Raw genomic sequence first — 72,089 nt, 5'->3', positions numbered from 1 at the left:
TGCACTAATGATATCACAGTTAATTTTTTCTGTACAGCATTTTGCTCTCTTTGGTAACTGGAGAACAAAGTAATAGTTATTTGGAAATCTTTTGTGCAGTAAAGCATTTTACATTTTCACTATGATAAATTACTTCTAAGTCATGTTTATAAACAAAACAAAATTAACTTTTTATGCATGTGGAAAGGTACTACCATGACTCACCTGAAATTTCTTTTCTGGAAATTCTTTGTCCATGTTAAACACCGGAATAACTGAAATATGCTGCAAGCTTTCTAGCTGAAGTTCTGTATGAAGTGAATTTATGCATGTGTTAAGTTTATTCATCTTCTGAATCAAAGTTGCTTTCTCCTCTCGAAGGTTGATTATTTTGTTGTTGAATTCCTGTTTGATGCTGAACAGCTTAAAAACGATGAGAAATACATCACAATGATTTATTTAAACTACAGTAAATTTTCTTGATCAGGGCCTACATTTTGTAACATTATAGTACTATGAGAATTACACATGAGGGTGGTGTATCACAATTAATTTACTAAAGAAATGCACTGGGCATATAGTGGTGCCCTCAGTAGATGTAAAGGATTTATCCACTCCTGGCTGCTTTTCTTGGGACCTAAAACATGGGCTCTACAAACAGTCTTGCAGACTAGCCACCTACAGTTTCACCCTGCTAAAACTATCTGGACTCAGTGATTTCTACAGTTGGTGGAGTTCACAAGTGGTGCTGCCACAGTTATTCACTATAAACTTAAATACTTCTACAGAATGGAACAATGATACAAAGATTACAAACTTACTGGCAACTAATGAAAATTGTAGGATAATTGTGATAATAATAAATAAAAGACTCATAAGATGATATATCCAGTTATTTTTCAAGCTTATAACTGTGAGAAACACAGCAGTGCCACAATTATTCTGGCTCTATTGGACTATCATATGAAATCAAAATGAACGATTGACTGATTCTGTAGCAAAATATGGGGCTTCTTCTTCATTCTTCTGTAGGGCTTGACTTACTACAATGAGAGTACAAGGACTGCAATGTGACAGGCTTCACTTTACAAATCCAGTGCACAAAGATCCATTAGGTTGGCACTAACACTTTTAATGAAAATTTCATGAAAAGGAATAATATGAACTGCCACTTTAAAAATAAAGGTAGGAACTGTCAGAAAGGCATAAAGCTATAAATTACAAGGGCAATGTGACAAGTTTTTCACCTGATACAGAGCTGTCACTGAAGGCCTTTTGAGGATAAAGTACTTAGAAATGGAAAACAAATTCAAACTAAGAAAGCACAGGGCAGTAAATGGCTGTATTTTTTTCAGAGGGAACATCCTGGTATTTGTTCTAAATGACCGCCACCTGTACAGCCAAATGATAATTTTATTCTTGCAAAAGGTAAAACAATAACAGGCATCTTCTGGATAAAATTTTCTTTTTATGTTGGTACATGAACACATTTACACAAGTGAAGAGCGATCTTCAGAATAGGTATTTTTTTTCGCACAGTTTTCTAAATTAGCCACACTGCATGCATTTAGTTCTAAGGCATAAAATACAATACTAAGTAATGGTAAAATTCTTTGTTCGTTAAACAATTTACCACCAGTGGAGTTACATCTAAAACAGAAGTGTGCTCATAAAAAACTCACTTCTTTATTTTTAAATGTCAAGTAATTGGCATTTAAACTCAAATTAACTTAATTTTTCTGAAGACAGCTTATGTGATAAATGTCCAAACCAGCAACAATATGGATGGTCAATGACTAAAACCACATGAAACACTTGGCATCACTGCTGTATTAGGAGACAAAATACGGCATATTTTATATGAGGACTAATTATGAGAGAGCTTCATGCAATATAGGTGCAGTTTTGTTGAATGTTAACCCAAATCAAATCAGAAAATAAATGTTTGTAACACTTTAAAAAGAACAGATTTTTTGTAGTACTTTACTACTGTGGGTGAGATCTGAATCACTACTGCACACCAGAAATGAAACAATTATCAATGCCGTTGGTGGAATCTGATGGTTCTGCACCAACATATCATAAGTAAATTTCAGCTCCTGGAAAGTATACAGCTAATGTTTTCCATGTACAAATGTGATTTTTTATGTTCTACATCTACATCCATACTCTGCAAGCACCTGGCGATGTGTGGCGGAGGGTACTTTGAGTACCTCTATCGTTCTCCCTTCTATTCCAGTCTTGTATTGTTCGTGGAAAGAAAGATTGTCGGTATGCCTCTGTGTGGGCTCTAATCTCTCAGATTTTATTCTCATGGTCTCTTTGCGAGATATACGTAGGAGGGAGTAATACACTGCTTGACTCCTCGGTGAAGTAATGTTCTCGAAACTTCAACAAAAGCCCATACCGAGCTACTGAGCATCTCTCCTGCAAAGTCTTCCAGTGGAGTTTATCTATCATCTTCATAACGCTTTCGCGATTACCAAATGATCCTGTAATGAAGTGCGCTACTCTCCATTGGATCTTCTCTATCTCCTCTATCAACCCTATCTGGTACGGATCCCACACTGGTGAACAATATTCAAGCTGTGGGCAAACAGGTGTACTGTAACCTACTTCCCAGCCAGTTACTAGGGGACTTACAGTTTACTGTGGACTCCAAACCACAGACCAACTCAGAATTTTTCACTCAAAAAACAACCCCAGATGATAAGTAGGTGGTAAGTGATAGATAGTGTGGACAGAATCTGAAACCTATGGATCCATAGTCCGGTAACTTACCACTGAGTCAATGGGTCGTACTGAATGGAACAATGTTTAAAAAATTGTTAAATAACTAACCTTTTAAAAGAATAAAGAGACAGAAACGCTGTCCAGTATTATCCACAGAAAGTTAACTTCCAGTTTGTCTCACAGAAATGCACAGCATCCATAAATGTTTAGCCTGATTTCAAGAATAAATATTAATCTTATTTATGATGGTAACACTTGTTATATTTGGTACAGGTCTACTATTGAAACTGTGAAGTATCTGTAAAGCTGTGTTTCATTCAACACTTTCACCACAAGGAGTGCTGTGTGAGCTATATCATAAACATTGTTTCTCCCTAGGAGAAAACTCAGTGTGTTGTGTGGCTAGCAGAAACCAAATCACTGATTACTGTGTAGCTGAAGTTTATGTCTCATTATGGACAGAAAGCATCTAATTTTGTGTTAATCAGGACATGGATGGAAACTATTTTAGTAATGGAGACAGTTCAAAAATGGACAGGCAGCAGAAGACCATCTGTTTCAGAGGAGACTGTGCAGGCAGTTTCAAATGCATTCATGAGGTTGCCACAGAAATTAATAAAATTCCTGTGCCAAAGAGTACAGTGCATAAAGTGGTTCACAAATATCTTAAATTTTATGTGTGCAAGGTACAAATTGACCAGGCATTACAACAAGATGATTGCTCAAAACATGAACAATTTGTAATGGACATACCACCAGTCTTCCAGTGGAGTTTATCTATCATCTTCATAATGCTTTCGCAATTACCAAATGATCCTGTAATGAAGTGCGCTACTCTCCGTTGGATCTTCTCTATCTCCTCTATCAACCCTATCTGGTACGGATCCCACACTGGTGAGCAATATTCAAGCTGTGGGCAAACAGGTGTACTGTAACCTACTTCCTTTGTCTTCGGATTTCATTTCCTTAGGACTCTTCCAATGAATCTCAGTCTGGCATATGCTTTACTGATGATCAACTTTATATGATCATTCCATTTTAAATCACTCCTAATGCCTACTCCCAGGTAATTTATGGAATTAACTGCTTCCATTTGCTGACCTGCTATATGTAGCTAAATGATAAAGGGTCTTAATTACTTTGCAAAGGAAAGTGAACAAGTTTTGGACTGAATCCTGTTGAGAATAAAGTTCTTAGAAATGGAAACCATATTCAAACTAAATAAGGACAGGGCAGTAGATGGCTGTATTTTTTTCACCCATATCATTAGTTACATAAATGCATTTTTTTTAAACATTTCAAATTCAGTGAAGACAATCTGTTGGTAATAGATAGGTATTTCACAGTTAGGCTGTAAACACACTTCAGGGACTGCATTTAATTTCTTGAAAACCAAAGAGCAAAGTACAGTGTTGGAAAAGGGAATTACATGGGAAAATTCATTTTTATTGAAGAAATCCAGCCTTTTGTTTCCAGGCCAAGAGCTTATCACTGTGCCATTGTAAGGTCACAATCTACATCTACATCTACATCCGTACTCCGCAAGCCACCTGACGGTGTGTGGCGGAGGGTACCCTGAGTACCTCTATCGGTTCTCCCTTCTATTCCAGTCTCGTATTGTACGTGGAAAGAAGGATTGTCGGTATGCTTCTGTGTGGGCTCTAATCTCTCTGATTTTATCCTCATGGTCTCTTCGCGAGATATACGTAGGAGGGAGCAATATACTGCTTGACTCTTCGGTGAAGGTATGTTCTCGAAACTTTAACAAAAGCCCGTACCGAGCTACTGAGCGTCTCTCCTGCAGAGTCTTCCACTGGAGTTTATCTATCATCTCCGTAACGCTTTCGCAATTACTAAATGATCCTGTAACGAAGCGCACTGCTCTCCGTTGGATCTTCTCTATCTCTTCTATCAACCCTACCTGGTGCGGATCCCACACTGCTGAGCAGTATTCAAGCATTGGGCGAACAAGCGTACTGTAACCTACTTCCTTTGTTGTCGGATTGCATTTCCTTAGGATTCTTCCAATGAATCTCAGTCTGGCATCTGCTTTACCGACGATCAACTTTATATGATCATTCCATTTTAAATCACTCCCAATGCGTACTCCCAGATAATTTATGGAATTAACTGCTTCCAGTTGCTGACCTGCTATTTTGTAGCTAAATGATAAGGGACCTATCTTTCTATGTATTCGCATCACATTACACTTCGCTACATTGAGATTCAATTGCCATTCCGTGCACCATGCTTCAATTCGCTGCAGATCCTCCTGCATTTCAGTACAATTTTCCATTGTTGCAACCTCTCGATACACCACAGCATCATCTGCGAAAAGTCTCAGTGAACTTCCGATGTCATCCACCAGGTCATTTATGTATATTGTGAATAGCAACGGTCCTATGACACTCCCCTGCGGCACACCTGAAATCACTCTTACTTCGGAAGACTTCTCTCCATTGAGAATGACGTGCTGCGTTCTGTTATCTAGGAACTCCTCAATCCAATCACACAATTGATCTGATAGTCCGTATGCTCTTACTTTGTTCATTAAACGACTGTGGGGAACTGTGTCAAACGCCTTGCGGAAGTCAAGAAACACGGCATCTATCTGTGAACCCGTCTCTAAGGCCCTCTGAGTCTTGTGGACGAATAGCGCGAGCTGGGTTTCACACGATCGTCTTTTTCGAAACCCATGCTGATTCCTACAGAGTAGATTTCTAGTCTCCAGAAAAGACATTATACTCGAACATAATACGTGTTCCAAAATTCTACAACTGATCGACGTTAGAGATATAGGTCTATAGTTCTGCACATCTGTTCGACGTCCCTTCTTGAGAACGGGGATGACCTGTGCCATTTTCCAATCCGTTGGAACGCAATGATACCATAGAAGATGGGTGCATTCAACTGTCCATTCTCACTGTGCATAGGTATGATTAAACAATGGAAAAACCAGGATGAAATTTAACAATATTATGAAAAGGCAAGTTGCTACTCGCCATATAGCGGAGATGCTGAGTTGCAGATAGGCATAACAAAAAGACTGTCACAAATTAGCTTTTGGCCAGTATGGCCTTCACCAAAAATAGACAACATACAAACACAAACACAAACACACACACACACACACACACACACTCAGACAAATGCACACTCATGCAAATGCAACTCACACACACATGACTGCAGTTTCTAGTAACTGCTAGATACTGCAGTCATTTGTGTGTGAGCTGCTTTTGTGTGAGTGTGTGTGTGTGCATCTGTCTTCCATTTTTGATGAAGGCCATACTGGCTGAAAGCTAATTTGTGGCAGTCTTTTTGTTGTGCCTATCTGCGACTCAGCATCTCCACTATGTGGTGAGTAGCAACTTTCCTTTTCACAATATTGTTACAGTATAACAATATAACTTAATACAGATTTTCACAGATTTTCTCATTCTCTTCTGGGTGTGAAACAGGCTTATGTATACACCACAGGTGATAATATAGAAGAATGATATGACTGAAAATAGACCACTGTCACAAATGACATCATGTTTGTAGGAAACTGGACTGATCATATTTTTCCTAACAGTGGGAAACTGCAATGGGATCCTTCTCATGCAGAACTGCATTAATTATTAGCAGTGGTAGCTCTAACGTTTATGCCATTTGAATATAACTGTTTTGTTACACAATTTTACAAAAACTGCACAGAAAGTAACCTTATAGCTCCCTTCCCATCTCCAAAGCACTATTTTTGCTGCTGAAGAACCATAAACATTACCCTATAACCCTTTAAAGTGAGACGTAACACTATTAGTCACACGTTTTTCATGTTTCTTTGATACAAGTGGTAGCAATATGATCAAATCTGATAAATTCACACACCTATCTGTATTTAATCTGGTTTATACTGAAAGTGGTCAAATATATTCTTTTATAAAAGCATAAAAGTGTTATCTGATCTTTACTTACCTTTTCTCTGGCTGTTAATAACTGATTATATTTCCTTGTGAAAGTCACACAAGAATGTCGTGGTACTGAAAAATTTTGTGCACTCTTTAGCTTAAAATCTCCTATTGTCCTTTCAGCTTCTTCTATTGCAGCAATGTCATCAGGATCAGTTTTAGCTGCATCTGGTTTCTGCTTTCTATGTTTCTCCCACTGAAATAAAAATTTTGTCATTATTTTCTTGTAGATACAGCATTACACTTGTATAATTCTGATAGTATGTAAATCTGTCACCAAATCAATGATTGGTTTGAACACCAAAGTCATTTACTTGCTGTGGTTATGCTGGATGTGGTATGCCATTTACTTTCTCTGACCTTTGAACTGATTTACCCAGCCAGTTACTAGGGGACTTACAGTTTACTGTGGACTCCAAACCACAGACCAACTCAGAATTTTTCACTCAAAAAACAACCCCAGATCTTAAGTAGGTGGTAAGGATAGATAGTGTGGACACAATCTGAAACCTATGGATCCATAGTCCGGTAACTTACCACTGAGTCAATGGGTCGTACTGAATGGAACAATGTTTAAAAAATTGTTAAATAACTAACCTTTTAAAAGCATAAAGAGACAGAAACACTGTCCAGTATTATCCACAGAAAGTTAACTTCCAGTTTGTCTCACAGAAATGCACGGCATCCATAAATGTTTACCCTGATTTCAAGAATAAATATTAATCTTATTTATGATGGTAACACTTGTTACATTTGGTACAGGTCTACTACTGAAACCGTGAAGTATCTGTAAAGCTGTGTTTCATTCAACACTTTCACCACAGGGAGTGCTGTGTGAGCTATATCATAAACATTGTTTCTCCCTAGGAGAAAACTCAATGTGTTGTGTGGCTAGCAGAAACCAAATCACTGATTACTGTGTAGCTGATGTTTATGTCTCATTGTGGACAGAAAGCATCTAATTTTGAGTTAATCAGGACATGGATGGAAACTATTTTATTAATGGATACAGTTCAAAAATGGACAGGCAGCAGCAGACCATCTGTTTCAGAGGAGACTGTGCAGGCAGTTTCAAATGCATTCATGAGGTTGCCACAGAAATTAATGATTCCTGTGCCAAAGAGTACAGTGCATAAAGTGGTTCACAAATATCTTAAATTTTATGTGTGCAAAGTACAAATTGACCAGGCATTACAACAAGATGATTGCTCAAAACATGAACAATTTGTAATGGACATATCACACCATTTGGATGACTGCAGCGATTTCTTGAAGCATTTGTGTTTTTCTGGTGGGGCTACATTTTATGTCTGTGGCTCATTTAACTGCCACAATGTCCAGACCTGGGGATCATAAAATCCTCATGCTCTGTGAGAACACATTCAGAAGAGTCCAAAGATTAATGTATAATGGGGGTTAATGTGTGATTAAGTAATTGGGGCATTTTTCTTCCTTGAAAGCAATGTTAGTGGATACGTTTACCTAGACATGTTGTGAATTATGCTGTTCCCCAGCTACAGGATATGCAAGACAGTGTCATCTTTCAGCAAGATGTAGCTCCTTATTGAGCTCTAGAAGTCTGAGATTTTCTTTATGAAACCTTCCCCAACAGGTGGATTGACAGAGTCCAATTCAATGGCCTCAGAGATCATCATTACCCTCTATATTTTTTCTCTGAGTGAAAGTGAAAGATACTGTGTACAGAGCAGCAGTTCCTGGTACTGTGACACTGCAACAATGCATCAGATATGCCACTGCCACAATCATACCAGACATGTTGCAGAATGTGTGGCAGGAGATTGAATACCAGTTTGATATTTTGTGTGTTACCAGGGATGCACATGTCAAGTGATTTAAATGTTGGAGTCTCTTACCAGTATTAAATGTTTATGGACAGTTCAAAACTTAATGAATAGGGCATATGTGGTATAATGCATGTTTCATTTACTGTATTCAATAAAAAGTTACATTGTTTTGTTATCAGAGTAAACTTTTATGCACACCCTGTATTTTTTTTTTAAAGGTATGTGATGCTCATAGCTCCTGGAGCTATAGGTTCCTTCTCCAGGTAGAAAAGAGAAATTGAGTAGGTCAGGTTGCACAAAGAGAGGGGTTACTCAGTCTCTAGACTGAGAATGACACTATTTTAAAAAGTAAGAAAAGCAAAGATGATGGAGAAAGTTTCAGAGGCAATAAGATCTCAAAGCTAATACTTTTGGAAGCATTGCATCAGTTTCAGTTCACTGATGATAGAAGGTACAGAGTGAAAAATAAAGCTGGATTAAAACAAACAGAAATTAAAAAGAGAACTTGAAATAATTTTAATTGATTGAACTGTTGGTTCTTGGTGAAACACTGTATATTGTATTAAGTAAACGAAAACTTTTTTAGCTTTGTTTCACAATCTTTATTATAACTGTACAACCTACGTTTAGGATTGTAACCCCATTTTCTAGTGCACAACTGATTCAAAAGATAGGAATTAAACAAAGATAAACTAGTCAACTTCTTAGTATATTGATTCTCTTCTCAAACTATAAAACTTACCTCCGTTGGCAATTTTGAAACAGTTATATTTGTATTTTACAAAATTATAAGGACATAATTTACAATAACCATGAGCTATGTGCACAGGAATGGGAATTTGTGATATATGAATGAAGGAACCAAAGTTCTTCTCCTATCTAGAGGTTGTTAAAGGGATGAATCACTGAACTGAGTTTGCTCATTAATAGTAAATCTGGGGTACACACGCCTGTTTCATTTCTAACTGGGATCTTTTTACCCTTTTCCTCTGTGTGTAGGACTTCTACATTTATTAGGATTTTGTGGTTTTCATTTAAGCAATGTTCAGCAAAGGATGAATCTAGTTTCCTTTATCTGCAACTTCTATAGCATTCTCCAAGCCCAGCAAAGATTGATCTCCCAGCCTGTCCAACTGATACTTGGCAGATGATCTTATAAACCCCACTTCACACGGTGGCTGGTTGTTTATCTTTTGATTGAAGAAATGTCTACCTAGAGTAATTGGGACATAGAAATACAGATAAAAATCATTGTCATTGAAATGTTGGTTATCCTATTTGAAATCTTACCTATAAAATGTAAACTACACCATTTCCTTTTTGGTATATCTACTTGTTCACTGGATACAATAGGGATCTGGCTTGCTTCTTCGGTTTTCTACTGAGAATTTTGTCAATAATGTTGAGATCAAATTCATTATTTGTGGTTATTGCTTTTATTATACTGAATTCCTGACCATAGTCTTCTTGGAACATGGGATAGAAAGGAGTATTGTGAAGTGTGCTTTATTGAGGTCATGATAAATATTTGCAATACATTTGGTTTGCGTATAAGAGACACATCAATATTTACATTATAGTCACAATAATTTTTATACTAGCAAATATTAATACAACACTAAAAAGATCTCTATGCACAAATAATTATACTTAGTGATACATGTAGCAAGATGTATCCATCTCAAATAACCCGTTTGTCCTTCATGAATTCATCCGTTTGTTAATAGAATTCCAGTTTCAGTGTGTCACACAACTTTCTTTCCAGTGGACTTAAATTCATCTGCATTCAGTTGTACCCTTCCAATTTATTATAAATTTTCATTCTCACATATTGAGGTGCCTCAATGTATGTGTTGAGGCAATGAGTGGGGTGCATGAAATTTTCTTTGTTTCTTATATCATGTGCAGGAACAAAATTTTACCTGTCAAATAGCTTCTGTTTGGTATAGCAACATAATAACATCATAAAAAATACAGATACGAGAGATATGATTAGAATTTTTATACAAATTTAATCCCAAGAATTTGACTGAGTTGATTTATTCTATATCTTGGTTGTCGTGAAGAATCTTAATCTTCTCTCATTTTGACTATTTGGTTAAAAAAAAAAAAAAAAACACACTGTACGTCTTGGATATATGTAGATTTAACTCATTTACCTGAAACCAACTTTCTATGGTACTGAGGATACTAATCAATGATTCAGGATTTTTTCTGCATCCTGATTTTCAACTTACACAGTTGTTTTGTGACACAAAATGTTCTAAGTAACAGATGTGCAATGCACATTATTTAATATTAGCATGACTACTAATGTTGTTTATTCTTTGTTTTCCCTCAGTTGTTATGAGTATCTGGAGATGTCACTCACTCACATTTTTTTCATTATGCTACGTTTGTTAAATGTTAGAAATAAATACCTTATTATAGGACCCAATATTTATTGGTTATCCTGATGTGACTAAGATTAAAGCACCAGGTACATCATTAGTAGTAATATACAACCATGTCACGCATTGTGATCAAGACTCAAACATACGATGATATGAAAGTGTAACATCTGCATATTTTCTACATGATTTACATAACATACTAAGACTTAACTAATGGCATCACCAACAACCACAGATTAGGTGCAGGTGAGAGGAGTAGTTGCCTGCATTTCAGTGAAGGCATCTCTATTCTGGCAAAAAAATCCAGTACTTTGGTCCATGCAGCTGGAGAGCCAATTTGTACTGGCACTCACTACTGCTAACAATATCAAATACAGCTATGTCATCACAGTATTAAACGAAGAGATGGCCACCAAAGTGCAGGAAAAACTAGCCATGCCAACAGGTACAGTGAAGTACATAGCACTCAAAATTGCATTGTTTGAGTGCATGTTGCAGTCACATATTAAGAGATTAGAGAAGTTGCTGGGGATGGAAGAACTAGGTCATCACACACCATCACAATTGCTACATCATCTGCAGGCAATACAGAACAGCACTGACAGTGCTGTCATTCTGAGAAATATCTGGTTGGCATGTCTGCCATCAGATGCACAAAAAATACTCACAGTGTACACAGGAGGATTGGAAGCACTTTTACAGATGGTTGACTGCACTGTTAAAATGTATACATCTATTAGTGTGGCGGCTGTCAGCCCACATCCAGATACCACCACTGTGGTGACATTTGCAACATATCAAGCACAGCTGGTGGAACTTACCATACAAGTTGCAGCTTTGCAAGTGAGTGCTAGCTGACAACAACACTATCGTTCAACAAGGAGTTGCAGTCATTTGTCATCAGCTACAAAATTGTGCTGGTACCACAGACCCTTCAGTACAGAGGCAAGGAAGAGCAAACCACCATGGGAAGTCAGTAATAATGACAACTGACTCTGTGGACAACAGCCGTCAGCTTTTTGTTACAAAACAATACATGAAGCAACCCATACTTGGTGGACATAGGTACGGATGTGTCGATTTATCCAGATTCCCGCCTGCCCTTCTGCAGATGTGATGATTACCATCTGTTTGCGGCCAATGGCTTCACCATTCAGATGTATGGACAGGTAACATTAGTCTTCAAACTGGGTCTCTGGTGTAGATTTGAATGGCAATTCGTAGATGCCAATATAGTGCACCCGATACTAGGAGCAGCCTTCTTGTCATTTTTCAGGCTTCTCCCAAATCCTCAACACAACAACCAGCCTAAGAAACCAGGGCTGATTTTGTCACAGTGATTGTCCTGGAATACAAACAATAACAGAAGATTTATCATTCATTACACTTCTGGTAGTTTCCAGAAATTAGGTGACAGTCACCCACACTTGTGCTGTAATATTTCCGGCTTTACAGCCATCAAATTCAGCTACGAGAAACTCTTCTTATAGCAGTTAAGAAGGCAGCAGAGGGAAGATGACACAGCGTGTTGTGGGGTTAACGTGTTGTGAGGTACCAATGACAGGTGGTTTGTTCAGTATGGGTATCGTTAATAAAGACCACCAAAATTGTGGTCCTCCCCCACCATTGACTGCTCCATTCAGAAGAAGCATGCCAATGTGATAAACTTTTATTATTAATATTAGAAAAACTAAACAGTGAATTTACTTGCCTTTCACATAAATGCATCTCTCAATGGCAGCCTGTCACTCCATTAATCCAAAAGTATTAGTAACCAGTAGAACAATAACCAACTGCTAAATGTAAAGACACATGAAGCACTTTAGAGATCTCCAGATCATACCTAACTTCGATGGTGGGCAAAGTGGTTCAGCTATAAGATCAGAACCGGTTCGGCAGTCATGGAAGACAGACATGTTGTCTGCCTTGGTCGGTATTGGTTAAGAAATTAATTATCAATCTCTGGCTATGTGGACATTTAATTGAGAACAATTTGACAGTAACTATGCAAATATGATGTTAATTAATTTTGTTCATCTTCTATGGAAGTGTGAAGAATGGAGATTATTTGTGATTCATAAAGTGGTTTATAATTGTGCTGTTTATTGTGTTCTACTAACAAAAAAAAGTGAGTAGCATCCACTATAAACAAACTAATTGAAGATTTAATTATTTATTTAATATCAGTTCCTCGCTAAAAGTTTATTACAGCTTCAAGATAACGGATTCACATACTGTTTTCTGTGCAGGGGTCAAGAACTACCAAAAACTGCATATCGGTGAACATTAATTAGAATTTATGAATTCCATTCAGGGTGGTGGATGCAAATAGGCATCTTTGCATTTTATGTCATCTTAGTACAAATGAGATCAGTGACATGTCATCTGTTGTAACACAGAGGAGCCATGAAGAAGAGAAACTTTTGAGGGAAGGAGTTCATCATATACATGTAAATCACTCTCTCTCCCTCTCTTTTCAAATTGCCCTATTGCCAGTGCAACACAATACAGTGCACCACATACTGACAATGACAGGACCACTAATTCAAGCGTGACCACAATATTTGAAACCAAAAAAGTTCAAAGTAGAAATACAAGAGTTTGCCTTTATGCTTGCACGGGGAATCTGCTGACCATCGAGGAGCTGCTGGGCATCACCGCTCTATGCAGTCCCAAGGACAACTAATGGATGGCATCCCTGTTGCAATTATTATCAACTTGACAGTCAGACTATATCTGCCTGATACCTCATACTTCTTACTGAGGACTTCACATGTAACATGCACAATAAAAGTGTCTTCTACACAGTCAACAGTGCATGCACACTATCAAGTACCAGTTGTGCCAGAAGACATACACAAAACGGCCATGTGTACACAAAGTGGACTCTTTGAATAAACCAGGTTGCCATTTGGTCTATGTAATACCGCACAAACTTTTCAAAGATTTATGGTTAAAGTGACTCATGATTTTCAATTCTGTTTAATTTTTATTGGCAATGTGTTAATAAGATCCATAAGAAGAACAGCTACAACATTTACACTAGCTTTTCCATTGTCTTTGTGGGCACAGTTTGCTCATTAATTCAGCAGGTTGTGTTTTTGGAGCAACAGAAATGCTGTTTCTAGGCCACAGCATTAATGCTCATGGAATATAGCTTCCACAGAGAGAGTCAAGGCAATAGTCCATCACCCACACCAGCAACAATATATGAGTTCAGAAACCAAGCACTCTTAGCAGTACCACTAAATTAATTCCTATGAGGAATGCCTAACTTGGGTGACAAATTAGAGTGGACTGATGAAGCACTAGCAGTTTCTGCTAAATTCACTATCACAGACAATGTACTGTTAGCACATCCAGTTCCAATTACCTCTTACCATCATGGCTGGCACTTCTGTGACAGCATTGGGTGCAGTGCTGCAATGGCAGATGATTCATTGTTGACAGCCATTAGCAATCTTTAACAAGGAGCTATCTCCAGCACAATAAAACTGCTCTATGTATTATTATGAACTGTAAGCTGTGTATGATGACATTAAAAAGTTTTGACACATGCCTGAGTGGCAACAGTTCACCCTAGTTACTGATCACAAGCCTTTCATGTATGCATTTCAATAAAGGGCTGACAAAGCTTCGCCACACCAGCTCCATCAGTTACAGTACATTGAGTAATTCACAGCCAATGTCATACATGTCAATGAGTAAAGGAACATGCCAGCGACACCCTGTCTTGTATCCAAGAGATCAAGAGGGCCATGGATTACAAAGCACTCACGGCAGTCTACAAGTATGGCATATCCAGCTACAGACAGCAAACCCATGGATATATTGTCATGTTTCAAAAGAAAGAGTACACTTTTCTGTGACAAAAGGCTCCCCACCAATAAACCATCACTTCATAACATCAACTGTCATATCCAGGGGTTTGTGGCACTACCAAACTGGTCAACTGAGCTCCCGTGTGGCCGAGTTTAGGTGCAGATTGCAAGAATTATGTGCATCAGTGCACCACCTATCAGCACAATAAAGTTACTTGGCATGTTCATGTGCCAAATAATACATTTCTTCTGCCCAATCCGTGTTTTGAACACATAAATCTGGATAGAACAGTATCACCATGTGAGGGATTTACCTAATGTCTTATTGCAGTTGATCGATATCCATGCTGGCTGGAAGTTCTCCTGATGACAGATATCACAGCAGAGACAGTAGCTACCACCTTTTTCTGCAGGTGGATTGCCCTTTTTGGGGTTCCTTCACATATCACCATGGATCTGACTCATACCTGTTCAAGGCTCTCATTACATTGTTGGGCACAGAGAGGATTATCATAAAATCCAGTGGCAAACAGACTGGTGGAACAATTTCATCAGCAAGTGAAGGCATCATTATGCTGTCACAGATCACAGTGTTGGATGGGAACTCTACCCATTATTCTACTGGGCTGCCACATGTCTATAGAGGGGGAATTAGGAGCCATGGTATTTGACATAGAATACAGACAACCAATTTCCTTACTGGGCAAATTCTTTGGTAGCACTCCCAGTGACATCAAAGCACTGGACTTCATTACTAAACTGCGGTCACACATACGTTGACAGTATCCTGTGGTAATGAGGACATAGCAAACTTGTCATCCATTTGTTTTATGTGAATTGTCAAAATGCAAGTAGGTTTTCATTTGAGACGACACCATGCACAAATCTTCACAGCCGCCTTATGATGGACATTACAGCATGCTCAGCAGAGGTGACAAGCAGTTTAAGTTAGATATTGGAGGAATTCTGACTACTATTTCAGTCAACGGGTTAAAATCTATTTACTGCACCACATACACCAACTGGGACAAAGCAGCCAAACAATTCAACATGGTCTTGCCAACCCCATTCCCCACTCTGCATCCTAACACAGACACACCACAACTGCTGTCGAGCAACGATGCCGAAGATGCCTCTACAGGTGAAACCAAGCAAGTTATGTGGTTGTGATACAATGTGTGATTCAACCAACTATATCATTAACACTACAGGGGGAGGGGGGGATGCTGTAGTGACAGTGTAAATAGTGAAAAATACTGTGAATAAAATGTTCCAAGTGAGATATGTGTAAAGTACATTATTTTCTGCTAGTGTGACCACTAATGTTGTTTATTCTTTGTTTTTCCTTGGTTTCTATGAGTGTCCAGAGATATAATTCACTGATGGTTTTTTTCCTTTATGCCATGTTTATTAAATGTTAGAAATAAATATCTTGTTGTAATACGCAACACACTAACACAGAAATACTGTTTGCAAAAGAACCGATGCGGAGTTGATATTTGGTGGAAAAACATTCACACAGAACAGATACAAGACTGTGTTTGGCAAGGAGCCTTAACACTCTCTGTCATGTTATTTTTCAGCCCCATTTAAAATAATGCTAAATCTTTGCTATCTGTTCTATAAGTAGTATTTAAGTCAATGTAGGGCCCTGCACTTAATGTCATATTTATCAAGTTGTAAATAATCAAGACATGGTTTACGGACTCAAAAGCCTGTCTGAGCTTGCTGAAAATTCCTCCCACATTACAGCTCTTGTCCAATGAAGTGCTTATTTTCTCAAGAAAACTGTATACTCATTCTATAGTGTTTTTTTCCCATGTTGAAAATCAAACTGATTGTTTCCAATAGATACAAAAATCTACTCACCAAGCGGTGCAGAATACACACATAAAAGAAGGCAAGTTTTCAGAGCAAGTGGCTCCTTCTTCAGACAGAAGAGTTGAAGGGGAAGGAAGACGGGTGAAGGAAAATGACTGTGATTAGCTGTGTCAGAGCAAGAGATTGCAGTATTTGAAAGTGTAATAGAGCCTGTTTAGAGGAGGATAACATCCAGAAATAGGGACTCGTGATGTTGGGTCTTTTGGAGTACCTCCAAGGGACAAGCAGGTTTAAAGAAATGATTGTGGGTCCTTAGTTTTGATAGTGCAAAAGCATGTTTACGAAAAGAGTGGATGTGATATGAGATGGGATTCGTGATGGTGAGAGAGGACAGTTAGGAGTGTTAGAAATTGTGGGAATGGCAAAAAAGATAAGCAGAGGGTGGATAAAAGATAGAAAAAATATAAGAAAAACAAAGAAAAAAATTCAGAAAAAAAATCAGGAAAATTTCTATGAAAATTGTGAGAACAGACAATGGTTAACAAGAGGTAATGAGTGGGCAAGAATTTCTCACCAAAAAAACGGTCTATATGTTACAAAAAATTACCAGAAAAGAAAAAAAAACAATTGGGAAATTCTTGAAAAGAGACCAAATTGTAAAAACTGGATAACAGAAAGAGAAAGTCATAGGAGAAAATGTACAGTACTTAGCATGACAATTAAGATAATGTAGGAGACAGCAGTAAAAGTCAATCAGAGTGGTTTGGCAAAAAAATAACACACAAAAACATGAAAGAATTATGTATAAACAAGTTCATGGAAGGTGGGATAGAAAATAGCTGTCAAATTTGTGAACAAATCAGTGAAAGATGACTGGGAGTAGGCCCTGCAGTGTAGTGAACTGTAAATTGTCATATACAAATTTGTTAATAACAATTGAAGTGTTATATGCAAATAAAAATGGACCTGTCTATGTGCACGGAAATCAGTACTAGAAGAGATGTAGGGGCAAAGTGTTGATTAATCTTGGTGATACAGATAAATGAACGAATAAATTAGCACATAAAGTAGAAAACAGATGACAGTTTGAACAAGGCAGCCAAAAACAAGGACTGACAGTTTCCTAAGAAGGAAGGATAGCTACATTGGCTAATATAACAATGTAAACAAAAAATTGATTGTTTTTGTTGTTATAAATTGATTGTGTCACATAAGAAAATATTTTGCAGCGATCTAGGATTTGGGTAACAACAGATCTTTCAAACATTTCAGGTATGACTGGGAGAATTTGACCCCTTTTCAAAAAGTGATGTACCTTCTACATGTTTCTGTACTTCTGGAAAAAAGCCCTCTTCAAAACATTAGTTAAGTACTCGAGTTAGTGGATGCACATTTATGTTGTGTACTGCTTTACTAACTTTGGTAGATATTCCATTCCAACCTGCAAATTCTTTTTCTCCTTTAAAAAATGCTAAAATTGCATTTTCTATGTTCTTCATTGAAACTACCGAAAAGTCATGTAAGGTGTTCAGAATTTTCATCAAGGCCAAAGGGACTTATTCTGTTGTGGTAATGTATAACATTGGCATCAGCCTTTACTAATTTTATAAAGAATTCATTGAAGCATTCTGGTATTTGAATTGGACTTACAATACTGTTTCCTTTAAGGTTAATTTTTAAGTGTCTTGGTTACAGATCTTAACAACTAATTTGGATTTAATGGCTGACTACCAAGCCTGTGTCTTATTTTTATGGTTTCAAATCATCTGGTTGTTTGGTAGCAGTTTTGCTGGCTTAAAACACTAATAAATATAATTTTATAAACTCTAACATACTCCATGAAATCGATATTTCTACTACATTTTAGTTCTTTGTATAGATGCTTTTACTTACACTGATACATTTTATACACTGGGCGATCCACTTTAATTCTATTGCCACTTTTTGCCCCCTTTACTTGGTGAAATGTTTCATTAATGACATTAGACTATTTAGGAATATTTCACAGTTTTCATTACTTAATAAACAGTGATCAAGAGGTTTGTTATCTCTTTTAGCTTATTATTAAACAATAACAAGTTTTCTTTGCTGGAGTTCCTTCTTACATGGGTATTCACAACTGAAATATTCCTGTCTGTATGTGGCAACTCATTGAACAACACACAGCAACCTGAGATGCCTAAGTTTACTCATATCTTCATATATATAATTAGTTAAAGCATTTATCAATACAGGTCACTAACTGGCCTTTTTCTCTGGTAATTCAAAGAAATTCAGTTTGAAACCATGTTTTTCTACTACATCAGTGAATCTTGAAGGACAAGTACTTTAACTTGTGATATCAATGTTAAAATCAGCAGCTATTACATTTTTTTTCTCTTTTTCTCTACAAAGATCTTTTAGTATACATTGAAGCTTAGATAGGAGGAATTCTGTTGTTGACCTCTGTGGGATTCTATGTGTCAAGGTTACCATAGCATTGACTGGTAAGTCCATTATTTTGACATGACAACTCTCAAACACTAACAGCAGTTAGCTAGTGAAACAGCAACTGATAATTTTTGCTGAACACAGGCAGTTTAATTAACCAACAACAATACAGTGTCATCAGCATGGTGAAAGTTTTCAGCTCTTGATGGTGTGAAGTCCCATGAGACAATACAAACTGTGCTTAACATCCAAAGTATACACTATGAAAATTTTCTACAACCATAATACTTATTACGTTACTCACAAAACTAGTAATAATCTTTAACAATGTGGCATGGTTTTTGGCACCGAAAATATTCATCTCTTTAGCACTTATTAAAAGTGTCTCTGATCACTTGCTTCAAAGATCATCATTGGACTTGTTTGAAACTGGCTCTGATGTAATAGACGTGTATAGCATTAATTATAACTGGTTTGACAGATATTATTATTTTAAGACTGACTATCCAACTGACATTTCAGATGCAAGAACCTCAGATATAAGAGAAGTTATACTCTGCTCCATGCAGCTATGCAAAACAAATTTTTCATCTCATAGTTTTGAAATTTAAGTTATTCCTCCACAAATAATTGAAATATGGAGGACAGAATGTTACATATGAAGACAGGCAACAGAAAAATAAGCTACAGAAAACTGTGAAGCTAGATAACAGGGACCACTAGCATTTATATATCTTCACTGTATGGTTCTCCTTATAAATATTCACTTCTTGTAGAAAATGGAGAATTACCTCTCTCATTCTATTCTCAAGTTTATTTTTGCGTGACTGATATTTTTCCAAAATTCGGCTGAATTTTGTATTAGATGTATATTCCAATGAGCTTGTATTAAATCCTCGCAGGAAAATATCAATAGGATTGATCCTTTTCTCTTCAACCACTAAGATGGTATCCTGTGTCATTTTCCTTTCATGTTCTCTGCATACACAGCAAGAAGATAAAGTTGTTAGCATGATGTAATATTATGAATGAGTCAATAATTCATTTAAATGTGGTGCATGCATTAATAAAATAAAGAAATTATTTTAAAACTATTTTATGTGGTTAGCATTACATGAACTATGAATATTAGTTCAAAAATTATGTCACAGTTCCAAGCATACTGCAAATACTCAGATAATTATATTATTCTTTCGTCAGTTCAGAGTAATTACAATAATGAGACTAATTTTAACACTCTGCATAAGTCATCTTCATACAGATGCAATAGTCATGTGTAGGTACAAACACTCTTTCTCAAACTAATGTTTCTAACACATTCCTTTCCTCTTTTGCTACTCTTCGTCAGCTGAAGCTACCATTTATAAACAGCCCAAACTTGGATCCTGAGGCACACTGGTGGAACATTAGGTGCATGTGGGCCTGGAGTGAGAGCAGGGAAAGGGACAGAGACAGATGGCGAACAGGAACTAGCTAAGGTTACAGGAGATTACAGGATATGTAATTCCCTCCCATACCCCACCACACACTACTTCTGTACTCCCACTAACAACACAGCTGAGATCACCACTCACCTTCGTCGTATAGCTGACATTGTGTGTGTGTGTGTGTGTGTGTGTGTGTGTGTGTGTGTGTGTGCTGAAAATTAAATACAGCTATGTTCTAATTTAACTATATATGTAATTTTGTACCTGTGTAATAATTTGTTCACCATGTAAGCTAGTCTTAGTCTTTGGATATATGTATGGAGTGAGGGGCATGGGAGGCCAGCTCCATCCCCCCCTGCCCCCCCCCCCCCCCTCCCCGATATGAAAATCTGAAAATCTTCTAACTGAATTCACACTCTGTCCCACCAAAGAGACAGACATGCACACATATCAGTTTAGTATCAGTTTGAAAAAAGCTTGAACATATAACAGTTATTGACCATCAGCAAGAGTATGTAGACGCATTTGTCAAGAGATCTCAAAACTAATTCATTATTCACCTGGAAACTAACATTAATTACATCCCACCCCTCTCTTGGCCCCCCTCATCACAACCACCACCAACTCAGATTGTGTGTATATTGTTGTATACATGATGTATATAGTAACCCAAAAGCCCATTAACATTTGAAAATTCAACACTTCACAGAATAACATAGGTAGAGAGTTGAAAACTGACACACGTGCTTGAAATGTTGTGTGGTTTTACTAAAATGAAAAAAGAAGGCACATAATGACCAACAGATGACACTTCATATGCTATAAAAGCAATAATTGGCATAACAATGTACATTAGGAAAGACTATATTTCTTTATAACAAATGCTCAACGTGTTGGCCATCATTCATCGACAACACTTGCAATTGAGGAACAACGCTGTGAACAGCATGTGACAGAGCAAGCGGGGATATTTTTACTTCCACTCTTGTTTTGCCATTTGCCCCCTTACAATTCATTTTTTCATGTCTGACTAATTACCATTAACATACATGAGTATAATTGGCGTTTTCATAAAACAGAAAGACTGGCCCTCAGTTTCAAAGAATATAAACCCAGATCTAATTCTTTTCTTAGTTTATTAAAAACAAAGATTCCAAGACTTACCACGCGGGAAAGCGCCGGAGACAGGCACAATGAACAAAACACACAAACACACACACACAGAATTACTAGCTTTCGCAACCGATGGTTGCTTCTTCAGGAAAGAGGGAAGGAGAGGGAAAGACGAAAGGATGTGGGTTTTAAGGGAGAGGGTAAGGAGTCATTCTAATCCCGGGAGCGGAAAGACTTCCCTTAGGGGAAAAAAAGGACAGGTGTACACTCGCACACACACACATATCCATCCACACATACACAGACACAAGCAGACATATTTAAAGGCAAAGAGTTTTTCTTAGTTTTATATATGTAATTGATTTTCTAATTTATTTTGACTACTCCTAGTTAACACTATTGTTATAGAGTAAAATCAGTAATTGTTTTGAACCTTAAATTCTATTGTTGACTTATAAACAAATATAAATTCTGGATTAATTATAATCATTTGGAAGACGAAACACTGGCTTTCCTTAAGCATTTATTTGGCTCTATTCAAAAACATGTTAACTAAGCCAACTCTTAAATAATTCAGAATTAATTTCCAGTTTCATCAGAAGTATTGTTTGCATAACTATATTTTTTAATTTAATGATTTAAACCAATAATACAATTTGCCCCTTGTAGTGGAAGAAACTGTTAAAAAGACACAATTTTTCAATGAATGCAGTTAATTAAAGGAGTTAAGTGTATTTTTAGTGCCTATTCTTGTGATGATTATAAGTGCCCAATTTTCGGCCCCAAGACAGTCAGTCCACAGCTGAGTTAGAGACAAGACACCTGTGTTGATTAGGACAACAACAATGCATCAACTTTATTGTGAAATAAGTGCAACACAATCAGGCCATGTATTAAAACAATGACAGTGTATGTTCAATACATACTCTATTATGCGGCAAGAACTGTGTGGTTAGGTTTTTACAGCTCATAGATGTACAACAGTAAACTATTGTAGCAATATGTGAATGTTTGCCAGCAAACTATTAATGAAGCTTATCGAAAGTTAACCAATAGTGCACTGGCCATATAACTGTGTAATATTGGGGGCTTGTGAACAGTGAAAGTAAAAAACTGTGAAATGCAACTGTGCACCTGTTGGCTACATCACTTTCAGTAGTCAGTACTGCACTTCCACCTCCTATTTTTTCAGCCAGTATCACAACACAGTTTTGTCGATAACAAGGACCATCAACAAAGAAATAAAGCAGGCGAATATCACAAACATTGTACAGTATATCAGTAGGTATGGTGAGAAACTGCCATTGGATGTTGTCTTCTAGCATCCCTAATGAGGCCAAACAACTGGCACATCTGACTCCCTCTCTCACTACAGCTCATTTTATACACAATTCTTATGTGGTGTCACTGATGTGTTGCTGTCCAGTACCATTTGTTGACTGATTTTTGCATATGTTTTTCTTTCAGCACCCCATGTCATTTCAGGCATATGTGTGAAGTTTTACATCTCTGCCTACATTATTTCATGAATTAGTGTATCTTCAAATGTTAATGGACTCGTTGGTCACCCTGTATTTCTGTAATATGTTTAAAATTCCCCACACCACTGCAGAAATCAGCCATAAAATGCATTAAAAATAAATATATAAATGAAATATATATGAAATATAATTCAAACTGAATTAATATTTCTTAACCACATTTTGAAAATAGTATCTGAATATTATTTTTTACGAGGACTATGAAGAAAGAGTATGAAGAGTAACAATAAATTAACTGAAAATTACAATCTATATAATGTTTAACAAATTATATTTACCTAATTGTATCCTTCATTCCATCTTCCCATTTTTCTGGAATGGCATGAAACATACACAAGTAGTATAATTAAGTACACAAAAGAAAATGGCAGTTCTCTTCCACATATTCTTGGAGGTAAGACATACAATAATGGTACCAGATACTCATTATATAATGAAATCAAGGTATTTATTGTCTGATGCATCCATTATATGACTGTTATAGATGGGGTATCTGTGAAGACGCTGGACTTACATATAATTTATGAAGTGGGACAGTAACCTGTTCAATAGCTGGAATCACAATGATTGATTGATCTTGAGTTGTAACATTAGCCAACATGGCCTAGCTATGTTGGAACTGTCAACAATTAAAAGTAAGGGGAAACTACAGTTGTTATATTTTCCATGGATGAACAACTCTTCTGTATGGCTTAAAGATCCTCTTGAGTAAAATATTCCAGAGGTAAAACAGTTCCGCCATTCATGCATGTGGGTGAAAAATACTCAGGAGGGTTTCGTCATCAAAAGACAGGATATTAGAACAATTACTCAGGTAGGTAGGTTAGAGAATCTGAAAAGGGTAATAGACAGACAGAAGCTGGATATGAGGATATGAGGACATGAAGAACAGGATTTCTGAGAGGATTGGGGGGGGGGGGGGCAGGGGGGGGGGGAGGGTATAATACAGTGAAAAAGATTTGACAGAGCACTGAAAGACATAAACCAAAACAAAGATCCTGGGGTAGACAACATTCCCTCAGAATTACTGAGTTCTTTGGGAGAGCCAGCTGTGACCATACAAGATGTGTCACACGAAATGCCCTCAGGCTTCAAGAATAATGTAGTTAATACATTTTCCAAAGATGGCAGGTACTGGCATGTGTGAATATTACCAAACCATCAGTTTAATAAGCCATCATAGGAAATCAGTTTGGGTCCTGGGGAGATTCAGGAACGATCAAGGAAATACTGACCCTAAAGATTACCATAGGATATAGAGCAAAGAAAGGCAAACATTTATAGCTTTCATGGATTCATAGGAAGCTTTTGACAATGGTGACTAGTATACAGTATCTGAAATTCTAGAGGCAATAGGAATAAAATACAGGAAGCAAAATGTTGTCTTTAAGTTGTACAGAAACCAGGCTGCAGTTACAAGGGTCAAAGGACACACAAAGTACGCAGTAGCTGAGAGAGGAGTGACATGGGTTGCAGCCTATCCCCAATGATAATCAATTAGTATATTACGCAAGCAGTAAAAGAAACCAACAAGGGAAGGAAAGTAAAGTTGAGGGAGAAGAAATAAAAGCTTGTGATTAGCTGATGACATGAGATGGCACAGGGCACACATGAGCAGTAGAATGCTGTGGATAATATCTTGAAAAGAAGCTATAAGATGAGCATAAAAAATTCAAGGGTAATGCAATGTAGACAAACTGGACCAAGTGACTCTGGAGGAATTAGTTACAGTAACGATATACTAAATATAGTCAATGCCCTTTGCTATTTGGGCAGCAGACTAACTGTCAAAGGGCAATGCAGGGAGGGAATAAAATGCGTGCTTTCCTATGTGAATATGTGTGTGTGTGTGTGTGTGTGTGTGTGTGTGTGTGTGTGTGTGTGTGTGTGTGTGTGTAACTGGACAAGAGTACATCTAGAACCATAGGCTCAAGGATGCAACAGTTTGAAAAAAATTATGAAGCATAGTGCCACGATGCCCGCTTATCGTCTAGACGGGTGGTTACGTAACCCATCTGGCTCGGCGTTGGCGCCGTGCCAGCAGGGATGCACATACCTAGGGTGTTCTTTGCTGAAGAGGGCTTCAGTGTAAAGCTATAACATTTAACAGTCTTTTCATTAAGTCTGTCTGCAACTATATTGGTCATCTTTACAGTGAGTAGCAATCTATCCTTTTCCTAATATTATTTATATTCCAACCTGGAGTTTCAATTGATTAATATAAATTTAAGTGTTAGGAAGTATATTTTGAAAGTATTTGTTGGGAATGTAACTCCAGACATAATTATTTGTATTTGTTCAAGATGGTGGACAGTGTAGAAGTTGTAGTAAGTGACTCCGGGAAAAACGAGTATAAAGTGTAATATGTGTTTAGAAAAAGTCATAAATGGTATTAGGCTGTGTTCAACGACTCAAAAGTGGATACACTTAAAGTGCTTCGCACATTGTGAAACGGAAAGCCCACTATGTGAATGTGGTGTAATACACTGTGATGTGCGATGGAAGTCATTAGCAAAACGTGCCGCAATACGGGAAGAAAATGTACTGTTTACATTGGAACAGGACCTTTTGATAGCAAAAAGACGCTTAAATCATCAGGAAACAATTATAAGTGACATTAAAAAAGAGCAAAACAATGAAAATCAACGGTGTACTAGGCCTAAAATAAGGTATACAAATCAAAACAATAGAAATTATGAAATTGAAACATCAAATAATTTTGAAACGTTAGTAAGTGCCGAAGATGCTTTCAAACAGCTGAAAACTATGAAAGAATTTACGACTACAAAGAGTGTTTCAAAAGAAAGTCCTCTACGAAATAATTCATTAGGTGTGAAAAATGTGATGGACGAAATTTTTATTTTTTCAGACAGCCACGGAAGAGGTTTAGCTAGTATAATGGCATACAACCAATCAAATTACAAAGTAACAGGAATAACAAAGCCTGGCGCCCCTTTGCGTGAAGTATTGAAAGATTGTGAGACCTTAGTTAAAAAAGGCTCGATATGTGTCATAATCGGCGGAGGAAACGATGTATACAAGAATGAGAGCAGCAGGGTGACTAGAGCGCTGAAAGAAACCTTGGAAAAAGTACCACACTCTAGAGTGTTTGTGCTAAACATCCCACACAGGCACGATTTGCTGGAGTTTTCGTGCGTAAACCAAGAGATAATTAGTACAAACAGAAAAATCAAAAAAATCTGTAGTAGCTTCAATAACGTAACATATGTTGAGGCCACAGTTTCAGTTAGAAGCCATTTCACAAAGCAAGGTCTGCACAGAAACAACTTTGGGAAAACAGTGATGTGCAAAGAATTACTGGAAGCAATAAAATACTCAAGGCAGTCAAATAGCCATAAACTAATCCTAATGCCATGTCAAAATGAAGGAGAGGAGAAACTAATTGATACAAGAGTGGAAACAGCACTAACTGCTCAATCAATAACAACAGTCGTACCAAAAACAACTGCAGAACTACCAGCAGCTGCACCAATAACAAGAGAAGAATCTTCAGTAGCTGCACTAACAACAACAGCAGAATCATCAGCAGCACCATCACCAACAGTTGAATCAACAAAAGGAGCAATAGTGGAAACAGCACTAACTGCTCAATCAATAACAACAGCAGTACCAAAAACAACTGCAGAACCACCAGCAGCTGCACCAATAACAAGAGAAGAATCTTCAGTAGCTGCACTAACAACAAAAGCAGAATCATCAGCAGCATCATCACCAACAGATGAATCAACAAAAGAAGCAGAAGTAGCAGCAGTAGAACCAGCATCAGGGACAAAACTAACAGCAACAGCAACTAGTCATCAGGCAGATCCTTTATCACCTCTAGTACTGACAGAAGTGGAATCCTTGATACTACAAGCAATGCCACCACCACCACCCCCCTCAACTAAAACAACAGCAACTGTGGACTCGACAACACCAGCTGGCAAGAAAGTGTCATCTGCAACACGTGAGTCCAGCAGGAGGAGGAAAGTGAGTAACCGAAGCAATGATTTTTTATGGACAAGCATGGCAAAATCAGTCCTTCCGTAAAACTAATAATCACACATCAAAATATTCAGTCACTTAGAAATAAACTGTTAAATGTAGAGGCATTATTAATAACTGTGAACAACCCATCTATCATATGTGTTACCGAACACTGGCTTAAGGAACAGGAAATACCTCTTTTCAATCTAGAAAACTATACAGTAGCTTCATATTTCAGTAGGACAACCCATAAAAATGAAGGTAGCTGCATTTATGTGCAAAATGGGCTACTGGATGTGGTAAAAAGTAGAGCAGATTTATGTAAGTTAAGTATTGAAAAAGAATTTGAATGCTCTGCCATTGAAATTGTGCTTTCTGATCTACGATATGTAATCATTAATGTTTATAGATCACCTGACAGTAAATTAATCACATTTTTCAATAGCTTAGATAAAGTATTAAGCAAGGTTATTAAGTCTAAATGCAAACTAATACTTTGCGGGGACTTCAACATTGATTACCTCAAGGATTCTAAATATAAACAAGAACTCCAATCAATATTCACATCTTTCAACATGCACACCAACACAATCAAAGATCCGACTAGAGTCTCTGCTAACAGTGCCACTTCAATTGACTACATTCTCACAAATATTCAATCAGAGAATTATACTGTAAACATTGCTGAAAACAATTTATCTGACCTTACTGAACAAATAATTACCATAAATCAAAACCTAAAGGACAGAAAGTATAATATTAAGTACCAGCCGATACACAAAGAAAACATAAATAAGTTTACCACCAATCTGGCTAAGGAAGGTTGGACTGAACTACTAGATAAAAGCAATGAAAACAATGCTAGTATTTTTATAACAAAGTACTGTGAATACATCAATGAGGGTTTCCCCTACAAAAACAAATGTGTCTTTAGTAAAACAAAACAAAATAACTGGATAAGCAGGGGCATTATGGTATCCAGTAATAGGCTCAAAGAGCTGCATGGATTAGTTAAGTACAAAACATAGGGTTCAAATCTTAAGATGTATTATGATAGGTACAAAAAAATATATCAAAAAGTCATAAAATGTGCCAAGAAAAAGGCTATTGAGAAGGCCATCAGCCTTTCAGAAAATAAGGCTAGGACAGCATGGCAAATCTTAAATGAAGAAACAGGTCACAGAAGGAATAAAAATGACTGTCCCAAAGAAATTAGATGGAATAACACCTTAATAAAAAGCCCAGATGCCATAGCAAATGTCTTTAATAACTACTTTGTAAATATCTGCAAGCATATGACAGACAATATCAGAACTTCAGCAAATAATGCTTTAAATGGGTTAAAGCTGAATAATCAATCATTAAGTAATTCAATCTACCTGTTTCCTATGAGTGAAACAGAAGTAATTAGAGTCATAAACAACCTGAAAAACACTAAGACACAGGATGTTTACGGGATCTCAAATATGCTGGTGAAACTGTCTTCTACTTTTATAGCTAAGCCACTTGCTAAATTATTCAACGAATCAATGGCAGAGGGGGTGTTTCCAGAAAGCCTGAAAATAGCAAGATTAATACCGCTATATAAAAAGGGTGATGCGAAAGAACCAGAAAACTACAGGCCTGTGAGTATTTTACCAATAATAGCAAAAATTTTTGAACGTATTCTGCACAACAGGTTGATGAAGTTCTTCACAACATACAAAATATTATCCAGAAGTCAACACGGTTACCAGAAAAACAAGTCCACCACTACTGCTACAAAGGAACTTATTGACTATGTGCTAGATGCTTTTGACAGGGAAGAAACTACAATAGGGATATTCTGTGACCTATCCAAAGCATTTGACCTAGTAAATCATGAATTGCTTCTGCAGAAATTAGAATTCTATGGGATCAGAGGCACGGCACTTGACTTATTGAGTTCATATTTGACAAATAGATATCAGAAAGTGGAAATATCTGATGAAAAAGGAAATACATTTTACTCAGACACACAGAAAATTACACATGGTGTACCACAAGGAAGTGTGCTTGGGCCACTACTCTTTTTGATTTATGTAAATGATCTCCCCAGTGGCATCCAAAATAAGGCCATCCTCTATGCTGATGATACCAATATTGTGATAAAGGGTGCAAACTTAGAAGAATGTGCTCTAAACACTGAAGGGATTCTTTGTTATCTTGATACTTGGTTCTGCAACAACAGATTAGTACCAAATTACAAGAAAACTAATTTCATCTGTTTCAAAAATAACAGACCCAAACAAAATTTGATAGGATTAAAAATCAATGACAACAGTCTTGAACAAGTAACAAGTGCGAAATTTTTAGGTCTCTACATAGATGACAAACTGTCTTGGTCAGAGCACATCAATGCTGTATGTCATAAGCTTAACTCAGTTTGTTTTGCAATTAGGAAGCTAAGTGAAATTGTTAATATGGAAACTCTGATAAAATATTACTTTGCACAATTCTATTCCATTATGTCCTATGGAATTGAGCTTTGGGGGAGTGCATCAAATATGAAAAAGATCCTTATTATACAAAAAAAGGCAATCCGCATAAAGACAAGACAAAAGTGGCGAGCCACTTGCAAACCAAAATTTAAAGAACTAAATATCCTAACGGTAGCAAATGTCTACATCTACAGAATTCTAATACTCACTAAAAAACACATTAATCTCTACCAAACGAACGAACAGGTACACCAATATGAAACCCGGAATTGCTGGAAACTAAGGGCAATTCAGCATCGGACCAGCCGATATGAGAAAGGGACTACATACATAGGAATGCGCCTCTATAACTGTCTACCAAATGTCATCATAAAAGCAGAGAGCATAAATGAATTTAAAAAAGGTATTAAACCAATACTGACAGAAAACCCATTCTATACTATACAGGAATACTTTGATTACAGCAAAAGTATGAATAAATAAGGTATGATAATAAACTTGTATAATTGTAGACTATCATGATTACTAACTTAGGTGATTTTAACATGTGTTATTATTAACTTTTTATAATATTGTTAATTTGAAGCTGTATAAGTAAACCCTTTCCATTCAATAAAGGGATATTTCGACTACAGCAAAAGTATGAATTAAATAATGTATGATTATAAACTTGTATAATTGTAGACTATTATGATTATTAACCTATGGGATTTTAACATGTATCATTATCACTTTTTATAATAGTATCAATTTGAAGATGTATATGTGAAATTGTAATGTATTCTCAACTTCAATGTAAAACATGACAATGCCTATATGTAAAGATACAACATGTATCAAATGTATTACATCAAATGGCTGCTGAATAAATCAATCAATCAATCAATGTATTTCTTTATTGGTCCTGTAAATCATGCTTAGGTACATATTTTACACAAACGATGTAGGACAATAAACCATGAGTGATGAATGTTCAAACAAGAAGAGAAGAGGAACTTTTGAAATGTGATGTTACAAGAGAATACTTAAGATCAGATGGATAGATCATATAACTAATGGGGAGGTACTGAATCAAAAAAGCAAGAAAAAACTTGTCTTTTAAATGAGACATTCTGAGACATCAAGGAATTATTAATTTGGTACATACTGGAAGGAAGTGCTAGGGATAAATATTGAGGTCTTGAATACAGTATGTTGGTAGAAATGGATGAGGTTGCATTAGTTATGCAGAGACGAGGAGACTTTTACAGGATGGAGGACAGGTGTGGATGGTTGCTTTAAATCAGTCTTTGGACTGAAGACCACAACAATAATAACCACAGATACCATTGGGAGTATACATATTGGTATAAGTACAATCCCCATGTTTCTTCAAGATGTATGCTTATCAATGTTGCACTGTATTATTATTGTACATATATGAAAAATAAATAATTTTTTTCACCTTATCTGCGGAAAATGTCCCAGATGATTGTGATGGATCACAGAACTGAGTGGAAGTATACAATATAGCCTAGCAACATGTTTTTTTGATCAAAATAATCAGAGAGGTTTATGGATGCTACTCAGGCAGAACTGAGCTTTTCGGCTAACTTGTCCACCTGCTGGTAGCATTTTCATTTATTATCCATCTGAATGCCAAAGAAATTCACAAATGCAGCCTCATAAAATGTATGCCCATTGAGCTTTGCTTCTGATACTTGTAATTACCATATTTACTTGAATCTAAGCCGCACTCGAATCTAAGCCGCACCTGAAAAATGAGACTCGAAATAAAGGGGAAAAAAATTCCTGAATCTAAGCCGCACCTGAAATTTGAGACTCAAAATTCAAGGGGAGATAAAAGTTTTAGGCTGCACCTCCAAATCGAAACAAAGTTGGTCCATTGTAATATGAGACACAATTTAGGTCGAACGAATGACGATACAGCTACAGTAGTTTGGTTCGAGTCATAAGCTTAGCAGTTAAGGTTTACCAGGTAGCCATTGCTATGCGTCAGGCGCTCCGTCCGTATTTATATGGGTACCCTTCCTTTTTCACGTGCTTCGTATGGTTTGAATCGATTGCTTATTTTGCTTTGATCTGAGAAGTGCCATTTTCTTTGTTATAGGTGTCTACGTCACTCTAAGCTGAAAATGCATTACTGTACTGTGTCATGTATTGTTTGACGCTCTCTGATAGTGGGTGTTTACGGCCTGTCACCGCTCGCGGCGTTGCTTGCTTTTGTGCGCTGCGCGCTACCGCCGCTTACAATTAAAAAACAATGGCAAGCGACTGCTATTTGTTGTTACTTAGACTGCTGCTTCCTTTGATAATAATCAACAAAAACCAAATAATAGGCTGCGTATGATAGAACATGTTCTGTACAAGAGTTAGGCGAAAATTTTTCTCCGTTTGAAAATCTTTGCGGCCGCTTCTTTAGCACATCAAATTCTGCACAGAAATTGGGCATCTTAGATTTAAAAATCTAGTCAGTTGCCGTGCTTCATTTCTGACTGTATCACTATTAGGCATAAGAATAATATGAATATGAACATGACACGATACGTATATTCTTCCGTGTTTGCTGTTGTCTCACTCTAGTTTCGTAGTTTATCAGGCAGACAGGATTGAAATGAGATAGCAGCAAACACGAAAGACTACATGGCAAAATGTTTATATTCGTATTATTCTTATAGTGAAGAGAATACTGCATGTGATTAGCAACCATCTCTTCTCACAGGTAGGAAAAAATTCGGAACGTAGAGTTGGCCATATTGACAAACATCCCAAACAGTCTTGCAGTCAGATTTTCGTATTACATTGAAATTCTGCTACATTCGAAGATGAACAATACGAAATTTGTATTTACTTCATTGGATAATGTATGAAAATGCAGTGGTCGAAACTCGGGGCGGAGAAAAAAAAGCTCGTCTTCCAACTTTTTTTTTTTTAAATTTATTTACTAATGCAGAGGTTTTGGCACCATTATTTATCTTTGTGCCTGCAAAGCATGCCTGTGTAGCACTACATATATTTGACGGCAGAAGTTAGTTGTGGCGGCACCTACCAACATTTTTCAGAACTTCCGCTTGCTTTGCACTTGATTCTAAGCCGCAGGCAGTTTTTTGGATTACAAAAACCGGAAAAAAAGTGCGGCTTAGATTCGAGTAAATACGGTAATTTTTATTTTCTTGGAATTATACAACATGAGTTACTGTAAGACTAAGGATTAAGCTGTTGGCTGTGAACCAGTTGTAAGGCTGTTCCACACTTAAAAACAGTGTGAAAATCATGGATAAAATTTACTAAGTTGGCAAGTTTTATGTGTGAGTTCACAATGTTTTTATCTGATGATGATGACTTGTTATTTTATAATTTCCATGGTGAACGTTTACTTGACAAGAGCCACACAGATTTATTCTACTGTATGTTTCAACACAATATGTAACAAGTGTTACAATTTCCTTCTGAAGGGGATAATGTTATAATTACTGAAACTCACAACAAGGGTTCTAATAAGCCTGTGTTAAACATTTAGTTGGCTGACTCTTTCATCCTTTTCTAGGCTATCACTTCACAGCTGTTGTTTACAGACACATTCAAGATTTTCATATTCAAGATTTTAAATTATCCATTGGTTGGCTATCCCATCAATTCCATAAAACCTCAGTGTATGTAGGAGAATATTGTGAAGGACACAACCAAATGCCTTACGAAGGTCACATAAAATACCAACTGGTGCTATTTTGTTATTTTACACATTTAAAATTTGATGAATGAATGAGTTAATGTCCTTCTCAGTAAAGAAACTCTTTTGAAATCCAAACTGTGATTTACTGAGGATATTACTGTTGCTCAGGTGAGATACTATTCTAGAATACATCATCTTCCAAAAATCTTTGAAAAATGATGTCAGCAGAGAAACAGGTCAGTAGTTATTGGCATCTCTCCTAGCACTTTCCTTGTAGTAGGGTTTAACAATGGCATATTTCACTCCCTCAGGAAAAATTCCTACAATTATGATCTTACCTGTTAATATGCATAAATTACAAACTGAGCAATGTTCATACCATGACAATTCATGAAAAGTTGGCTTCAATAGTCACTATTCCTTTAAATAATTATGTTCATCACTTTGAAGTTTACTGGACTATTACTTAGTACATATTTTGGTTATGGTTGCAGTAATTTTGTTCAGTACCTTTTACATAAATATTTTCTGGTAAATCAAGACAGAAGACAATTCTCATCTTGCAGTATGAATATCTTGTGACATTGATAACTGGACATCCTGCAGAAGCCTCTTCAGGGACCTCAGGTTTTCTTAAACTGAAATGCCAATGTATTTACTCTCTAATGGTATTTTATGGTTAATAATAAGAATGAATTTAGAATGAACTGTGAGACTCGCAATTATAATATTACAAGTGAAAATATTTTCTATATAGTCTATGCATTACTGTCTGGGGTTCAGAAAGGAATTTTATAGTCCGATGCAAAAGTCTTTAACAGGTCACTAGCATAGACTCACATGTTCTTGTTGGATATCTACTATTTTACATGATGAGGAACACAGTCAACATTAAAAGCAATGTTAATTTACACTACTCAGTCATAGACCTTGGCAGAATAATCCTTAAAAGTCATTTGATGCAGCTGATATGGTGATCCACACACAAAAACCGTTAGTGTCTCAGTTTATCAGATAGCAAGCTCTGATCAGATAGCATTTATACAAGAAATACATAAATATTGCAGTTGTTCATATATAAACAGTATAAAATTACAATTGTAGGCAATATGACCAATGAGAAAAAGTAATTCACACATTTAATTCTCTGAAGTCATTGAATTACTACAGTCTCAATGAAAGTACCAGTAGACTAAACATGGCTTGATAACATAATTAATAATTTACAGGAATGATCTTGAATATCATGTTATAGCATTAGGAAGATCACATTATGCAGGGCTGTGGCTCAAAATTGAATACTCGGCTCTCAGTACTTCAGAAAGACAAGAGATATTCAGAATTCAAGGTGATTCTAATGTAAATAATATGATAAACCATTTAAAGGAAATGAGTTGGTCTCATATAATTGGTAGTCATAAAACAATGATAAATGCTTCTCCTTTTTCTGACAGAGATTAGGCACATAGTAGAAAAGTCATACCCCACTGTGACCAAAACATACTGTAGCAATCTACACTTAAGAAGGATCATGCGAACAAATGGTATACTCTACAACATAAGAAATGCAGGATGCTGCTAATCATTTTCAAATATAAGTCTCACGAAAATGATAGGGGCATGTAAAAGTAAATATATACAAAAAAAGCTGTACAGGTCCTACAGCAAAATTACTAAGCACAACAAAGCCCTAGGTGAAGATGTCTTCATGGCAGGAAATTTGAAAATGCAGTGGATATCTAGATGTCACGTTATAAAAGAAAAAAAAGGTACTGCCTGGGACACTGGCACAATTACAGAAAACTGGAAGGTTGCATTTATTCACGAACTACATAAACAGGGGAACAAAAGAGAGGTCAATTATTTCAGAGGGATTTCATTATTATGTTTAGAATGCAAAGTCTTATCAAACATCTTCTCGATATATTAAATCCTCAATTAGATAAAGAAATTAGAGAGTATCAAGCTGGATTTAAGAGTAACGGATTATGTCCAGAGTAGATTCTAAAACCTTAAATAATTAAGTATATAAAAATATCAAATAAAAATAGAGTGATAGCATTTGTTGAGTTTAAAAGGGCTTATGGTCAAAAGACAGAGACCACCTCCCCAAAAACATGAAGGAATTTGAAGTAGATAGGAAAAGTGCGCAATAACTAAACAAAGTCTTATAAACACAGAATCTTTCTTGAAACAATTTCTAGCACTTTCCAAATTGTATCAGAAGTCAGAGAAGAAGACAGTTTATCACCACTATTATTCAATTATCTGCTGGAAGAAAGTTATAAGATAATGGATAAATAAAGGAAGAATAACAAAAAGAGAATAATCACATAAAGCTGAGTATATAAAGACCGATTAGGGGCAACATCAAGGAAACAAACAACTTTAAGTATCTGGGTGAAAATATAAACATAAAAATTGAAAATGGAGCAGTTAAAATCACAACTGAAAACATAAAAATAGCATACATGAATGAGAGAAATCTGCGCCGTACAAAATATTTTTCTAAAGATGTTAGATTAAGGTATTACAATACAGTCATAAAACCAGAAGTCCTCTGTTGGTCAGAAACTCTTGTTTTACTTAAGTACTTACTTTCATGTTCCATAGATCATTGTATGTTTAATCATAATGAACTGGAATGAGTCATTTTACATTCACATTACATGTTCATATGTAAAATATGTCTAAAAGCAGATGATTTACTTTTCATATTTTTGTGGGATAGTAACTTCTTATCATCATCTTTTACATATTAAAAAATTAGAAATTTTTCTACATAATAGGAATTGTCAAGGAAAAACTTTTTCCAGATTGTTTTCAAATTTAACATTTCTGTCTATCAGACAATTTATATCATCAGTTAAGTGATCAAAAATCTTGCTAGCAGCACTGTGTTACCCTTTTTGTGCTAAAGATAACCTTAATGCAGAGTAATAATGTCAATTTTTCTTCTGGTATTGTAATTAAATACATCACGTTTTCCTTTTAAATGCAGTGGATTGTTACAAAAAACTTTGTGAGGGAATAAATACACTGTGAAAAGTAGATAAAATGCTTAACTGCTTAAAATGATGTCTTCAAGACAATCATGGATAAAGCCCATATATTATTGTTATAGCATGATTGTGAGCAATGAACACCTTCTTTCATAAGGTCAAGTTACCTCAGAACATTGTTCAATATGGCATTATTGATGAAAATACACAAAATATGTCAACTTACTGATTTGTCTCTCCCCAAGATTTGCAATGATTTGAAGAACAAATGTGGCTGACTAAGTTGTTTCAGGAATTCCAAAATATGGTTTTTCCAGATTAAATCCTTATCAAAATCTCTTTATTATTTTACAATTATCATTGGTGTAGTGCCTCTAGGTGAGCAGAACTGAATATATTGTCCTTTCTTAAACCGAGAGTGAGACCAATTGCAGAAAACCACTCAATAATACTTAAGAACATTATTAAGTATTTCTTCTTTAGCTGCATTCATTTTTGACTGATTACACTATTAGTGTCCTCAAGACAAACAATAGTGGGAATAAGACTGGGCCTTGTGGAAACCCTTAAGTGATTTCTCCTGCCATATCAATCTCACCTGTTTACATTAGTTGAATTACTACGTATAGCTTTCTGCATTCTTTTACCTAGACAAGACATTATCCACTGGTTTGCTATACCATTAGTTCCATTATATCTCAGTTTATCAAAGAAATATTGTGAGTCACACAGTCAAATCCCTTAGATAGGTCACAGAAAATGGAAACTGGTTCTTTTTTGTTATTTAGTTCTTGTAAAATTTGGTGAGTGAATGTGAAAATGGCACTCTCAGGTAAGCAATTTTTCCAAAAGTCAAACTGTAATTTACTGAGGATACCATTGTTGGTTGCTCAATGTGGGATACTATTCTAGAACACATTGCCTTCGCAAAAATTGTGGAAAATGATATCAGTGGTGAAATGGGTTGATAGTTATTACGTCTCTACTATCACCTTTCTTGTGGTGGGGTCTAACAATTATTTTATGGCAACAAGTCTGCAGTAGTCTGCTGGAAACTTCATAAAAATCCAGATCTTTTTATACATGTAAGCTGTAAAACCATGGGTAAAGTAACAAGTTATTTTGTGACAAAGATAATGCTTTGGTACAAAAAAGAGAAGAGATACACTCTTCAGTTGTTTAATTCCAGTATCTTCGCCTGTTTGTTTCTATAAGTGGACATATGACTAGCTACATCATACCAGTATTGTTTAAAAATTTGTATTTCATCTGTATATTAAAAAGTGTTATGAAAGTTATTATGAAGATCATAATCAGCACCATGTACAATGGAACAAATGTGAAGCAGTACATAACTAAAAATCTGAATACTGATATTAAATGTATTGACATTGAAGGTCTGTTGATATTAGTAGCAGTTAAAGTTCACCCAGGATATGTGTACAGATTTATAAATTACCTTCGAATTTCTTTCCATTATTCTTGCCAATTACTAATCAGTTTCTACTATTTTGTTCCCCACTTGTATGCCACTATTCAATGGTGACTGTTTAAAGGATAGTGCTGCGCACAATATGAACAGACCTTTCAACTGCTGAGATAAAAAAAAATGGGATAAATGATTCATTTTACTGTCACAAGAAACTAATGAAACCTTTGTTGTATTTGTTACATACCCATGAGATTGGGAATAAGAAAAACATTGAAGGAGCAAATTAAAATTAAATTCTGCCTACAAATGAGACGCGCCGGGAGTGCTGGTTTCGGCAGTTTCGCTGTATGCTTATGTGTCCATGCTTGGCGCCATCTATCTGGCACTAAATATTTTTTTCCTTCCAATTAATATCCTTTATGAAAAGTGAATTTCTACAGAAAAGATGAAAATTTGTATAAAGTCATCATTCAAGTGCAAGATAAGTCAACAAATTCTATAAGACTGTGTCAGACAATAATCAGGTTCATTAGTGACTATGCAGATAAATCTACTTTAGTTGAAAAGTTCCGATATAGACAAAATTTCATTTTTGAAAACAATTTTTTTTCCTACTTTTGTTAAACACTATAAACAGTGGATTCAAAGGAAATGGCCATCATTGAAAATTCATTACAAAATGAAATATGCCAAGATGTTGAAACTCCGTGTTTGGCAATTGTTAAAGGTAACGCACCAACTCATTAACTGGCTGATGGCTACCAAAACAATGAAGTTGGTATCCTAGTATCAAAAACTGATGACACTGGCAATATGACTAATCATGAAGTCACTTTTATGACACTTGCTGAGAGAATTTCTCAGTTCTCACTGGGAAACATCTTTTCAAATAATGTAACTGAAGCATGCGACAGTGAAACTTCCTTTGATTATTTGCCCACGATGTTGCAAATGCAAGAACAGGAAACAGTTCATAAAAGAAATGTGAATACTAGTGAAACACACAATTTGAAACTACTGTACAACAAATAACACAACAGTTAACAAAACAACAGGAATGTCAGGAAAGTGTAACACAACAACTTAAACATATGACACAGCAGCTCACGAAACATCAGGAAAATATTGGACAACAGTGAACACAGCAAAATCAGACATTTAATGATTTCTAGGACGGTATTAGCCACCAGTTCAGTGAGGTGAGCAAAACTATATGCACTGAATTATCTAAAGAACTATCCATCTAGTTGCCTGAGCTAAGTAAACAAGTAAAACAAGAAATAATTACTGACATGTCTCCCAATATAAAAGCATTAACAAAAAAAGTATCATTCGCAGACACTAAACAGGAACAACTTGCAGGTGAGTTGAAAAACATTAGTGAAGCATATTCTCAAATTCAGGAGACCCAATTCCAAGTGGTAAGAATTGTGACAGACACACTCAGCAAGCTCCAAGACGCATGCAAAAACTTACCTACAGAAGTACAAAAGTTAAGACTAAGAGTAGTCCAATTAACTTTAGAGTCAAAATTTGCCAAAAATAGAGAGATAAGCTATGTGCAGATGCAAAGGAAATAGCTGAAAAAGCTGAAGCTGGGATGCTGGATAAAGGCAGCACCATTGCTGAAAAGTTGGCTGAAAGGAAGCAGTAGAATGTCATGTGGAGGTATTGCTAAAACTAGCGACATTGCAAAACAATATTTGACACAAAATAAACCTACGCTTTTAGAGAGGTTAAATACTTTTATTGGTTACCCACAAATGGGGCTGCCCTGCTGAAGGAAAAATAATGAAGGTTGCACAATGCTACAACACTTGCCGGCATCTGTACCTGTCGTGCAAGCGAACACAAACATGCCTGTCACTGACAACGTGGCATGTTTGTCAACATTACTTGCAGATGAGGGATTACATAGGGGTTGACAGTTTTTGGTATTTACCTCTGAACAGAAAAGAACAAACCCCATGGTCTTTATCAGAGCACTTTGAAATGTTTTACCTCATACTTGGACCGAAGCCCAGAAAATTAGATTTGTTGTTGGACACACACAGGGTGACATATTGTTATGGCCTATGGACATGGCAGAACATTGCCACTACTGTGAACAGTTTGAGAGAGTTTTTCTGGATAAATATTTGTCTGGGCCTGTACAAGAGAGGCTCAGATGTGAAGCATTCAACCCAGCTCCATTCAATAGCAAACATGGAAGCCTAAGGGGCTATTTTGAAAAATATTTGAAGAAAACCACATAATGGACAAACCCAGTATCTTAATTAGATGTGCTGAAAATTTTAAAGCGCCATCTTCCTGCCCATATTAGGGAAAAACTCATTACCATTCTGGAACATCACATTGAATACTTTCTACCTGTAGTGGACTCAATAGATTTGATATATGAAGAGAGGCCAGAATAAGCCAAGCCTGTTAACATGCAGATAATCCCACAGACATTTATGGACCAACAAGTAAACAATGGATTCATAGTACAACACAGATGGCAATCTTACCACACACAGACATATGGTAACAGTAATGGTAATCACAATGGCAATGGACAATGCCTTAAATTCAAGGGTAGATATAAATGAAATGAGTAAAAATTTAATAGAAACAGCTACAAAAGGCAAGTAGTGTATGGCCAGCCTGTAAAAAACATACAGACACAAGCTACCAGCAATAATCAGCCAATTGCTTGGCAAACACAAAACAATACCAGAAAGCCAAATAATCTACATACAGTGGAATTTGGACAGCAAAGTAATGCACATATGCTGAATAACACACAAAAGCAAAGAGAATTGCAGTTGAGCACCACACAGGATACTCACTGGCGTAATCAAACACCAACAGTCCATATAGTAGAAATTACACCTAACCCATAGACTGATGCCACCATGATGCTGGAAAACTTCAACCAGTCAAAGTAGAGCAAGGTACAAGCTACTATTAAAGCTAAAATATTTGACCTTGATGTATCAATGGTGCTACTGTAAACACATGACACAGACACTCTGGCTTTGCACTAAACATGTAGGCGATAGCTGGGATGACAATGGATGTTGTGCTGTGCCCACCTGCTTCACATGCTAAACACCGTGTAGATGCTGAATGACAACAATGGGAGTATGTGGTTGCAGCAAGCACTTTGTTAGAAAAGAAAACTTATGTATGTATATGTTAAAGGAAGCTGACATGCCCATATAAATTGATACCATACAGAATAACTCCAATGGCCAAAAATGAAGGCTATACCCATGGCTAAAAAAGAGAAATAAGCTCAGACACTGTGCACCTCCATATGGCACCAGTGCAAAGTGGGGGCCAATTATGATGAATCGTATTATTATTTTTTTCTTTCTTCTTTCTTTTATTTTTATACATGCAAGCTATAAAGCAAACGGTAAAGTAACAAGTTATTTTGTGGCAAAGATAATGTTTTGATACAAAAAAGGGAAGAGATGCACTCTTCCATTGATTAATTCCGATATTTTCACCTGTTTGTTTCTATAAGTGGCAGCGGGCAGACATATAACTAGCTTTGTTGTACCAGTATTGTTTAAAAATGTGAATTCCAACCATGTATTAAAAAGTGTTATAAAAGTTATTAGGAAGATCAAGTTTATTCATATACAGTATTTACGTCCATGATACGCATCTGTTCATCATTTCACCTGCACTGAAAATCCTGTATCAGGAGGTTCAAAGCAGACAAAAGGAATTGTCATAATCAGCACTACCCGCAATGGAACTAATGTGATGCAGTACATAACTAAAAATCTGAATATTGACCTTAAATGATTTGACATTGAAGGTGTGTTGATATTAGTACCAGTTAAAGTTCACCCAGTATATGTGTACAGATTAATAAATTAATCTTCCAATTGCTTTCAAATATTCCTGCCAATCATTCTTTTAATTATTCATGCAGCAATTATTAATCAGTTTCTATTGTTCTGTCCCTCCACTCATATGCTACTATTCAAGATGAGTTTTTATTTTTGAGACAGTAAACAATTTTTTTTTAATATTAGAAGGGGAAGTGGGTGAGACAGCTATATCCAAGGATTGCCCATGCACCACTTTTTTTTTCTTCAACAATTCTTTCTTAAACACAATGAGCATTACACACATGAAAGAATGGTGTTTTATCTACACATTCTATTTTTCCACATAATCTCCATCCCATTCTATGGCCTTCCTCCGGCACGAAACAAGAGTGCGTATGCTCTGTTGGTACCAATACTTCTCCTCGTGATGGAGACAGTGCTTCACTGTGTCAATCAACTCCTCATCATCCTCAAAATGTCTTCCACAAATGGAATCCTTTAATGGCCCAAACAAGTGGAAGTCCCAAGGGGGCTAGGTCAGGTGTGACAGCCTTGGATGGTCTCCCCGACTGCTGCAAATAGTGGATCCTCTGAACTGCCTTCTGATGACCACTCTCTGTGCCCAGTGACTAACTTTACTTCTTTTGATATCAGATGCTCTATAGACTTTCCACAAATGTTTGTGAATATCCCATAGTTTCTCCCTCTGCAGTGAGAAATTCAATGACGGCACATTGCTTGTAACATACATCACTCCCAGACGTCATTTTGAAACTGTCCTGCAGCTATGCTATCGGTCAGAAGTGACGGTATATTGTCACTCTCACTCAGGAGACTTCAAATAATACATCTTCGATGTTTCACATTCACAGCATTGTTTTTGAATGAGAAAAAAAATGTGGGGCATTACTTTCTGGGCAACCGTTGTAATTCAATTTTATGTAAGTTGCTTGTTCAACATACTGTTTGTGTTCCCACATAACAATAAGAGCTGGCACAGAGATCAAGAATGATACAGTAAGGTGGGCTGTGAGATGATGTCAGCCAGTAGCGCGCTGACTAGGACATCACTAAGACAGGAGCGGCATCTACATGAAGGGAACAAAAGTGATGTGCCCACTAGCTGCAGCCAGACAGTAGAAGAAGCACACTAGAAGAGAGCAACAGAAACCATGCACTAGAAGAGAGGCACTAGTAGACCCACACTAGTTGATTGGGACTAGAAGAGCCGTGACTTGTGACCCATATGAAGTTGTGTGATTAAATTGCATGGACTTATTTGCATGTTGCCAGTTTCTTGTGACCCACAGTTAAGTATTATCAATTCAATTACTGTAATGAAAACCAATTAATGTGACTTTCATGAATTGTTATTTAGCTATCCGAGAAAGCAGCATCCTTTAGGCACCCTATAAGAGACGAGTGGGCAGGATCCCACAGTTTGTGCCTTTATCTTCATCTTCATTTAAGAAATTAATTAAACATATCTACAACCTGTGACTAATCATTTATAGCCCTTCAGTTTAAATTAACAGGGATGTAACCATTCTGTGGCTTTCTGTCCTGTCTCTAATTTTACTACATTCCATATAGCCTTAAGTCTGTTGCAGAACTACTGATTTTGACAGAATGTGCATGTTCCTTGATTTTTAATAACTTTTCTTAGTAATTTTGAACAGGATCTTTACTAGATCTTGCCAATACATACAATTCTATTTTCCATTTACAAGATACTGTAATCACTCCAGTGATCCATGGTTCTTTATATGGCTGTTTAATGTCCTTTCTGATTAGCTTATGTGGAAAGCTATTTTCAAATAATGATATTAATTTATCATGGAGTAGTTTATATTTTATGTCAGTATCTTGTTCATTACAGATTTCATCCCACGTCATCTCTTGAAAACTATTCTTAAATTTTTTCTTGGAATCATTAATTCCTCTACCTGATTTCCACTGAGGAGTATCTATACTGTGCAGCACTATCTCATTTATCCTAACTAACTGTGCATCATGATTAGAGAGAGGATTTGTTGTTACTGGTTATACAGATGTTTTTTTGTTTGTTTTGTGTGTGTGTGTGTGTGTGTGTGTGTGTGTGTGTGTGTGTGTGTGGCATTAACGAAAATATTATCAATCAGAATCCTACTGCCTTTAACCACCCATCTTAGAAAGTCGATTATTGAGATCAAAGTGTAGGATCTGAATAACCCACCCAGATAGACATGCATGTCAAAATACTTGTTCCTGGCTGGGAAAGTGTGCCAACCCCAGTGGACTAATGACGAGGGTCAGTGTGCCAGCCAGCCTGGATGTGGTTTTTAGGTGATTTCCTACATCCCACTATGTGAATATTGGGTAGGTACCCATGTCCCACCTCAGTTACACAATTTGCATACATTCTGACAACTTTTGCTCACTTTCACATGAAAGTACTACATGCCGACAGTTGGGATACACATATTCTATCCCAGGGAGCAATGAGGTCACAACAGGAAGGACACCCAGCCACCCCTACATGAACCATGCCAAACTCATTAATAATCAGGCAAACCCTGGGCAAATACTGAACAAAGTCACAAGAAAAAGAAGTAAAAATAGAACAAATTGTAATATACATATAAGCTCTCTTGGTCATTTTTTCCAATAAGAGTCCTTTCGAAAATCTACATTGAAATCACCACAAATTATTAAGTGCTTACTGCTCTCTCACAGAGAGCAATGTCAGGAATCCATATTCTTCATAAATAGTTCAAAATTTCCCAGTGGGAATCTATAAATAGTTACAACTAAAAGTGAACTACTTTGCAGTATTAATTCACTAGCATACACTTCTATGTGCTGATTACAACAAAATCTATTTTTTTTAATGTTTTTAAATATGTGTTCTGTCTTAAAATATGTAATGACTCCTTTTCCCATGTTAGTTCTATACGAGTAAGATGTTAGAGTGAAATCTTTTACGTTTAACTTCTCTAACCCTATGGTTATGTGATGCTCACATAGAGACAAGACAGCTAGACAAGCAGGAAGATCTTCTGTCTTGTCTGTCTGGATGCAAAATAGGATTAGAAGATTTGCAAAAACCAGATACAAGAATCTTGTCAAAAATAAAAGATCTAGTCAAAAACAGAGATGGGGATTGGGTTTTGAGACCAAATGAGGATACATACTCATTCCACCCTAAAATAACAGATGGAATAAGAAAAATGTGGAAGAATGAAAGAAGACATGTTAGCAAATAAGTTCCACATATTATTCCAAACCAGGAAAACAGACAAAGAAAATAGGCAGCAAGGCAAGACAAAAAAGTAGTTAAAAGAAATGCAGACTGAAAGGATCCTTTCTCAACAAAGACAAATTCAGACTACAAGCAGTCAAGAAATTCAGAGTTTTCCCAGAAGAAAAAGCAGAAAAACAACTCAAGTCAAATGGTCAGAGGAGAAGAGTTCATTCTGAAAGAATGAAAGAGTTTTGGGGAAGGATGAAAGTAAAGAAAAAGAAGTTATTATCTTGATGTGCCCTTTAGTTGCGCTGAAATAAAGTAAAAAAGAACTATTAAGCAGAATGGAATGCTATTAAAGGAGAAAATAATAATTTTAATAAAGAAAACAGTATCCCAATTGACCTTGATACTTTTAATGAAAAGAAGGTAAATAGTGTCAGCCTCACAACTCCATTCAATAATTCTACCCCATATGCAGGAGCCTTCCTCATGCATGCAAAACAGACAAGAACTGAGTATCCCAATTGACCTTGATACTTTTAATGAAAACAAGGTAAATAGTGTCAGCCTCACCACTCCATTCAATAATTCTACCCCATATGCAGGAGCCTTCCTCATGTGTGCAAAACAGACAAGAACTGAGGAATTTACTTGGATCTCAATCTCTTTGAATGATGTTTACAAATCAATAAACAAACTAAGCAATTCCAAAACAGAAGATTGTTTTGGGCTCAGTAATTTATCACAAAGTTTAAAGCAAGGGAAACCAAAGCCAACTTTTCTCACTTTCAAACAGAGTCCTAGATGAAGGAATTTTTTCCAAACTGTCTCAAGCTCACAGTTACATTCCCTATGTACAAAAATGGCAATAAAGAAACTTCCAAATAACTACAGAACCTGTTCAAGAGTACTAGTCTCCTTAAAAAACCTGAAGGCATAAACAGATATATAGTAGCCATTTTAAAATCATCAAAATTTTAAATGAACAGCAGTGTGGATTTAGGTATTGCTTGTCAAATGTAACAGCAATTGCAGCTTTGATGAATAATGTTTGTGAATGGCATTAAAGAAGGCTGTCCATGTGTGGAACACTTATTGATTGAAGCAAAGAATTTGACTCCGCATTGCACAACATAATGGCCAAAAAGATATGATACTGTGGCATTGAAGACAAATCACTCCATTTATTCAAATAAAACAATTTAAACTCCAGGTTGGAATGTCAACAATGATTTAACCAGTAGGTTACATCTTTTATATGCAAATAAGCAGAGATAAACAATACTCTCAATAAAAAGAGGATATTTCCTGTTCATTGTCTACTTTGATTTCTTTTTGAATTATATACCATGTAAGAATGTACTATACCTACCCATATAGCCAAGCATATTAAAGTGCCTACTTCCAGGACACTGGGAGAGGCACTGGACCTAGGTCAAATCCAGCACTTAGTTTTTACATGGTTTCCACATCCACCAAGGTGAATACTTGGCAGATACCCAAGTCTCACCGCAGACACATGATACATAAACACTTTGAAAAATGGTGTCACAATTGACCATACAATTACACTAGACATAAACAGAAAGGGTACTCAGTGGGGGAGGGGGGCAGGTGTGGGTGGTTATCTAGCCATATCATTCAATAAAATGCCTTTGAGAGTGGGGACCCCATCTTAATAATGGTCTATATTTCGGTAGGCCAGGTTCTCCAAGAATCTGGAGAAGTACCATACTAGTCATAATGCAGTTGTGGCTGGACGAAGTAAGGAAGAGAAGAATGTACAACATGCTGATGATAAGACTCAAATAACCACAGGAGAAAATTTACACAAAGTGTATCAGATAACAAAGAGAAATGCAAGTGAGTAGTTACTGGTGTCAGCCCAATCAGCCGCACATTAACAATACAAAAACAGAATGAATCATTTTTAATTTCAAGGCAACTATAAATGAAAATGAAACAGTGAAATTAACAAAGTGGAAAAGATAGATTGCTACTAACCATAAAGAAAACACATTAAGTTGCAGACAGGCACTATTAAAAGACACTTATACAAAACTTTCGGCCACAGCCATCATCAGCAAAAGAGAAACAGGGCATCACACACCATTCATACACACAAGCAAGCACACCTCACAAGCAAGCACACCTCACTCACACATGACTGCCAACTCTGGCAGCTCAGGCCAGAATTTTAAACAGTAAATTACTGGCACTGATCATAGACCAAAATCTCTCCAGAGGACACATGAATCATGTGCACAGCACACTCACTTTTGTACTTTTTTAATTGTACAAATTAAGAAACTGAGAGCAAGCAGTTGATATTCCTGCTTTGCTTTCTTCCAGTACAGATATCTGATATAGGGTAATACCAAAGTAATTAAATGTATTTCCATACTGCAGAAGAAACCAATCACATGTTTATTAGGATTAGCAACCTGACAATCCTGCACAAATGGCTTTAAATGTCTTGGCATAATCACAATGCCCAGCCTGTCCATCTACACCTATCTGATATATGCTAGAGAACATCTAGATTAGATTAGATTAGATTAGATTAATACTTGTTCCATAGATCATGAATACGACACTTCGTAATGATGTGGAACGTGTCAGGTTAATAAAAGATGTCTGTACAAGAAATTACATTACACAAAATATTGCATGCACTAATGATTAAGAAAATTTAACTTGAGATAAGATGTGCATGCATACAATACCTGAAACAGTCGCTTGTTTGCTCTGTCTTCCTTAAGACTTGCTATAATCAATAGCTATAAATAATTAAAAATAATTTTTTTCTGTAAGTTGCCATACTCAGTTCATACAGCACCGGGAAAAAATATAATAATTTATTACAAACTTGGCTAAACTATATTGCATTCTATTCAACTGAAGAACTCCTAGAAACTAATCGTATATGTTTTACCCAAGTGATAAAGAAAACCTTTGAGTTGTCAAATAAGCCAGTAATGTCTGTAACCATTCATGGGATGTATCCCTGAAAGAATGATCGCAAACTGTTAAAAAGACAGACACAGTCATGCGCACACATCCTGTTGTAACATTAGGAACAAGCATGGCCAGGCTGGTGCATGTTTGGCAGCTGAGGAATTGTGGAGGCCATGCTGGGCAGAGCTCAGTAGGCCGCACAAGTCTCACAGTGTCATCAATAGATGGCAGCACCCTTTGAACCTCAGTGACTGGCAGACACTCTGAGTATGATAATTACCAAATATGTAGAATGGCTAGCAGGTAAACAGATGCCCAGGTCACATTTTCAGGAAAATCCACATGTCCTGGCCACTGACAAGTAATACATAATGTAACAGATAAATGTTTATGATGCACAAATTGCTATCTAATTTGCTGATCCCACAAAAAAAAAGGTTCTCTAAACTTTTAGGGCATGCACCTGTACAAATTATCAAGTGAAAGTTTGAATGTCATTGTTAATAAGGCCCCCAAATACACTGTTGCATTTCTACGAGTTGGCAAGGCTAATGTCTAGGAGTCAACCAAATACATTTGTCACATTAACCCAAAAATCTCATCACATGTTCAAATAAATACAGGTTGGGATTTGTGGTGAAAGATAATGTTCACTACTCACAGCATTTTTTAACAAGTAACAAAACTCAGTTTATTTAGTTTACTATAACACTTATCATAGGTTAATAATTCTTTATCACTGAATTAATGAATGTCTGAGTGAGAGTTTAAACTGCAATGCAGCAGTATCTCACATTATGTATCATGTACACTTCTAGGTTGTTTTTTTTTTTTAAAAAAAAAAAAAAAAAAACCTCAAAAAATAAATCAAAGTTCATTTCATGCACATTTAAAGTTTCAGTTACACAATTGTGAACTAGCTCAATTCCAAATGCCAACCACTTGCAAATAACTGCAGTAAAATTCTAGAGTTCAGACTAGTACACCTAATGCAAAATATTTAAACTTCACAAGTTACAATATGTCAGTGCTCGGTAGAGACACATGCAAACATTACAAGTCTGTGATTCAACACTTAGAGAACTTTTGACACACATAAGACATGAAATCATACATACTGCATCGCTTAGACCTCAAAGCCGACTGCTCATCTCCTCCTCCAAATCTGAATCAAGGCCCCGCACGTGATGGTGGTAGCCTATTTACACCCTTAACTCTGCCTTCCACAGCATACTTAAAAAATACTATACATTTATTGTTGTACACGTGTGTCATATATCAGTTTGTAATCAGATTTCCTTAGCTTTCTGTGGCTGTTTTTAGTTTTTCTTGAAATTAAATAGTTTTTTCAGAAAAAAATTGTAATAGTAAACACTACTTTACGATGTTTTGTAGTTAACAACTATAAACAATTAAAAGTAAGTACACTCATACATTCCTATCTATGTTTGCATCGTAATGCTGCCACTATTTTCATTGTTTTATTCATTGTTTAGGTAAAAATTCATGTTTTATGCACAAAATGCACTTTCCAGCTTGTAGTTTAAGGTAGGTAAGGTTTACAAAGGATCTACTATGATCCCCTGATACCCTGAATTGCTCAATCACTTTGTTTTTGAAAATTACTTACGGGATCATCAAGATATTAAATTCCAGAGTTTGTTCTAGAACAAAACATGTAGTATTAAATAACTTAAGAACTACTATTCTGATTGAGGATGCATTTTTATACATGCATTCATTATATGTTTGTATTTGTAACCATTTTACTGGCTTCTTTGTAACTAATCAGGTAGTTTTTAATGAATTTAGTCTTCTTTACCATTTGTGCTGGTCACTCAATTCAGCCATGGCAGTGCCCTCTCTATGTTTTTTGCCAACAGGCAGAAATGCATGTTTGCCTAATCACATAGACAGAGCGTATGTTTACCTTCTAACCATACGGCAGACTTGGTAACTCTCATATTCAAAGTGTCTACCAATCACTGAGGCTCGACAACTGTTGCCATCTACTGATGACACCATGAGACCCACATGGCTCACTGAGCTCTGCCTAGTGAGGCTTCCAGTCTTCCTCAGCTGTCGACACATGCCAGCCTGGTCATGCTCACTCCTGCAGTCCAACAGAACACACACACATGGCCACATTGGCCTTTTTAACAGTTTTCAATCATTCTCACAGTGATGTGTCCTCTTACTGTACATATAATGGATTACTGTATAAAACTAGACTACACCATCATCTTTTATGAAGCTAGCTGCATGAAAAGTACTGAAAGGGGAATAAAAGTTCTGCTTGTTAAAAGAGCTGTAAATATCAAAATATTAAAAAACAAACCAAAAGAGTACCTCATTACCCATTCATTCTAAAATATATCAGAATATTTGGACCCAGGTGTGTAAATTCCAGTAGTAACTGCTTAGTAGGACAATGTGAGAAAATCATGCTCCATTATAGCTCTGCAACAGCTACCATCAGACGGCTGTTACAGGCAATATCTACAAATATATAAATACCAGTGTGACTAGTTAAAAGACATGAGAGATTAAGGCAATGGATATTATTGGTGGCAATTACCTGTAGACTTCAATTATGATATTAAGAGAATGCACATTTAAACTTTTATAAGTTAGAATGTACACACTATATTCCTGTCTGAGCATCTTACTACTAGTACTTACTGGTGTGAGAGGACGGAGGGTTGCAAAGGTGAGAAACAATAGAAGAATTGACAGCAAATGATTTATGGGAACCTAACTCATGTTGCAAACCAATTTCCCAACTACAAAGGCCAACAGACTAATACTGTAATACACACATGTTACCCTCTGATTTCATAATATCATTTTGTTATTTTTCTGTTACTCAATATTCTTTGGCCGAAGTTTTTATTTCCACAATATGAGAAGTCAATATGTTCCTTATATATATATATATATATATATATATATATATATATATATATATATATATATATATATATATATATATATATATATATTAATTCCAAGACTTACCAAGCGGGAAAGCGCCGGCAGACAGGCACATGAACAAAACACACAAACACACACACAGAATTACAAGCTTTCGCAACTGGCAGTTGCTTCGTCAGGAAGGAAGGAAGGAGAGGGAAAAATGAAAGGGTGTGGGTTTTAAGGGAGAGGGTGTGGCAATTACCTGTAGACTTCAATTATGATATTAAGAGAATGCACATTTAAACTTTTATAAGTTAGAATGTACACACTATATATTTTTCCCATGTGGAAGTTTCTTTCTGTTTTATTTATATATATATATATATATATATATATATATATATATATATATATAAAACAGAAAGAAACTTCCACATGGGAAAAATATATTAAAAATAAAGATTCCAAGACTTACCAAGCGGGAAAGCGCCGGCAGACAGGCACATGAACAAAACACACAAACACACACACAGAATTACAAGCTTTCGCAACTGGCAGTTGCTTCGTCAGGAAGGAAGGAAGGAGAGGGAAAAATGAAAGGGTGTGGGTTTTAAGGGAGAGGGTAAGGAGTCATTCCAATCCCGGGAGCGGAAAGACTTCCCTTAGGGGAAAAAAAAAAAAAGGACAGGTATACACTCGCACACACACACACACACATATCCATCCGCACATACACAGACACAAGCAGACATATTTAAAGGCAAAGAGTTAAGGGCAGAGATGTCAGTCGAGGCGGAAGTACAGAGGCAAAGAAGTTGTTGAAAGACAGGTGAGGTATGAGCGGCGGCAACTTGAAATTAGCGGAGGTTGAGGCCTGGCGGATATCGAGAAGAGAGGATATACTGAAGGGCGAGTTCCCATCTCCGGAGTTCGGATAGGTTGGTGTTGGTGGGAAGTATCCAGATAACTCGGACAGTGTAACACTGTGCCAAGATGTGCTGGCCGTGCATCAAGGCATGTTTAGCCACAGGGTGATCCTCATTACCAACAAACACTGTCTGCCTGTGTCCATTCATGCGAATGGACAGTTTGTTGCTGGTCATTCCCACATAGAAAGCATCACAGTGCAGGCAGGTCAGTTGGTAAATCACGTGGGTGCTTTCACATGTGGCTCTCCCTTTGATTGTGTACACCTTCCGGGTTACAGGACTGGAGTAGGTGGTGGTGGGAGGGTGCATAGGACAGGTTTTACACCGGGGGCGGTTGCAAGGGTAGGAGCCAGAGGGTAGGGGAGGTGGTTTGGGGATTTCATAGGGATGAACCAAGAGGTTACGAAGGTTAGGTGGACGGCGGAAAGACACTCTTGGTGGAGTGGGGAGGATTTCATGAAGGATGGATCTCATTTCGGGGCAGGATTTTAGGAAGTCGTATCCCTGCTGGAGAGCCACATTCAAGGTCTGATCCAGTCCTGGGAAGTATTCTGTTACAAGTGGGGCACTTTTGGGGTTCTTCTGTGAGAGGTTCTGGGTTTGAGGGGATGAGGAAGTGGCTCTGGTTATCTGCTTCTGTACCAGGTTGGGAGGGTAGTTGCGGGATGCGAAAGCTGTTTTCAGGTTGTTGGTGTAATGGTCGAGGGATTCAGGACTGGAGCAGATTCGTTTGCCACGAAGGCCTAGGCTGTAGGGAAGGGACCGTTTGATATGGAATGGGTGGCAGCTGTCATAATGGAGGTACTGTTGCTTGTTGGTGGGTTTGATGTGGACGGATGTGTGCAGCTGGCCATTGGACAGATGGAGGTCAACATCTAGGAAAGTGGCATGGGATTTGGAGTAGGACCAGGTGAATCTGATGGAACCAAAGGAGTTGAGGTTGGAGAGGAAATTCTGGAGTTGTTCTTCACTGTGAGTCCAGATCATGAAGATGTCGTCAATAAATCTGTACCAAACTTTGGGTTGGCAGGCTTGGGTAACCAAGAAGGCTTCCTCTAAGCGACCCATAAATAGGTTGGCATACGAGGGGGCCATCCTGGTACCCATGGCTGTTCCCTTTGATTGTTGGTATGTCTGGCCTTCAAAAGTGAAGAAGTTGTGGGTCAGGATGAAGCTGGCTAAGGTGACGAGGAAAGAGGTTTTAGGTAGGGTGGCAGGTGATCGGCGTGAAAGGAAGTGCTCCATTGCAGCGAGGCCCTGGACGTGCGGGAATATCCCGCACGTCCAGGGCCTCGCTGCAATGGAGCACTTCCTTTCACGCCGATCACCTGCCACCCTACCTAAAACCTCTTTCCTCGTCACCTTAGCCAGCTTCATCCTGACCCACAACTTCTTCACTTTTGAAGGCCAGACATACCAACAATCAAAGGGAACAGCCATGGGTACCAGGATGGCCCCCTCGTATGCCAACCTATTTATGGGTCGCTTAGAGGAAGCCTTCTTGGTTACCCAAGCCTGCCAACCCAAAGTTTGGTACAGATTTATTGACGACATCTTCATGATCTGGACTCACAGTGAAGAACAACTCCAGAATTTCCTCTCCAACCTCAACTCCTTTGGTTCCATCAGATTCACCTGGTCCTACTCCAAATCCCATGCCACTTTCCTAGATGTTGACCTCCATCTGTCCAATGGCCAGCTGCACACATCCGTCCACATCAAACCCACCAACAAGCAACAGTACCTCCATTATGACAGCTGCCACCCATTCCATATCAAACGGTCCCTTCCCTACAGCCTAGGCCTTCGTGGCAAACGAATCTGCTCCAGTCCTGAATCCCTCGACCATTACACCAACAACCTGAAAACAGCTTTCGCATCCCGCAACTACCCTCCCAACCTGGTACAGAAGCAGATAACCAGAGCCACTTCCTCATCCCCTCAAACCCAGAACCTCTCACAGAAGAACCCCAAAAGTGCCCCACTTGTAACAGAATACTTCCCAGGACTGGATCAGACCTTGAATGTGGCTCTCCAGCAGGGATACGACTTCCTAAAATCCTGTCCCGAAATGAGATCCATCCTTCATGAAATCCTCCCCACTCCACCAAGAGTGTCTTTCCGCCGTCCACCTAACCTTCGTAACCTCTTGGTTCATCCCTATGAAATCCCCAAACCACCTCCCCTACCCTCTGGCTCCTACCCTTGCAACCGCCCCCGGTGTAAAACCTGTCCTATGCACCCTCCCACCACCACCTACTCCAGTCCTGTAACCCGGAAGGTGTACACAATCAAAGGGAGAGCCACATGTGAAAGCACCCACGTGATTTACCAACTGACCTGCCTGCACTGTGATGCTTTCTATGTGGGAATGACCAGCAACAAACTGTCCATTCGCATGAATGGACACAGGCAGACAGTGTTTGTTGGTAATGAGGATCACCCTGTGGCTAAACATGCCTTGATGCACGGCCAGCACATCTTGGCACAGTGTTACACCGTCCGAGTTATCTGGATACTTCCCACCAACACCAACCTATCCGAACTCCGGAGATGGGAACTCGCCCTTCAGTATATCCTCTCTTCTCGATATCCGCCAGGCCTCAACCTCCGCTAATTTCAAGTTGCCGCCGCTCATACCTCACCTGTCTTTCAACAACTTCTTTGCCTCTGTACTTCCGCCTCGACTGACATCTCTGCCCTTAACTCTTTGCCTTTAAATATGTCTGCTTGTGTCTGTGTATGTGCGGATGGATATGTGTGTGTGTGTGTGCGAGTGTATACCTGTCCTTTTTTTTTTTTTCCCCTAAGGGAAGTCTTTCCGCTCCCGGGATTGGAATGACTCCTTACCCTCTCCCTTAAAACCCACACCCTTTCATTTTTCCCTCTCCTTCCTTCCTTCCTGACGAAGCAACTGCCAGTTGCGAAAGCTTGTAATTCTGTGTGTGTGTTTGTGTGTTTTGTTCATGTGCCTGTCTGCCGGCGCTTTCCCGCTTGGTAAGTCTTGGAATCTTTATTTTTAATATATATATATATATATATATATATATATATATATATATATATATATATATATATATATATAACACTGTTGATAAGTGGTTTCTCTTGCTCCTGATCCTGGATAACATATGCTCTTATTCTTACTTTCTCTATTTCTTTTTGGTTTTCATACACAGAAAATAAGCTCTTGACATGTGGAGATGGATGGAACATCTATATCTGAGTTAACTGCTCACTCTACCAGTTCATTGTACGTTCCTTGTGAGTAGTGTTTTTACACTTATCATTACTTCATACACATACTTCTGTCAAAGATTTTTGTAATGTTTATTCCATTTGACACATAGCTACATTGGAGTCCTGAACAAGAAATAAATTTCTATTTCTTTTTAACTTGATGTTCAAAATTTAAAGAGGGTGCTGATGAAATATATATACTCCATATACCACTGGACAGTGCATGACCCTGCAGTTTAGTGTCCTTAAATCATACTTACTATCGTCAGCATTTGAAATTTGAATAAATCATATTAAAAATGAGATGTTGAGCATACAAAACATACCTCTCAATTCAAATTCCTTCATCTTCTGCTCGACAGCTTTTTTTGCTTTATGAAAGTCAGCTCCCAGTTTTTGTTGACATATTGTTGATACTTCCCACTTGTGTCTGTAATAGTTTGTAAAACTTACTTAAAATCCAGTATAATATTCACATAGAAGTGATGGTACAGTCTTATTTGGAAAATTTGAGCTTTATCAACCCAAAATAATCTAAAGAAAATTAAAAAGTGGGAAATGTAGATCTTTAAGAAGTTATTTAACAGAATGACTGAATCCAAATGTCATTCACAATCACACTATTTTATTAATTTGTTAAAGAGCAATACAGAGCTGTAATCGAAATAGCAGTATGTATCATCACTGTGGTATGACTTACTTTACAGTACTGGATGCACACCATACAACAAAATAAAGCACAATTTCAGTGTCAAGTTCTAATACCTGTACAACACAGAAATAACAAAATACTTTGGTGTCTGCTTACTTTATTGCAAACAAAGTTATGACAAATGATTCAGGGGAGGCAATCAAGAAATCCATTATTTTCTCCAGTGCAACACGACTTTTCTCCACTCTGAATTCCATCATTTGTCTAACAAGATCAATTTCTCTCTGGAAATCCATCTCCATGTCTTCTGTTATTCTTCTGTCAATCTCAAAATGTGAATGTGGAATTTTTTGTGATACTGGCAATCTGTCATTCCTGTTAGAAACAATAATTCTCACTATAATTTTCTACTTAGCCAACAAAGTATATGAAAATCAAACATAAAACCAGAGAAGAATAGGTGGATGGTGATCAGAGTTTCACAATAACATGTACTATCTCTGCAGTAATTTTTGACCAGTTTTAGATGGCTCTACTGATAACGGAAGCAATTAAGCTCTACACCATACAATTCTGTTGTAGAGAGTGGAGGAAATATGCTCTGTTTCAATCATGAATTTCTAGCATAAATAGTATCCTTATTTAATGCTCCATACCTTGAATCTTGCAACTGAATTGGACCTGTTTGAATGTATCACACAATAAAAGCCAAAACTGTTTCTCCTGAGAGCATTGGTGGTAGGGCTTCTGTGAACTGTGAACTGTTTCACCATTCATTTTCACAGAAAATACTCAAAATACAGCACAACAAATGAAACCGAATCATCATGTTGAAATGGCAAATGTTACTGAAATTTCTTGCTCACAGAGAGTGTCAAACACAATATTAATCTAAACGACAACATTACGAAAAGAGTAAATTGCTACTCACCATATAGTGGAGATGTTGAGTTGCACACAAAGACTACTAAACACGTAAGTAATGGAGTGCTCTGTGGTTTGGAAGGCAACATGTAGAATGCAGAAAAGAAGATATAGAAAACAACATACAATGAGTACAGTAGCATTAAAAAATAGTAACAAAAGTAAACAGCACTGGTTTATATGATGGAATAAAAGCTGTAAGCAAAATCAAACAATGGAAAATCCAGGTCAGAATATTGACAGTATTATGAAAAGGGTAGATTGCTACTCACCACATAATGGAGATATTGAGTCATCTGCTACAAGGTGAACAGCAATTAATACTTTCCATAATATTGTCATTATTCCATCCCAGATTTTCCACTGTTTGATTTTTCCTAACAGCTTTTTTTGCCATTGGTAAGAGATGAGGTACTGGCAGAATTGAAGCTGTGAGGACGGGGCGTGAGTCATGCTTGGGTAGCTCAGATGGTAGAGCACTTGCCCACGAAAGGCAAAGGTCCCAAGTTTGAGTCTCGGTCCGGCACACAGTTTTCATCTGCCAGGAAGTTTCATATCAGCGCACACTCCACTGTAGGGTGAAAATTTCATTCTAGAAACAACCACCAGGCTGTGGCTAAGCCATGTCTCCACAATATCCTTTCTTGCAGGAGTGCTAGTTCTGCAAGGTTCGCAGGAGAGCTTCTCTGAAGTTTGGGATGTAGGATATGAGATACTGGTGGAATTGAAGCTGTGTGAGTCATGCTTGGGTAGCTCAGATGGTAGAGCACTTGTCCACGAAAGGCAAAGGTCCCGAGTTCGAGTCTCGGTCTGACACACAGTTTTAATCTTTTCAGAATTTTCTAAGTTACAAAAGAATTATTGCCACTATACACAATTTCAACAGTAATTTTACAATAATATGAAAACACTGAAATTTTAACAGGTAGTATCTATGGAGTTGGTGTGGGGCCTCAATTACAGAATTTATTAGAATACCAACCTACAATTATATTAAAGCTTGGTGTGGAGCTCATTCAACTAGTAAAAAAATGGGGTCACTGTGTCAGGACTTCCCATGAGAGCATCATCCACCTGTAGTGGAGCAGTAAGAAGGTTGGACAAGACAGGGGCATAAGGCACCAATACTGACCTGGCAGTGACAGCATATGGAACTACTGGCAAGAAATTGTACTTTTAGCACTACAGCCAGTTGCACCTCAATGGTGTTGTGAAGTTAGTCAAACCACATATGGAAAATGCCAGAAGTTGATCTAGTATCTGTCCACAGAATTGGTGTATGGTCCTTTACCAGGCATGGCCTATTCCAAAATAATATTTGAAAGAGGGAAGTGATTCATCAAATTAATCAAAATGCACAGATTGTCCCCAAAACTTAGAATCAAAATTGTACAAGTGGTAGAAGATCCTAAACTGAATTCTTTCAGATAAGGATCTAACTGTGGGAAATAATATTTAGTATCTTGTTGACATGAACAACAACATACACTCCTGGAAATTGAAATAAGAACACCGTGAATTCATTGTCCCAGGAAGGGGAAACTTTATTGACACATTCCTGGGGTCAGATACATCACATGATCACACTGACAGAACCACAGGCACAAAGACACAGGCAACAGAGCATGCACAATGTCGGCACTAGTACAGTGTATATCCACCTTTCGCAGCAATGCAGGCTGCTATTCTCCCATGGGGACGATCGTAGAGATGCTGGATGTAGTCCTGTGGAACGGCTTGCCATGCCATTTCCACCTGGCGCCTCAGTTGGACCAGCGTTCGTGCTGGACGTGCAGACCGCGTGAGACGACGCTTCATCCAGTCCCAAACATGCTCAATGGGGGACAGATCCGGAGATCTTGCTGGCCAGGGTAGTTGACTTACACCTTCTAGAGCACGTTGGGTGGCACGGGATACATGCGGCCGTGCATTGTCCTGTTGGAACATCAAGTTCCCATGCCGGTCTAGGAATGGTAGAACGTTGGGTTCGATGACGGTTTGGATGTACCGTGCACTATTCAGTGTCCCCTCGACCATCACCAGAGGTGTACGGCCAGTGTAGGAGATCGTTCCCCACACCATGATGCCGGGTGTTGGCCCTGTGTGCCTCGGTCGTATGCAGTCCTGATTGTGGCGCTCACCTGCACGGCGCCAAACACGCATACGACCATCATTGGCACCAAGGCAGAAGCGACTCTCATCGCTGAAGACGACACGTCTCCATTCGTCCCTCCAATCACGCCTGTCGCGACACCACTGGAGGCGGGCTGCACAATGTTGGGGCGTGAGCGGAAGACGGCCTAACGGTGTGCGGGACCGTAGCCCAGCTTCATGGAGACGGTTGCGAATGGTCCTCGCCGATACCCCAGGTGCAACAGTGTCCCTAATTTGCTGGGAAGAGGCGGTGCGGTCCCCTACGGCACTGCGTAGGATCCTACGGTCTTGGCGTGCATCCGTGCGTCGCTGCGGTCCGGTCCCAGGTCGACGGGCACGTGCACCTTCCGCCGACCACTGGCGACAACATCGATGTACTGTGGAGACCTCACGCCCCACGTGTTGAGCAATTCGGCGGTACATCCACCCGGCCTCCCGCATGCCCACAATTCGCCCTCGCTCTAAGTCCGTCAACTGCACATACGGTTCACGTCCACGCTGTCGCGGCATGCTACCAGTGTTAAAGACTGCGATGGAGCTCCGTATGCCACGGCAAACTGGTTGACACTGACGGCGGCGGTGCACAAATGCTGCGCAGCTAGCGCCATTCGACGGCCAACACCGCGGTTCCTGGTGTGTCCGCTGTGCCGTGCGTGTGATCATTGCTTGTACAGCCCTCTCCCAGTGTCCGGAGCAAGTATGGTGGGTCTGACACACCGGTGTCAATGTGTTCTTTTTTCCATTTCCAGGAGTGTATTTTGTAATGCATGTGATGCAAATGCGAATGTAATGTAAACACCACTCATGGAGCAGAGCTTAGATCTGTTCTAACTGGCTGGTTGCTGGGTACAAGGCTGTGCAAGGAGTGACCTACAATCATGGGACATGAGGTTAGCATGTTGCTGATCATTCTAGGAGTTATTGTCAGTAGATGAATCCTTATGGTTACTCCAGCAGCTCCTCATTTTTCCGTACAAGGCTGAGCAAACTCCATTACAGACCTCTTACATCTCAGAAAAAATATTAGGTGGTAACAGATATTGTACTTGGTTCCTTCTGCACTGAAGGTAATGACGCTAACCACTTGGATGCAAACAGAATGTAAAAGTTTTCTGCTCTCTCTTAAATATCCCTGTTATCTGTTTTACTACGAGACAGACAGTTAAGATCCTATCAACCAACTCCTCTTCTGTTTCTAAAGGGGTGTTGTATACCAATGACTTCATATAACCCCACTGAGGATTCTTGGATTATCTCCCCAAGATATTAAAATTTTTTAAACTTTTCAAATTGACCAATGTCAGATTTGAGAAATTTTCATTTAGTTTTAATGTCTGTAAAAAAAATTCGGCTTTCTCTGCAGAAATTCTTAAGCTGATCCTACCAACTATTTTTCCTAAAAGATTAATTTGTGTTAAAGTAGATGTCACGATATCAGGAAGTACAGTAAAGTCATCTGCAAATGTGAGACAATTTATTGTAATATCTTTGTTTCCTCTTCCCAACTTTATTGATGAAATCTTATATTCATTTACTTTTTCATTCGAAATACTCACTACCTTTCCTAGGACACAATTAAATAGAATTGGTGATATGCCATCATCTTGCCATACATTCATGTTTATTTCAATGGTCTGATATATTTCTCACATAAATTTCACTTCAGATACTGTGTCTGTAAGTGTTTCATGTATAGAATTTGCTAGTTTAGACTTTATATGAAATTCTCAGATTATTTTAAAAGTAGTTTGTTTGTCAACAGAATCAAAGGCCTTCTTGAAATTGGCAAACATTACTACAATACTTTTTGAATTTAGTAATCAGTGGCAAATGACTGATTCCTGATTAAATATTTGTTCAGAACATTGTATGTCCTTCCTAAAACCACCTTGACATTCACCTAAATGACTGTCTAGTGTTGTTTCAAGTTTGCTTAATAAAATCTTGGAAAATACTTTATATGCACCTGGTAGCAAAGAAATTCCTCTGTAATTGTTAGTGTATTGTTTATTGCCTTTCTTCTGAAGCGGATGTATCAACATTGCATTCCACTCTCCTGAGATTTTTTTCCATTTTCCAGATTTCTTCAAAGATTCATTTTAGATTTTTTAAATTTTTGGTACAGGCATTTCAAAAATTCCACTATAATAGAGTCTTTTCCACTACCTTTATTGTTTTTTTTCTTAGTTTTTAATTACTTCAATTTTTTGATAGCTAGAAGCAAATATTTTTCTAGATTTTCATGAGTGTTTGAGAATTCCACCTTATGGATTGGTTCTTGGCAATTAAGAAGCTGATTAAATATGTTGTAAGTATTTCACAGTGTTCAGTGTTGCCTAAGCCAAGTTTGTCATTTTTATTTAAGAAACAAACACTTGGTATTTGGTACTCTTTAGTCTGCCCTTAAATGTCTGATAAAATCACGAGTATTATTTTTCGAAAAGTTTTCATCAATTGCTGCAAGTTTCCTGTTTTCAAAATCTTTTTTAGTTCTAATTATCCTTGCAGTTGAAATTGGCCATAGTGTTCAATTTTTCTTGAGCATTTAACTTTTTTCATTTTTTGGCCCTCTCTGCTAAAGCTTCATATATTTCATTCCACATTACTTTATTTTTCTATTTGCTCAACCCAAATGTTTTCTGTGCAACAGGAATATTTTTTTTTTCCAGATAATTCTGACCAGTTGCCGCGTTCACCTTTTCTAATGTTATCTTTATGTTGCTGAATTGCTTCTTTTGTTACAGTAAGTTTGTCTGTACTATATTTTATTAGTTTTTGTGATTTTTTTTATTTGTTAGGTAGGAGTTAATCTTGATTTTAGAGATGTAGTGATCAGAGTCAAATTCATCATTCTTTATACTTTCACATTTATAATTTCCTTAGTACATTTTTGAGAAACAGCTACATGATTTAACTGTAATTCTTCCACTAGTGGGTTTGGCGACATTAATATTTTTTTTATAGTACATTTTCTTTTGTAAGAAAAAGCTAGAAGTTATCTGTGAATGTTTGAAACAAATCAAAATACATAAATATATAGTAAAAGTAGAGAGAGAGAGAGAGAGAGAGAGAGAGAGAGAGAGAGAGAGAGAGATTTACATAAACATTAATGGGGATCATCACAGTCGTAAATTACTAGATTATACTAATGAGCAACAAGTGTCTGCCGGAAGAACTGCAGAATAGGTAATTGAAAAAAATATTCTTCATGAAAAATCTTCTATTTTCTGCACATCGCTATTGATATGACTGTGTGAGGCATTAAAGGACAAAGATGAAAGACAGACATTACTAATAAAATAATCTTAATTAACTTGCCACAGAGGTGTCATTCTATATCACTTTATTCTGTTTGCTTCAACCCAGCAAAGTCCAATATGTTTACAGTTATCAATTATGTTTACAGTCATCAAATCTTCAGACAATGGTTTATGTTTATTAATATGAATGCAACATAAAAGAATAACATAATGATAAAAAAGGAATGTAATACAATACTCTTCTTTCTCTGCCTAACATTTTCTGCCTTCCAACCACCTATCACTACTTTGGATGTTTTCAGAAGACCTCAATTGTGTGTATGTGTGTGTTTTGTTAATTCTGAAGAAGAATTTTCTCTCCGAAAGACATCCCATTTTTTTATTCTATATTATCAATGTGTTTCTTTCCATCTTTAGTTATTTTCATTCTATGCCTTTTTTTACCAAACATATTTTCAAAACACCACTTTAAAGATTATCCTATTAGAGGCTGAGTGGATTAAATACTTGCTCCCCCTTTCAAAAGAGTTACTCAAATCCTGTCATTAAAAACTGCTGATAACTAGACTACGTATCATCCTGGGTCTTCCATATCCAATAAATCAGTATGCTGCAAGTTTCCTCATGGTTATGAAAAATATTTGTTGAATATACAATAAAAGCATGGTAAAAATAATTTACAATGAGCTTTAAATACATCTGGGAGATGTTAGTACTGTTGGAAGAATAGCCTGTAGGATGTCTATAACTACAATATCAGTATATGAAAGTACAACAAATACAATTATATAGCTGGTAGTGAATAAGGTGCATCATAAAGTATGTCAGTTGACTGACGTTAGTAATGTAATAGGCATATGACAGATAGCAGGCAGACAAGATGGCTTCAGATTGATATGAAAACTTTACATCTTAAACCAAAAATTCTGAGGCCCCAAGAGCATCAGCTATAAATCTTTCACCATAGATATTGTGTGACTTATAATTAAAACACAAACATTACTATAAGAATTCAATTTTTTATTTTAAACTAATGATACCTCTCCAAAAGATTTTTGAAATTAGCTTGATAATCTTCCAAAAGACTTAATATTTCCTCTTTTCTCTTTCTGGCAGTTTTCAATTTCTTTTCTTTCACTTTTTGCTGTAGGGTCTCTTCCAAGGAACAAGAAGTATTCAAGTCTTCTCCTAGAAGATCATTACCCTGATAGAAGGAAAAATGCAATGACAAACAGTTCAATTCAGAGATGGAGATAATCAGAAAAACATAAACTGCCCAAGATACAGGATTAAAACAGTCTGATACACTGTACATTTTGTAATTTGTACAGCACTAGTTGTAATAAATAAGTAGAAGTAAAGTTAGGTTTCTTTTGCAATGGCATCTGTGTACTTCTTTCAAATTAATATGAAACATTAAATAAATACTATCAGTTAACACATCTGCTTTTAACACACTGGCTGAACTTTTAATTAAAACTGTAGCATATGGACAACAATATACCAATTTTATGTAGAATTACTGTAGTGACCTGCATAGAATCCACATCTGAGATCTGGGTGAGCAGTTGTAAGACATGCCATAGGAGTTGGCAGATGTTAGAACTATCAGACGTTGTAACAAATGGATATGTGTGCAACCTCTCCTCCATGCACTCTATCGGCCAGCTGACAGCTTACAGAGTTGGGCTTGGACAGTCCCACCCTCATTACAGGTTGACATTCTGACTAGGATTGTTGAACTAGTAATGTAGCCACTCTGTGACAAGTGCCATCATGAACAAGTTACTTATGGACATAACACTGTTGTGTCCATATAGTCTACATGTTCTTGTGGTTAAAACACATTGTTGATGAATATGGTCATATTTTCAAGCTTTTTTTTTTTTGTGCTTCAAATGTTAGTGCATCATGGTCATGCAACAGGTTTTGCCAGTGTTGTTCTCTGAACCTTCATTGTCTCTAGCTGTGTTCACTCCTCTGTTCCTCCCCCCCCCCTTCCCCCCCGTCCACCATCTGAAGAGGTGGTGGAAGATTGGGAGGTGTGCAAACACCACCTACGGCAGCATTTCCACACCTTCCACATTACAGATGTGGAGGTTAGCCATGCACTGTTTTTGTCATAGATTTCTCCTACCTTGTATCAGATGTTGCAGCAGTTGGCCCCATTGCAGGAACTTTCCTCACTGTCATTTGACAATTTCTGTTCAGTGTTGTCTTTCTATTACTACTGCTGTATGCATGTTGTGGCAGCTAGAGCTGAATTCTACAAATTGCAAGAAGCAACCCCATGAGTCTTATTTTGTCTGGGCTGCAACCTTCCACACCCTTAATTGCAAGTGCCATTTTGTCATGTCCAAGTCAAAAGAATCATACACGGGCGGCATGGTTCACAATGTTATCATACACTCTGCCCCAAATAAGGAAGTCCTCCTAATGACCCTCCATTTAGAGAACACCTCCCACAAAGGGGTTTTGTCAATTGCCCATTCATATGAGGTCTCACATGCCACCAGGTCAGCAATTGGAAGCCTGGCACAACATCAAGGCTGTACTGGATGGCCTGGATGCATCCAATGCATCCAGGGAGGTCAACACAGTGTCGGTGTAAGCTGATCGAGCAGGTGGCTTCTGCAAGCATGTAAACAACATTCCAGCCACCACTCTCTGTTGCATCTTGGTTCTCCCACCATAACAGATCAGAGTAATTGTTGGGAAAAAAGGCCACATTGCAGCAGTCTGCCACTCAGTTGCACAGGACACAGCATTAGAGAACATGGATATGGATATCCAGGAAGTGTCATCTTCAGGGTTGGTTCCCAATCAGGATTCCAAGGAGCTTTTAATCAGCGTTTTGGTTCTCTTGTGACAGCTGTGCCAGGATGTAGACACCAGTGGGGTGGTTTCCCTGCTTAATGCCCAAACATATTCAGACCTTGGCTCTACGCCACTGTATAACTGGTAAACAGGTGCCTCTGAGAATATGGTAAGCAGCAAATCCCCTTGCTTGGCAGATTCCTGGCTGAAGATATCTATAAATCAGTCACGTGGCCTGTTACCTTTATTGTTGTCCAGGCTAGTTCAGCAAACTTTTTCAGGTTTGTTGCCTCTCAGACCTTTGCCTTTTCATCTACAGACTAGATACAGTTGTTATCTGCGGAATTCCTCTATCAACGATTGGAATCACTGTGCTCAGAGTTTCAGGATATCTTTGAGGAAAACCTCGGGTGCACCACAGACTTTGCCACTCTTGGAGTAGTGGTTCCTGTTCCTTCTAGTGAATTAACACTACCCCTTTTCACTATGAAGAAACCCTCTGGTAAATTGTGACTTTGCGATAATTTTAAGATCACCATGAATTCACAGTCTGTGGTCAACACATATCCATTGCCATGTTCATATGAACTGTTCACACACTTAGAAGGGGGTCGATTCCTCTATAAACTTGACCTTTCCAAAGCATATCACCTGTTAGCCCTGGATGAGAAATTCAAGCATATCATGGTTCTTAACGTACCTTTCAACCTGTATCAATTCCAATAGTTGATGTTGGTGTGGCAAGGGACCCTGCAGTTTTTCAATGATACCTGACTTTCAGTGCTAACTGGAACAAGATCACATCCACTATTCCAAACTGTTGCAACTACCTGAATGACATTGGCATTACTGGATGTACTATGACTGACCACTTATACAATCTCCGCATCCTTTTTCAAAAATTCTCGACCATGGCTCTGCGTTGCAATTTGCAGAAGTCCAGATTTTTCCAACAATTTCTTTATTAACTGGGCCAGACCATCTCACAGCAGGATGTTCAACCAGTGAAGAGTCTTGTCAGAGCCATTACAGACCTACTGCATCCCTCGTCAGTGCATGAAGTGCATGCTTTCCTGGGTACAATTTTATAGTACCATGGGTTCACTCCTGGTGCATCCACCATTGCATACCATTCTACCTCCTTCTCCACAAGGGTGCTTCCTTTGTTTGATCTTTGATATGCGATCAGGATTTCACCACCCAGAAAGAATGCTTCAGGTTGGCAACATGGCCAGCAACATTCAATCCCAATAAACCACTGGTTTTGGCTATGGATGCTTCACAGTACAGCATGAGGCAGTCCTCTCCCATTTAATGCCAATGGCTCAGTCCAACCACTGGCATTTGCCTCCAAAACTCTCAGTCCAGTACAGGTCCATTACTCTCATGCAGAAAATGAAGGCTCTGGTCATTCTGACTGCCATCGCCAAACTTCATGCTTCCTTGTATGGTTCCAAATTCCAACTTTTTATGGACCAGAAGGTGTTAGATTCGTTATTTCCAAAGTGGATGCCTTATCTTGGCTGACCACTGGCTCAGGCCCCAGGTTTGACTGAGAGGAGCTCATGTGTTTTCATTTAGATATCTCCTCCTGCCAAGTGAAACATGGGTTTCCAATCACTAGTGTCTAAGTTGCCACAGAAAAAGTGGCCGACCATATTCTAAAGCACGTAGTCCACCTCGTCCAGCAGTGCTAGTCTTTTTATACTCTGGGCTGTGATTCTGATCCACTTCATAACTACTTTGTATTGCACCATCATCTCTCAGTCTTAGATGGGACCCCTCTTCCTCTCCATGGATGAAGCAGCTCCCAGGCTGATTATTCCTGAGAGTATGCCACAGGAAGTCTTACAGCTGTAAAATGAGGGTCACTGTGGTGTTTTCTACACCAAAACCTTTGCTCGCAGACATGAGTACTGGCCTGGCATTGGCCAGTGCTGAAGCAGTTGGTAGCTGTGTGTCCCCAGTGTGCTAGTCAAAGGGTAGCTCCCAAGGGTTCGTTCTCCCCATGGGGTCTAGCAAGCCAGCCCTGGGAACACATCCATGTGGATTTTGCAGGTCTATTTCTGAATGTGTTCTGGGTGATTGTCAGTGACAGGTTTTTGCATTTTTCATACATGGTCTGGAGCTCCTTGGGCATTACCGTAGTCACTATTCAAGTTCTCTCAAAAATTTGTTCTGTGGAAGGCCTCAGTTCCTGCCTAAGGTGTTTGTGATTTCTGTGTGTGGCAAGGCATTCAACATGTTCATTCCCCTCCCTTTCACCACCAGTGCAAATGGGAGCTGAGTGCATGGTTTGCACCTTTAAGACCCAAAGGTAAAAAATAGTTGCAAGACTTCTCTGCTGAAGAGGTGTTACAGTTTTTCTGACAGTCTATTGGAGGACTCTTACTTGTTTCTTAGCCCCACTGAGCTTCTCCACTTGCACCAGCTGAAGACATTCTTCCACTTCCTCTGTTCAGTATTTCATCTGTCATCATGTTCCATAGCACCAAGTTTTCATGCTGGGGATAGCAGTCAGGGTGCTTGGTTTTGGTCAGCACCCCTGCTGGTTATCAGTAGTCATCATGCGTAAGAACAGCCACCACGTCTACCCCTCAGGACTGAAGACTGTGAGGTCTCATACCATGGAAATCAACTCCGAGTCAGGGTGGGCACCCACCTTGCCATCACAGCCACATTCCCGCCTTCACTGCTGCCCTAGTCACTGGGTGCTGCCTATCTGCCAGTGTTCCAGTCTCCTCTTCTGCCTGTCTCAGCATCTCAGCCTATGAGTCTATGTCTTTGCAGCCTCTGGCAGCAGCATCAGTGCCTCTCCAGCTGGTGGGCATGCCCCTCACCAGTTCAACGTCTCCTGCATAGCCTCAGCCATCCACACTTTGTCAGCTGAATCGGCAATGCTCTGCCCCCAAAGAGGGAAGGGACGTAGTGATCCACATACATCCTACACCAGAGATCTGGCCACACAGTTGTAAAATGCACCACAGAAGTCAACAGATGCTAAAACTATTAGAGGCCACCACTGAAGGATGTGCAACGCACAGCCTCTCCTCTGTGCACTCTACCAGCCAGCCTATAGCTTGCAGAGTTGGGCTCAGCCAACTTCGCCCACAGTTATATGTTGACATTCTGACTAGGATTATCAGACTAGTAGTGTCTTCTTGCACAAGTTATTTATACCCATAATAAAGTGTTGTGTCTGTCGATTCCTCTGTGTTCTTGCATTCAGAACAAGTGTCCTCCTCCTACTTCTTTTTTGTACTCCTCTTCCATCTCCCATAACTATTTAAATATGCACTGTCATTCATCCACTTACATCTCCCTCACTACATTTATGTAAACAGAACCACTCTCTTGAAATTCATGAAACTTGGAAGTGAGAAGTCACACTGATCCTGAGTAACAGACCCAAAATGCTTAAACTGGTGCTGCCAGCTTCAATGAGAAAATGTAAAGTTCTGGTTTTTTAAAATGAAAAGCTATGTTTTATGTTAGATACTATGCACAGATGGTTCAAAACCATAAAAGAAATGTGTAAAGTCTATCAATAAATGGTCTGTACACTGTAACTTTAAGGAGTTGTATGTGCTCTTATAAAAAAGAAGTATTATGAAACATGTATCAACAGTGTATTTTCTATCCATTAAACTAACTTAGGAAAAAGGAATAAAATGTGAATTATTACTGATTACAATAGAGCTTTTTAGCCTTTAAAAATTAATTTCCATTCTGCACCATATCTGTCCCATATTTGGCCACGTATTGCCTTGGAATTGATTAATCTGAACAATGGATGCTTCCCAAAATAGTACTGGTGGAATCCTTTCTCACAAAAATGCGAAATGTACTGAATAATCAATAGTTAATCTAAAAATACTAAATGCAACCTAAAGTAATTTGTCTCAAACTGAATAAAAGGCATCAGCTATAGTTTAAATAATGAATAAACTCCACATTTTTGTCATAGATCTCACACTGCTACCTGTTTTACTTGGTGCACTTTGAAACTGCCTGAGAAAACTGCTCACATACTGCAGCAATTCTGGCTTTTCCCAAGTAACAGTAATAATTATTATGATAATTGTAGTAATTATTATTATTATTATTTATTATAATTATTATTATTACTATAAAACACATTACAGAACAACTAATAAAAATGTAAATACTGACACACTATCAACATTGAGCATGGGCCAAACCTCGATTTTATAAGAACTAAATAACGTGTTTTCAGTGAGTTGCAGACATGCTATGGACACATTACTGCTGTCAGAAATAAGATACATATGCGCAGGATGTCAGCGTGTGTTCAACTGGCAGTGTGTCAACCTTTAAAATATATTTTTTGATGAGGCATATGCTAAATTTAGTGCCATGAATTATTTTCATTACCAGATATAAAGAAGTAAATAAGGCACAGATACTACAGTGTTCCAGAAGTCTCACTATATCATAGACTATGTGAAGGCTCTCTATGGAGTACCCATGTATCAGGAAGGAATTTTTTCTCATATACCCAAGATGGGCCTTAGTAGCGAAACTAGCTGAAACAACTGGGCAGTACCTTCTCAAAAGTGTGCATCCTGGGCTATACCCCAACACTTCTCTCTCATCTCCTCGAACACTTCTCTCTCAGTCCATTTCCTCCTCTTTCTCCCTCCTTTTACATCCCCTCCTGATCACTTTCTCCCTACTCATCCCTCCCACCCCTCTCTCCCTGCCCATCCAATCCTGCTCCTCTCTCTCTCTCTCTCTCCATCTTCTCCTTTATCCATGTCAGACTTCATCCAGGCATGTCCATCCGCACAAGTAGCCACTGCAAAAAAGTTGATTTTAAAAAAAAAAAAAAAAAAAAAAAAAAAAAAAAAAAAAAAAAAAAAGCTGGGCCTTTTTGTAGGAAATTTAATGTATTTAAATTTTGTACCAGGATGCATTTTCACTGAATGCTGCAGTTTTCAAATTATTCAAGAAAAGTGTACAATAGTGATCTTCACGTGAGTTTTTCCTGAATAACTCAAAACTCATGGCCCCCAATGAAAACATATTCCAGTACAAAATTTAACTACATTACATTTTCTATAAAAGGTCTTGTTCATTTTTTCTATAGGGCTAATAGTGTGTGCATAGCAAGTGAGAGAATACAAAAATCTTGCGTGTGGTATTGGAAGACATTGTGATTTGCATAAAATCTAGCAGTAGGGCCAGCTGAATCATCCTATACATCCCAAGGGCTTGGAAACTCTTTTCTTGTCATGACATATACGCTGCAATGCAAAGCAGGCTGATACTATTCCAAAATGACATGCCTGTTGTGCTAGGCAGCCTACATATCAGAGTTGGAAAAAAGTTTCTTCCCCCTGATGCACAGTTTGCCCTGCAAAACAGATCAAAAAGGAAGGCTGATACTACTCTCACACGACATATATTCAATGCAGGGCAGCTTATATGGCAGGGACTTAAAAAGATGTTTTTGCCTGCACCTATGCTCCTTTTGGAGCTAGCAGGTTATAAACCCCACTGTGCTGACATGCATGAAATTCACTGTTTATGTACAAAATTTAGTTGAAATCAAACCAGGAGGTTGAGCAGAGAGCATTAAAATACATACTTACAGCTTAATTTTTTTATATATCTGTGTGCATTGCCTTCAGGTGGCAACATGGACCCTACCTGATAATATATCTGCTCCTGGGCCTTGAAAGTAGTGGCCACTGTGGTGTGCATACATGGTGTTGTTGTACCAAACTACACCATCTAGAATGCTCTGTTATATTTTTGTATGTGCTGTAAGGAATATCTTGACTGTAGCGTGCCCTGTTTGTCAATGCATGTAATTGAGATAGTGGTGGGCTAGGGTGTGGTAGTTTAACCTAGCAGTTCCTACGACACACTCCAGCTGTTTCAATAGGAAAATGTTTTGTACCAAAATGTGCACAAAGGCCCAACAGTTCATCCCTGCTAACAACTGATATCTCTGTATATGTCTTGCAAGGTACGTAACCATAGATCAACATGGAAAGGTGTGGATGTGCCTCTGCCTGACGATGTTTCATGTTTTTGAGACACGTCACATGCTGTAGCAGAGTCTCATTTGCTCATGAGCTTCCTATTGAAGCCCCACATCACAGTCTCAGCAGACTCAAGCTCTGCATGTTGTTGCAATTGTCTGCATCTGTGCATGACATCATTCCATGCCCTCAGGAAGTTCCTGCACACTACATTTTTTGCATTTGGCACAGTGGCACACTTGACCGAATGGTTTTTGCTTTTGTTTTGACTTATCGCATGCATGTACGTCACATGTGTTCAGGAGTTGCAAAGGGTGTTCAGGTTCCATATTGGGACATGTCAATGTCATTCAGCCATGTCACACAATGTATTACATCTTCCTTGCCAGACAAGTAATGAATGTGGGATCAGCACATAAGTACAATGGGAATGGAAATGTGTAGGTATTAGACACTGGATGAATACAGTAGTACACACCTCTGCTAAGAGCCTACCACATGTCTGGTTATCACATAGTCTGGGTGACACTCCAGGTGTGCAGTCACAATGAATGTAGCACACTTGCAGTAATGCAGTGATGCTCATCATGTCAGAAACATCACATTTGTCTGTGGAAGGACAGAAATGGATAGACAAATGCTGGGGAAAGGTAACAGATCTGTGTTCAGCAGCCGGCCGGTATGGCCGAGCGGTTCTAGGCCACAGTTCTAGTCTGAATCCATGCAAACGGTATGGTTGGAGGTTCGAATCCTGCCTCAGGCATGGATGTGTGTGGTGTCCTTAGGTTAGTTAGGTTTAAGTTGTTCTATGTTGTAGGGGACTGATGACCTCAGATGTTTAAGTCCCATAGTGCTCAGAGCCATTTGAACCATTTATGTTCAGCAGATTGCCTACACAATTCTCATAAGGTGCTTAATGTGTAGGCTGCCCTGGAGAGCAGGTTGATAATGCAGATTAATACCATTCCCAGACAACATACCTGTCATGCTGAGCAGCCTATACAGCAGAGGGTTAAGAAATGTCACATGTCTGTATTCTTGTAAACATTATACCTAGTGTGTTATAACCCCTCCACCCACCACCATTTGATCCTCTTGGGGCAAAGAACTTTGTGCAACAAATTTGGTCCTCTTCAGTCCAAGGGTGTGGGAAATGTTTCCATATATACATACATATTCTCAGCTGTATACATATTGAAACTAGCCTTTTCCCCCCGCATACATGAACCTCATATAAATGAGCACATCTCTTGGTCCGTCTCCTCCTATCCTTTCTTGCTGCACACACCTCTTCACCTCCCTATCTGTCCCTCTCATCCTTCCACCTCTCTCTGCCCATCTCCTCCCCTCTTTCTGTCCATATTGTTTTCCATCCTCTTTCTCTGTACCTCTTCTTATGACCCTCCCTCACTGAATTTATATCTCCTCTTGTGTACTCTCTTCCTATCCATCCCCTCCTGCTGCCCCCTCATCCTATCCATCCCCTCCTGACACATTCTCTCTTCCACCTCTTCCTCTATCCATCTCAAACTTCCCCCAGGTACAGAGAAAGAGGATGGAAAACAATATGGACAGAAAGAGGGGAGGAGATGGGCAGAGAGAG

At 38.0% G+C, this 72,089-nt stretch overlaps 1 long non-coding RNA gene across 1 annotated transcript; it reads left to right on the top strand.

The window, feature by feature from the left end:
- The first annotated feature begins 32,532 nt into the window (after positions 1–32,532).
- Positions 32,533–63,132, top strand: LOC126279116 (uncharacterized). The gene is made up of 3 exons (XR_007550786.1): positions 32,533–32,620; positions 61,068–61,141; positions 62,809–63,132. It is a non-coding gene; the product is annotated as an uncharacterized LOC126279116 (long non-coding RNA).
- Positions 63,133–72,089: the final 8,957 nt, after the last annotated feature.

Source organism: Schistocerca gregaria, chromosome 6 (genome assembly GCF_023897955.1).
Source record: "Schistocerca gregaria isolate iqSchGreg1 chromosome 6, iqSchGreg1.2, whole genome shotgun sequence".
Classification (NCBI taxonomy): domain Eukaryota; kingdom Metazoa; phylum Arthropoda; class Insecta; order Orthoptera; family Acrididae; genus Schistocerca; species Schistocerca gregaria.
This window is presented reverse-complemented; position numbering and strand designations above follow the sequence as displayed.